Raw genomic sequence first — 72,089 nt, 5'->3', positions numbered from 1 at the left:
AACATTAAAGTTATGATATAACTTACTTTTTCCTAAGTTTATGTAATTTGTTCTTAGCAAATGAGAAAGTAGTTTATTGGTATGCTTTAACTGTTTTTTTTTTTTTTAACTTTTTTTTTTTTTTTAACTGTTTTAAATATTGGTCTTGGGACAGTTTTATAAAACTACATGTGTTTTGCTTCATCAGACATTCTCCTTAGAAAATAAAATAATCATAAATCAAAATATGAAAAATAACTTAATAAACATGTAGTGAACAGATAATATACCATTAACAAGGAATATATATCAGGGAGAGTAATGGTTCCTCAGCAAATAAATTGTTACCGTAATTCCCAAGTTAAGTTGATTAGTGGAAATTGCCATGATGCATCAGTATATGTTCCACAAAGCATTTGATAAAATCCCATAGCCAATTATTTTTAAAAAAACACTCAATAACGTCAGAATAATTCCTCAATTCAGTAAAGAGTACTTTACAGAAACCTAGAATCAACAAGGGTGCATAGAATTCAGTGCACATTATCTGTGACTTATAAACTGTATATCTCTCTCTAAAAAGAGGGTGTTCTATGTATGCTTACCTAGAAGAATCAATGAGGGTTATGAGCCTGGTACATCAAACTGTCTGCCAACATTATCTTTAATAGTGCCCAATTTTTTTATTCATCCTTTCACTAATATATTATCATTAATTCATTGAATACTCATTAAGAACCTACTTTTTGCAATATATTGCATTAAGTATGGGTGCAGATAAAAGACATGTCAGATACAGAACTTGCTTTCTGATAGCTCTTAAAAGTGTTTTACCTATATATTTGTGTTTCATAAGTACGTGTTTATGTGTACATTATCTGTATTCACATGCATCTTTGTCAGGTGGATTGGCTTGATAATATTGATGCTCATGCATAAGTGTGTGTGTCTCTTTGTATGTGTGTGTATATAGTAGATGGGGGGGCAGTGGTAATCATTTAATTGAATTGACATAGAAATCTAAAATTAAAGCAACCCATCTAAAACTATAAATGTAAATGTTTATTTTTAAAAAGTTTACTGAATATTCTTATATGTTTATAACTAATGAAATTCACTGGGGAATATATGAATATATATTGTAAAACACAGTAAGTGTGTAAACTTTATTTTGATAAATTTTATTTGAAACAGACATTTGGCTTCTGAAGTTGCATAAGATAATTCAATATTTTCTCATTATGACAACAAGGATAATATGTATGTTAAGTTTAATGGTACTTTCAGAATGAATAAAGTACAGAATTTCTTAGGATTGTATGCTTATAATTATTACTTTATCAATCTGTCCCTATGGATGAATATTTTAACTTAATTTTGACCAAATTAAATGCCAGAAATAATATATTCTATTTCATGTTACTACCTACTAAAATCATAATGCTGATTTATTGCTGTGATCTCCTATTTAAGGCATGAACAAGACCTATTAAACTCTCATTCCAGATGGGAAATTTTTATTATTAACAGATGCATTCTAACTGGGGAGTCTCATGCTGCTATGAAATATGCATCTTACTTCATGATGCATTTATTCACTGCATGTATATAGGGACCAAGAGGTTGTTCAGCTCTGAGTCCAGGCTGTATTCTTGGCTCCTGTTTTCATCAGCTCCCAAAGTGATTCTGCCCCCCTCCTCCCCAGTGACCTGCCCATTGTTATATTTCTTCCTGTGTAAACACTGTGTTACCAGTGCAGATGAGCACACTCTCCTCCTCTCTAATTTGCTCCAATAAAATCCCCATTTTTCACAAACAGGAGGACATTCATTTTTCCTGCCTCATTTTTCAAGTACCAAATCATGGCATTTCAAACTTTAAGTAAACAAAAAGTCCAATTTTTCATAGTGACTGCAACAGTGTTGATGTATGAACCTGAAACACCAAATGACTTATTCCTGATGATATTTGAAGAAGCCCCTTATATTTTTAAAACATGCCAAAATGATTTGTTTTGGCATTGCATTATAGCCTTTGTTTATGTAAGTTCTTAATAGGCTATGTTTCATTATCCAGGGTGTAGGTCTTTGTTATAAATTAGATCCCATCTGCTAAAATCTCATTAGAGGTTCAAAGGACAGATAATGCCATGGACTCCTTACTTAAATAAATCTAATAAGCTTAGAAGTAGCCTGGTTGACTTATGTAATCTTGGAAGCAGTAGAAACAATGACAAACATGAAACTTCTATTTTTATTTTAACTGTTAGAGTGAACTGCAGTGCAAGTATGTCTAGACAGTCTCCAAGATGGACAGAGCCTGTTTTTTTGTCTGGATACCCTGAGAGAGAAAAATAAGTGTCACAGCAACTGCCTTTTCATTTTTGTTCCAGTCCCAGAACCATAAGGATGTGTTTTGAGAAGAAAGCACTTGTAGCCAACATAATGCTACACCTGTCCCCTGCACTGCCTGGTGTGAGTGGACAGTGATAAATGAAAAGGGCTGTGAGAAGCGAGTGTTCACTTCAGGTTTGAGGTTTCTATCTTTCAAGATTGATTTGCTAGGAACCCACAGCTTAAAGGGTGCCAAAAAGTACTCATTATTGTTTTTTCCCATGACTGTGGGGGAGTAGAGTGATACAGTTCAGTGGTTACAAGGTTAAGATCTAGAGTTAGAATGCAAAATTGTGAATCCTCCTTTAGTCTTGTTTATCCTTTGGAGACGGGCAACTCTTTAGTTCTAATTTTATGTTTTGTATCAATGTGTAATTGAAATAAAATAACTGTACATCTTTAAAGAAAGCCATTTCTTGTGCTCTGACATGTATAGCCACCTGTGAATCCATAGCAAGCAAGATAGTGAACATATTCATTACACCCAAAAGTTTCCTTTTGTTGGTTTGTAGTTCATCACTGCTTCCCATCTCTGCCTTTATTCCCTTGTCCCAAGAAACCACTGATGTGCTTTCTGTTACTATAGATTAGTCTGTATTTTCTGAAATTTTATAAAAATGAAATTATACAAAAATTCAAAAGACATACAGAAGATATATATATATATATATATATATATATATATATATATATGTATATACTTGACTGGGGGGAGTCTCTGGTTTCTTTCACTAAACATAATTATTTCAAGAATTATTCATTTGCATGTATTAATTGCTTATTGTTGAATAGGATTCCATTGTGTGGGTTTGGCACAATGGGTTTCTTCTCCAGTTGACAGACGTTAGATTGTGTCAAGTTTTTAGCAATTTTACAAATAAAGCTAGTATGAATATTCCTGGACAAGACTTTTCAATAAAATACACTTGTTAAATTGAAAGATAGTTCATTTACAATGTTATATTAGTTTTAGGTGTACAGTATAGTGATTCAATATTTTTATAGATTATATTTCATTTAAAGATATTACAAAAGAATAGCTATATTTCCCTGTGCTGTAAAATATATCATTGTTACTTATCTATTTTATCCATAGTGGTTAGTATCTCTTAATCACATAGCCCTATCCTGCCTCTCCCCTTTCCATCTCTTCAGTGGTATCCACTAGTTTGTTCTCTGTATCTGTGAGTCTGTTTTATTATACACTCATTTGTGTTATTTTTAGATTCCACATGTAAGTGATAACATTGTATATTTGTCTTTCTCTGTCTGACTTATTTCACTAAGCATAATACCCTCTAGGTCCATCCACACTGTTGTAAATGACAGAATTTCCTTTTTTATTGCTGAGTAATATTCTATTGTGTGTGTATATATATATATACACCACATCTTCTTTATCCTTTCATCTGTTCATGGACACTGGAGTTGCTTCCATATCTTGGCTATTGTAAATAATGCTGCTATGAACACTGGGGCACATGTAGGTTTTTGAGTTAGTGTTTTCTGGTTTTTTGGATATATACCCAGAAGCGGAATTGCTGGATTATATGGTAGTTCTATGGTAGTTCTATTTTTAGTTTTTTGAGGAACCTCAATACTATTTTCTATAGTGGCTGAACCAATTTACATTGACACCAACAGTTTGTGAGAATTCCCTTTTCTCCACATCCTCGCCAACATTTGTTATTTGTAGACCTTTTGGTGATAGCCATTCTGACAAATATGACATGATATCTCAATGTGGTTTTGATTTGTACTTCCCTGTTGATTAGTGATGTTGAGCATTTTTTCATGTGCCTGTTGGATATCTTTATTTCTTCTTTGGGAAATTGTCTATTCAGGACTTCTGCCCCTTTTAAAATCAGGTTGTTTGTTCCTTTGATATTGAGTTGTATGAGCTTTTAAAATCAGGTTGTTTGTTCCTTTGATATTGAATTGTATGAGCTGTTTATGTATTTTGGATATTTTACCCCTTATCAGTCATGTCATTTGCAAATATTTTCTCCCATTCAGTAGGTTATCTTTTGGGTTTGTTGACAGTTTTCTTTGCTGTGAAAAGGCTTTTAAGTTTAATTAGGCCCCATTTGTTTATTCTTGCTTTTACTTTTTTTGCCTTAGGAAACAGATACACAAAAATATTGCTATTATTAATGTAAAGAGTGTTCTGCCTATGTTCTTTTCTAGGAGTTTTATGGTTTCAGGTCTTCCATTTAGATCTTTAATCCCTTTTGAGTTTATTTTTATATATGGTGTGTGGAAATGTTCTAATGTCATGCTTTTACATGTATCTGTCCAGTTTTCCCAGCACCACTTATTGAAGGGAAAATTGTTTCTCTATTGTATATTCTTCCTTCTGTGTTATATTAATTGACCATAGGCAAATGGGTTTATTTCTGGGCTTTCTATTCTATCCCATTGATCTGTATGTTTGTTTTTGTGCCAATACCATGCTGTTTTGATTACTGTAGCTTTGTAATATAGTCTGAAGTCCAGGAACATTATCCTTTAGCTTTGTTTTTCTTTCTCAAGATTGCTTTGGCAATTTGGGGTCTTTTGTGGCTCCATCTAAATTTTAGGATATTTTGTTCTAGTTCTGTGATAAATGTTGTGGGAATTTTGATAGAGATTGCATTAAATCTGTAGATTGCTTTGGGTAGTATGGACATTTTAACAATATTAATTCTTCCAAGAACACAGGATATCTTTTCATTTCTTTGTACCACCTTCAATTTCTTTCATTAATGTTTAATAGTTTTCAGAATATAGGTCTTTCACCTTTTTGGTTAATTTTTCCTTGGTACTTTATTCTTTTTGATGCAATTGTAAATGGGATTTTTTTTTTTTTTGCTTTCTCTTTCTGTTATTTCATTATTAGTGTATAGAAAAGCAACACATTTATGTATTTAAATATTACTCTTGTATCCTGAACTCTACTGAATTCATTATTAGCTCCAATAGCTTTTTGGTGGACAATTTTATATTTTCTATGTGTATTATCATGTCATATCTGGCTCAAGCTGGGGCACACAGTGGGCTGTTATGAGAAACCAGGCAACCACTGGCACAGTCCTCAATCTGCTGTCTTCTCCCTGTCTCAAGAGCAAGCCAGCATTTGCACACTCCTTGTGAGCAAAGTCCAGGGTTCCCACAGCCTTTCTGTTAGTCCGATTAGCCTTCCAACCAGCCAAGGGGCTTGTCTGCCCTGTGTCAGACCCCAGGACTGGGGTGCCCAATATGTGGCTCAAATATCTTACTCCCCAGGGTAGATCTCCACTCATGTATTCTCCCTTTTCCTTTGAGTTCCCTCCCAGCAGAACAGGTCCTCACTTGATCACTTCTTTTCCCTTCCTACATTATTCCATGTGAATCTTTCTTACAGCCTTGGTTGTACAGAAGTCTTTTGGCCAGTTTCCAGCTAAATTCCAGTGAGAATTGTTCCACATGTAGATGTATTTTTGACATGTTCATTAGGAGAGTTGAGTTCCACATCTTCCTTCTACACCATTTTGATCCAAAGTCAATATACATTTTTTTTTAATGTTGGTTAAATATCTAGGATTTAGAATGGCTGGGTTATATGCTAAGTGTATGCTTAACTTCTTTAAAAACTACTAAAATGTCTTCCTAAGAAGTTATAATATTTTACATCCTCACCATAAAAGTCTGAGAGTTCCAATTCCTCCACTTCCTTGCCAACACTAGTATTGTAGACTATTTAATTGTAGTCATTCTAGCATATATTCCAATGTGATGTTAATGTGCATTTCCCTAGGGTCTATTGAAGTGGAACATCTTTTCATGGGTTTGTCTCTATCTGCATGTCTTCTTTGGTGAAGTGTCTATTCTAATCTTTTGTTTATTTCTTATTAGGTTGTGAATGTTCTTATTAGGTTTCAATATATATTCCAGATATAAATCCATTATCAGATATATGCTTAGCAAATGTTTCCTTGGCTTTTCATTCATTTAACATTTTGAAAGAATTTAAAATTTTTTCATATATCACAATTCATCATTTTTTAATGGATTCTGGTTTTAAAATAATATCTAAGGGTGTTTTTCAATGATAATTTTAAAATTTTGATAAGTTACAATTTGTCATTTTTTATGGATCCTGTTTTTAAAATCATATTTAAGAAGGGTTTGCCTAACCCAAACTTCTAGAATAGTATAGACCTAGGTTTACATTTATGTCTTTTTGAGTAAATATTCGTATATGGTGTCAGAATTGATTTAAGTTCATTATTTGCATATGGATATTCAGTTGTTATGGTATGATTTGTTGAAAGACTATTCTCCACTGAATTACCTTCACAATTTTGTCAAAAGTAATATTCTGACAATTGTCATGTCATATATGTATGGGTTTATTTCTGAAGTCTACATTTAGGTAAACTGATATAATTTTACCCTTTATGAGAGTATAGTACTTCAGAATAGATTGTATAGCAAGTAAAGCTTTATAATGTGGCTTCATACTAAGTCTTAAAATCATTATTAGTAATCCCAGTTTATTCTTATTCTTTAAAGTTGTTTCAGCTTTTTTAGGTCTTTTGCATTTCTACAGGAATTTTTACTTGGAAATTTTCTTTAAAAAATTGCTGAGATTTTGACTGGGATTATATAGAATCTATAGATTAATTTTTGGAGAATTGATGCCTTAAAAATATTAAATTTTCTGGCTCATAAAGCAGATATAACTTTATTTAGGTCTTTTATTCTTCCGCAATGTTTTACAGTTTTCTGTGAACAGCTTTTTTAAAAGAATTTAATTAATTAAGTCATTTATTTATGGCTGTATTGGGTCTTCGTTTCTGTGTGAGGGCTTTCTCTAGTTGCAGCAAGTGGGGGCCACTCTTCATCACAGTGCGCGGGCCTCTCACTATCGTGGCCTTTCTTGTTGTGGAGCACAGGCTCAGTAATTGTGGCTCACAGGCCTAGTTGTTCCATGGTATGTGGGATCTTCCCAGACCAGGGCTCGAACCCATGTCCCCTGCATTGGCAGGCAGATTCTCAACCACTGCGCCACCAGGGAAGCCCTGTGAACACCTTTTGTACATTTTTTGTCATATCTGTCTCTACTTCATAATTTTGTTGCTACAAATGAAATTGACTTTTTTATTTTATCCAATTATTCTTTGCTAGAATATATAAATTTTTGTATCCTAAAACCTTGCTGAAGGGGACATATACCTCTTGCGCCCATGGCCTCTGGCTGCCCTGCGCATTTGGCTCTGCCAGGGCTCCCGCAATCCAAGCAGTCATACCTCCTCTGCACCCTGTCCTCACTGTGGCAGACTCAAGAACTCCAAGGCAGCCTCAGGACCAGACTCCTGTGGGTGGGCAACACACAGAGGTGGGGATAAAACCAAAGCTGAACCCCAGAGATGGGGAGACTAAGGAAGAGGATCAAAAATCTTTCCATCAGCTGTACAAACTGTAGATTAAATCCCCACCGTCACCTAGGTAGACCCTGCATCTATGGAATATCTGAGTAGACAAGGAGTGTTCCCACAAATGAAAACGGTCTAGCTCTGGCAGCTGTGGACTCTGGGGGCAGCACACGCAGGAATTGGGCCAGATCAGAGTCACAGTGGTCCCCACAGGGTCCACAGCAGGTCCAGAGACCAGCCCAGAGACAGATGAGAGCCTCTTGGGGAGGCGGAGGTGGGTTGTGGTTTACGGCATGTGCAAGGACACTTACAGAAGAGAGCCCAGGGAAACATAATTATTACTATTAATTTTATTATATTTTGATTCATTCTATTGTTGGTTCTGGCTTTTGTTTCTTTGTTTTTTTTCTTGGTTTGTTTGTTGTTTTAGTCTTTTTTATTTTTATTATTTTTTTATTTAGTCTTTTGGTATCTCCATGTTTTATAATATATTTTTATTTTCATTTTTTTATATACTTCTATTTTTACTTTACTTTTCTGTTGTTCTGTGTTCTTTTCCCTTATCTTTTTCTTCTTTTTTTTTTTTTTTTTTTTTTTTTTTTTGCGATACATGGGCCTCTCACTGTTGCGGACTCTCCCATTGCGGAGCACAGGCTCCAGACACGCAGGCTCAGCGGCTATGGCTCACGGGCCCAACCGCTCCGTGGCATGTGGGATCTTCCCGGACTTGGGCACAGACCCATGTCCCCTGCATCGGCAGGCAGAATCTCAACCACTGCGCCACCAGGGAAGCCCTCTTCTTCTTTTTTTTAAAATATATTTTTAACGTTTTTTAATATTTCTATTTCTACTTTGCTTTTCTGGTGTCCTGGGTATTTTTCCCTTTTTATTTTATTTTATTATTATTATTAATCATTTTTATTGGTTTTTCTGTTTCCTTGCTTTATTCTTCAGTTGGCACACTGCTTTGGTTTTGCTTTTAGGTCAAGTGTTTTTGTTAGTTTTAATCCTACTTGTTTGATTTCGTTTTTGACTTATTCTCTTTCTCTGGTTCTTCTCTTGCTTTTTGTTTTATTTGGTTCTGTTTTTGTTTTTTTTCATGTGTGTGTGTTTCCTTGTTTCTGTTTTTGTTTTTCTGATTCTGTTTTTACCGTTTCTCTAAGGTTTTATTTGTCTTTTTTTGCTTTAATATATTTTCTATATTTTTTTATATTTCTATTTATATGTTGCTTTTCTTTTGTTATGTCTTCTTTCCCCTTTATCTTTCTCTTTTTTTATCATTTTTGTCAGTTTCTTATGTTTCTTTGCTCCCTTCTTCAGTTGGCACTCTACTTTGGTTTTGTTTTTTTGTTTTTGTGTTTTAGTCAGTTTTCTTTTTAATTGTTTGATTTCATTCTTGGGTTCTTTTGTTTGTCTAGTTGTTCTCTTGCTTTTTGATTTATTTGGTTCTCTTTCTGTTTCTTTTGTGTGTGTGTGTGTTTCCTTGTTTCTGTTTTTGCTTGCTTGATTTTACTTTTTACCATTTGTCTGGGGTTTTGTTAGTTTTTTTTTTTTTTTAATCCCAATAATTGCCAGGAAAAGCGACTTAAGGGAACTTGGTTCCTCAATCGGAAGTCAGGCCTGAGGCTGTGGGGTGGGTGAGAGTCCAGGGCACTGGATCACTAGAGAATTCCTGGCCCCAGGGAAGATTAGTTGCCGAGTACTCTCACGGAGGTCTCTATCTGAATACAAGACCTGGCTCCACCCAACGGCCAGGAGCTCTCAGCTCTGGACGCCTCACACAAAACAACAAACAAGACAGGAACACAAAACCACCTATCAGCACACAGACTACCTAAAGTCATTCTAAGCTCACAGACACACCAAAACACCTCACCTGACATGGCCCTGCTCATCAGAGGCAAAAGACTCAGCTCCACCCACCAGTACACAGGCACCAGTCCCTCCCATCAGGAGGTCTATGCAAGCCACTGGACCAACATCACCACCGGAGGCAGAGAATGAAAACAAGATATACTACGACCATGAAGGCTGGGGAAAGACCTCAAATACTGTAAATTAGGCAAAATGAGAAGGTAAAGAAATAACTTACAGGCAAAGGAGCAAGATAAAAACCCACAAGACCAAATATGAAGAGGAAATAGGCAAACTACCTGAAAAATAATTCAGAGTAATGATAGTAAGGATCCAACATCTTGGAAATAGAATAGAGAAAATACAAGGAAGCTTTAACAAGGATGTAGAAGAACTGAAGAGCAAACAAACAGTAATGAACAACAAAATAACTGAAATTAAAAATACTCTAGAAGGAATCAATAGCAGAATAACTGAGGCAGAAGAACGGATAAGTGAGCTGGAAGATAGAATAGTGGGAATAACTGCCACAGAGCAGAATAAAGAAAAAAGAATGAAAAGAATGGAGGACAGTCTCAGAGACCTCTGAGAAAACATTAAGTACACCAACATTCAAATTATAGGCATCCCAGAAGAAGAGAAAAAGAGAGGGTCTGAAAAAATATTTGAAGAGATTATAGTCAAAAATTTCCCCAACATGGAAAAGGAAATAGTCAAACAAGTCCAGGAAACACAGAGAGTCTCATACAGGGTACACTCAAGGAGAGACACACTGAGACACATATTAATCAAATTAACAAAAATGAAACACAAAGAAAAAATATTAAAAGCACCAAGGGAAAAGCAACAAATAACATACAAAGGAATCCCCATAAGGTTAACAGCTGATCTTTCAGCAGAAACACTACAGGCCAGAAAAGAGTGGCAAGGTATATTTAAAATGATGAAAGGGAAAAATGTACAACCAAGATTACTGTACCCAGCAAGGAACTCATTCAGATTTGATGGACAAATCAAAAGGTTTACAGAGAAGCAAAAGTTAAGAGAATTCAGCACCACCAAACCAGCTTTACAACATGCTAATGGAACTTCTCTAGGCGGGAAACACAAGAGAAGGGAAAATCCTACAATAACCAACCCAAAACAATTAAGAAAATGGTAATAGGAACATACATATTGATAACTAACTTAAATGTAAATGGATTAAATGCTCCAAAAAGACACAGACTGGCTGAATGGATAAAATAAACAAGACCCATAAATATGCTGTCTACAAGAGACCCACTTCAGACCTATGGATACATACAGACTGAAAGTGAGGGGATGGAAAAAGATATTCCATGCAAATGGGAATCAAAAGAAAGCTGGAGCAGCAATACTCATATCAGACAAAATAGACTTTAAAATAAGGGCTATTACAAGAGACAAGGAAGGACACTAAATAATGGTCAAGGGATCAATCCAAGAAGAAGATATAACAATTGTAAATATCAATGCACCCAACATAGGATCACCTCAATACATAAGGCGAATGCTAACAGTCATAAAAGGGGAAATCAGCAGTAACACAATAATAGTAGATGACTTTAACACTCCACTTACAACAATGGACAGATCATCCAAACAGAAAAAAAATAAGGAAACACACCTGTAAATGACACAGTAGACCAAGGGACTTAACTGATATTTACAGGCCATTCCATCCAAAAACAACAGGATAAAATTTCTTCTCAAGTGCACACAGAACATTCTCCAGGATAGATCACATCTTGGGTCACAAATGAAGCCTCAGTTAATTTAAGAAAATTGTAATCGTATCAAGTGTCTTTTCTGACCACAATGCTATGAGACTAGATATCAATTACAGGAAAAAATATGTAAAAAATAAAAACACATGGAGGCTAAACAATGCACTAGTAAATAACCAAGAGATCACTGAAGAAATAAAAGAGGGAATCAAAAAATACCTAGAAAGGAACGACAATGAAAACACAATGACGCAAAATCTATGGGATGCAACAAAAGCAGTTCTAAGAGGGAAGTTAATAGCAATACAATCTGACCTCAAGAAAAAGAAAAATCTCAAATAAACAACTTAACCTCACACCTAAAGCAATTAGAGACAGAACAACAACAACAACAAAAAAAAACCCCAATGTTAGCATGTGGAAAGAAATCATAAAGATCAGATCAGAAATAAATGAAAAAGCAATGAAGAAAACAATAGCAAAGATCAATAAAAATAAAACCTTGCTCTTTGAGTAGATAAACAAAATTGATAAACCATTAGCCAGGCTCAACAGGAAAAAGAGGGAGAAGACTCAAATCAACAGAGTTAGAAATGAAAAAGGAGAAGTAACAATTGACACTGCAGAAATACAAAGGATCATGAGAGACTACTACAAGTAACTATATGCCAATACAGTATACAACCTGGAAAAAATGGGCAAATTCTTAGAAAAATACAACCTTCCAAGACTGAACAAGGAAGAAATAGAAAATATGAACAGACCAGTCACAAGCACTGAAATTGATACTGTGAATAAAAATCTTCCAACGAACAAAAGCCCAGGGCCAGATGGTTTCACAGGCAAATTCTTCCAAACATTTAGAGAAGAGCTAACACCTATACTTCTCAAACTCTTTCAAAATATAGCAGAAGGAGGAACACTCCCAAACTGATTGTACAAAGCCACCATTACCCTGATACCAAACCCAGATGAAGATATCACAAAAAGAGAAAATTACAAACCAATATCACTGATGAACATAGATACAAAAATCCTGAACAAAATACTAGCAAAAAGAATCCAACAGCACTTAAAAGGATCATACACCATGATCAAGTGGTGTTTATCCCAGGAATGCAAGGATTCTTCAATATATGCAAATCAATCAATGTGATACACCATATTAACAAACTGAAGGATAAAGACCATATGATCACCTCAATAGATGCAGAAAAGATTTTGACAAATTTAACACCCATTTATCATAAAAACTCTCAAGAAAGTGGGAATAGAGGGAACCTACCTCAACATAATAAAAGCCATATATGACAAACACACAGCCAACATCATTCTTAATGGTGATAGACTGAAAGCAGCTCCTCTAAGATCAGGAACAAGACAAAGTTGCCCACTCTCACAACTATTATTCAACATAGTTTTGGAAGTTTTAGCCAGGGAAATAAGAGAAGAAAAGGAAATAAAAGGAAACCAAATTGGAAAAGAAGAAGTAAAACTGTCACTGTTGATGACATGATCTCTACATAGAAAATCCTAAAGATAACACCAGAAAACTGCTAGAATTAATCCATAAATTTGGTAAAGTAGCAGGATATAAAATTAATACATAGAAATCTCTTGCATTCCTATACACTAACAACAAAAATTCAGAAAGAGAAATTAAGGAAACACTCCCATTTACCATTGCAAGAAAAAAGAATAAAATACCTAGGAATAAACCTACCTAAGGAGGCAAAAGACCTGTGTGAAGAACACTATAAGACACTGATGAAGGAAATCAAAGACAACACAAACATTTAGAAAGATATACCATTTTTTTTGGATTGGAAGAATCAACCCAAAGCAATCTACAAATTTAATGCAATCCCTATCAAATTACCAATGGTATTTTTCACAGAACTAGAACAAGAAATTTTACAATTTGTATGGAAATACAAAAGGCACTGAATAGCCAAAGCAATCTTGAGGCAGAAAAACAGAGCAGGAGGAATCAGGCTCCCTAACTTCAGACTATACTACAAAGCTACAGTAATCAAGAGAGTATGGTACTGGCACAAAAACAGAAATATAGATCAATAGAACAGGATAGAAAGCCCAGAAATAAACCCATGCACATATGGTTACCTTATCTTTGACAAAGGAGGCAAGAATATACAATGGAGAAAAGACAGCCTCTTCAAAAGTGATGCTGGGAAAACTGGACAGCTACATGTAAAAGAATGAAATTAGAACACTCCCTAACACCATACACAAAAATAAACTCAAAATGGATTAAAGATCTAAATGTAAGGCCAGACACTGTCAAACTCTTAGAGGAAAACATAGGCAGAACACTCTGACATAAATCACAGCAAGATCCATTTTGACCCACTTCCTAGAGTAATGGAAATAAAAACAAAGTAAACAAATGAGACTTAATGAAACTTAAAATCCTTTGCACAAGAAAGGAAACCATAAACAAGATGAATAGAAACCCCTCAGAATAGGAGAAAGTATTTGCAAATGAAGCAACTGACAAAGGATTAATCTCCAAAATATACAAGCAGCTCATGCAGCTCAATATCAAACAAACAAAGAATCCAATCCAAAAATGGGTGGAAGACCTAAATAGACATTTCTCCAAAGAAGACATACAGATGGCCAATAAACACATGAAAAGATGCTCAACATCACAAATCATTAGAGAAATGCAAATCAAAACCACAATGAGGTATCCCCTCACACCAGCTAGAACGGCCATCATCAAAAAATCTAGAAACAATAAATGCTGGAGAGGGTGTGGAGAAAAGGGAACTCTCCTACACTGTTGGTGGGAAAGTAAATTGATACAGCCACTATGGAGAATGCTATGGAGGTTCCTTAAAAAAATAAATAGAACTACCATATGACTCAGCAATCCCACTACTGGACATATACCCTGAGAAAACCATAATTCAGAAAGAGACATGTACCACAATGTTCATTGCAGCACTATTTACAATAGCCAAGACATAGAAGCAAGCTAAATGTCCATCAACAGATGAATGGATAAAGAAGATGTGGTACATATATACAATGGAATATTACTCAACCATAAAAGGGAACAAAACTGAGTATTTGTAGGAAGGTGGATGGACCTAGAGGTTGTCATCCAGAGTGAAGTAAGTCAGAAAGAGAAAAACAAATATCATATGCTAACATATGTATGGCATCTAAAAAACGGTACTGATGAACCTAGTGACAGGGCAGGAATAAAGATGCAGACGTAGAGAACGGACTTGAGGACACAGCGGGGGAAGGGAGAGCTAGGACGAAGTGAGAGAGTAGCACTGACATATATACACTACCAAATGTAAAATAGATGGCTAGTGGGAAGCTGCTGCACAGCAGAGGGTGATCAGCTTAATGCTTTGTGAGGACCTAGAGGAGTGGATAGAGAGGGTGGAAGGGAGGCTCAAGAGGGAGGGGATATGGGGATATATGTATACATATAGCTGATTCACTTTGTTGTACAGTAGAGACTAATACAGCATTGTAAAGCAATTATACTCCAATAAAGATATTAAAAAGAAAAACCTTGCTAAAGTCACATATCAGTTCTGGTAGCTTTTTCTAGACTATCAGATTTTCTACATAGATGATCATATTATCTGTACATAAAGACAATTTCACTTTTCTCTTCCAATATACATGTCTTTTATTTATTTTACTTACTTTTTAACTTTTCTTTCATCTTTCTCAAACTCTTAGAACAATGTTAAACAGAAGTGGCAAGAATGGTTAGTTATTCCTGATATTAGAGGGAAATCATTCAAAGTTCCACAATTAAGTACAATATTAGGTGAACGTTTTTTCATTGATAAATTGCATAGATGAATTTATCACATTAAGAAAGTTTCCTTCTGTTTTTAGTTTTCTGATAGTTTTATCATGAATGATTGTTGGATTTTTTCAAATGGTTTCTCTGGGTCTATTGAAATGATGATATATATTTTGTTGGCCAAAAAGTTTGTTCAGGTTTTTCTGTTAGATGTTATGGAAAAACCCAAAGGAACTTTATGGCCAACCCTATATGTATATGTGTGTGTGTGTATATATATATATATATATATATATATATATATAATTTAAATCTATTAATATAGTAAATTACATTAATTTCTTTTTCTAATGTTAACCAACTTAAAGTCCAGAGATAAACTCCAGTATGTCATGATGCTTTACCTGGATTTGAGGTGCTAACATTTGTTTAGGGTTTTTGCCTCTAATATCATGAGGGATATTTGTTTGTAGGGTTATTTTTTTGTTTTGTTTTGTTTCCCTTCTGTAATGTGTTAGCATGATTTTGATATTAAGATAATGTTGGTTTCAGAGAATTATTTAACTTTCTGAAAGAGCTTGGGCAGAATTGATTTTATTTTGTTTTTTTAGTTTTCTTCCTTAAATGTCTGTTAGAAATTACCAGTGGATCCATTTGAACCTCTAGGGGGTTTTTTTGTTTTTGTTTTTTGTTTTTATGGGATGGTTTCTATCTACAAATTCAATCTCTTTAAATTCCATAGTATTATTCATGGAATAATATAATATGTATTGTTGAGTGAGTTTTGATAGTTTATTTCAAGGAATTTTGCCATTTCATGTATAATATTAAATTTATTAGCATAAAGTTGATCATAATATTTCCTTATTATCCTTTTAATATGTGTATCTGTATAGTGATGTCAACATTCTTATTCTGGATTTTGTTAATATTTGTACTCTCTTACTTTTTCCTGATGAGTTTGACTAAGGTTGCCAAATATTTTGTTCAAAGAATCAAACAGTAAATATTATAGGCTGTAGCCCACATCAGATTTCTGTTGCTTCTGCTGCTTCTTCTTAAAAAAAACACCTAACATAAAGTCTTCCATCTTAAAAAACTTTTAAGTATATATCTATAGTATAATATTATTAATGTATGCACATTGTTTTACAGCAGATATCTAGTACTTTTTCATCTTTCATAACTAAATTGCTATGCCCAATGAATAGCAACTCTCCATTTCCTCTACCCCAGCCCCTGGGAAGTCACCATTTTACTTACTGCTTGGTAGATTCAAAACCATCCAGATTAATAATCACATTAAAAATATGTGGCTGGGCTTCCCTGGTGGCGCAGTGGTTGAGAGTCCGCCTGCTGATGCAGGGGACACGGGTTCGTGCCCTGGTCCAGGAAGATCCCACATGCCGCGGAGCTGCTGGGCCCATGAGCCATGGCCGCTAAGCCTGCGCATCCGGTGCCTGTGCTCCGCAATAGGAGAGGCCACAACAGTGAGAGGCCCGCGTATCGCAAAAAAAAAAAAAAAAAAAAAAAAAAAAAAAAAAAAAAAAAAAATATATATATATATATATATAGTCAAAACATTCTAATTAAAAGGCCAAGTGTGTCAGAGTAGATATAAAAGCAAGACAACTATATGCTATTTACAAGAAATCCACTTGAAATATAAAAACAAAAATAGATTTAAAGTAAAAGGATGAAAGATGATATCCAGTTGAACCTTGAATGACATGGGTTTGAACTGCAAGGTTCTACTTATATGAGGATTTTTTCAATAAATGCATAGTACAGTACTAGACTGTCCACATTGGTTGAAACTGTGATTAAAAAACTTCCAACAAATAAAAGTCCAGGGCCAGATGGCTTCACAGGCAAATTCTCTCAAACACTTAGAGAACAGTTAACACCTATCCTTCTGAAACTCTTCCAAAAAATTGCAGGGGAAGGAACACACCCAAGCTCATTCTACAAGGCCACCATTACCCTGATACCAAAATCAGATGAAGATACGACAGAAAAAGAAATTTACAAGCCAATATTACTGATGAACATATATGCAAAAATTCGCAACAAAATACTATCAAACTGAATCTAACAACACATTGAAAGGATCAGACACCATGATCAAGTGGGATTTATCCCAGGAATGCAAGGATTCTTCAATATATGCAAATCAATCAATGTGATACACCACATTAAGAAACTGAAGAATAAAAACCATATGATCATCTCAATAGATGCAGAAAAAGCTTTTGACAAAATTGAACACCATTTATGATAAAAATTCTCCAGAAAATGAGCGTAGAGGGAAACTACCTCAACATAATAAGGGCCATACATGACAAACCCACTTAAATGACGTTTTTCTGAAGAAAACATACAAATGCCCAACATATATAAGAAAAGATATTCAACATCACTAATTATCAGGGAAATGCATATCCAAGTCACAATGAGACATTGTATTGCTTCTGTTTAAAACAGCCATTATCAAAAAAAGTAGAAAACATAACAAAAACTGGTCAGGATGTGGAGAAATTGAAATTTTGTGCACTATTTGTGGGAATATAAAATGGTGCAACCATTATGGAAAACAGTATGAAGGTTCCTCAGTAGAACACCAATAGGATCTAGCAATCCTATGTCTGAATATTTATCCAAAAGAGTTGAAAACAAGACCTTAAAGAGATATTAGCACTCCCATGTTCATTGCAACATTGTCCACAGTTGCCACGAGGTAGAAAAAACACCTAAAACTCCATCAATAGATAAATGGACAAATAGTGGTACATACATACAGTGGAATGTATTTTAGCCTTAAAAAATAAATTAATGTTTTTGTTATTTAACAACACTTTTAAAAAATTCATAACATATAGGCCACACATAAATAGGCTAAGGGCCAAATTCAGCCCACTGCCATTATCTGCCCAGCTAGTGGGCTCACTTTTTTGATTTTCTCAAAGTTTCACCTTTTGCTTCATTGGTTTTTCTCTATCATTTCTCTCTTTTCCCATCCATTGATAGTGACTCTTGATCTTTCATATTTCTTTCTCCAATTATTTTCTGTTTAATTTTCTTGCCACTTTTCTAGTTTCTTAATGTAGAAGCTGAGCTTATTTCTAGTAAAGTTTTATTAACATAATATTTCTCCTAACTACTGCTTTATTGGCACCCCACAAATTTGATATGCTTTGGAAAATGGTCTACTTTCATAAATGTTCCATATGTAATTGAAAGAATGTATATTCTGCTATTCTGTGGAGTGGTTTATAAATTAGGTCATGTTGGTTGATATCATTGCTAAAGTCTTCTGTATCCTTACTGGCTTTCCTTACTTGTTCTATCAATCGCTAATTATCCAAGTGTACTTACAGAGTTGTCTATTATTTCTTACAGTTCTATCAGTTTTTGTTTTACATATTCTGAAATCTGTTATTATGTGCATAATTTTTAGGATTGTACATCCTATTGATAAATTGATCCCTTTGTCATTGTGACATGACCTTTTTTATCCCTTGTAAAAATCTTTACCCCAGAATACACTTTGTATGATATATACTTTCTCTCTGTACACGTTTCAATATACCCTTTCCAGCTTTCCTTTGACTAGTGTTGTACAGTTGATCCTTGAACAACATGGGGGTTAGGGAGATCAACCCTCCATGCAATTGAAAATCCTCGTGTAAATTTACAGTGGGTTCCTCCGTATCTGCAGTTCTTCATCAGTGGATTCAACCAACTGCAGACAGTATAGCACTGTAGTATGTATTTATTGAAAAAAATCCACGTATAAGTATAGCCTTGCAGTTCAAACCCATGTCGTTCAAGGGTCAACTGTATATCATCTTCCATCCTTTTACTTTAAATTTATTTATGTTTTTATATTTCAAGTGGATTTCTTGTAAATAGCACATAGTTGTCTTGCTTTTTTATCTACTCTGACACACTTGGCCTTTTAATTAGAATGTCTTGACCATTCATTTTTAATGTGATTATTAATCTGGATGGTTTTGATTTTTTTAATTGTCCCTTTTGTATTATGCTCCCTTTTCCCTCTTTTCCTGCCTACTTATATATTGAGCATTTTTATGAGCTTACTCATTATAACTATTTATTTTATTTTAGTGGTTACTTGGGCTTATATTATATATCTTTAACATCACTGTTTACCTTCAAGTGATATTATACCATTTCATGTTAAGTATGGAAATCTTAAAATATACTCTCATTTCTCAACTTACTGACTTTCAAGTATTCTCTCATATATTTTATACAATTTTCAAACTCTCACAATAGCATTATTTTTGTTTCAACAGTCAGTTACCTTTTAAGGAGATTTATATAATTTTTTAAAATTCAAGTATTTACAATGTGGCATGTTCTTCATGGCTTTTTGTATACCCACATTTCCATCCAGTATTATTTTGCTTCTACCTGAAGGGCTTCCTTTAAGTTTTTAATAGTGCAGATCTGCTTGCAATGAGTACTCTCAGGCAGGTCTAGTAGTCCCAAGGTTGTTTACTTTGAAGACATTTTAAATGGTATTGTGTTTTTAACTTCAGTGGCCACATGATTATTGTTAGTATGTAGCAATACAATTTATTCTTCTATGATAATCTTGTATCCTAGATTTTAATAAATTCACTTATTAATTCTTAGAAAAATATATATATTTCTAGGGATTTTCTATATGGACACCTGCAAAGTATGCCATCTTCCTTTCCTATCTGGATGCCTCTTATTTCTTCTTCTTGCCTCATTGTTCAGGTGAGAAATTCCACTACTGTGTTGGAAGGGGTGATAAGAGAGGACATCTTTGCCTTGTTCCCAATCTTGAGAAAACATTCATCCTTTCATCATTAAGTATGATGTTAGCTGTAGAGATTTCTTGACATTTATTTTATCAGATAGAAGAAGTTCTCCATTCCTAGTGTGTTGAGAGTTTTTGTTCTGAATGGTATTGGATTTTATCAAATGCTTTTTTTTGCATCAGCTGATCATATTGGTATGTCAATTGATTATTTTCTCTTTTAACCTGTTGCTATTGTGGATATTATTGATATTATAGATTAATTGCCAATTGTTAGACCAGTCTTGCACACCTGGAATAAATTCCACTTGTCTTGTGGTAAAATTAATCATTTTTATGCATTCTTGGATTTTATTTCCTAATATTTTATTGAAGATTCTTATATCTAAGTTCCTAAGAGATACTTGTCTGGAGTTTTCTTTTCTTCTACCATTTTTGTTGAACTTTCTTATATTTTAAAAGATATTTAAGCTTGGTATAGAATTCTAGGTTGATAGATTTTGTTTGTTTCTTTTGTTGTTTGTTTTCAGTAGTTTGAAGACGTTGCTCTGCACTCTTTGTTTTCATTATTTCTGATGAAAAATCTGTCATCATTACCTTTGTTAGTGCATATTCAACTTTTGCTTTCTCTGCATACACTTAATATTGTGTTCTTATTTCTGCTTTTGAACAATTTAATTATGATATGCTTTGGTTTAGGGTTTTCATGTTTATTGTGCTGAGTTCATTTACCTTGAATCTGTAGGTTTATTTTTTTCAGCAAATTTGGAAAATTGCAACATTTAGTTTTCAAATATTTTTCCTTCTCACCCTTCTCTCTCTTCTTTTTTGGAGAACTCCAATTATATTAGACTGTTCACTGATGTTCTGTTTATTTTTTTAAATTATTTTTCCTCTGTGTTTCATACTGGGTAGTTTATCCTACTATGGGTTCAAGTTCCTTTCTTCTGTCATGTCTAATTTGCTACTAGTTATATTCAATGTATGTTTCATCTCAGACATTGTACTTTTTATTTCTTAAAGTTCAGTTTGGAACTTTTTATATCTTCCTTATCTCTACTTAACTGTAAACAGGTTTAATACAGTTGTAATAACTGGGTTTATCCTGTTTTCTCGTTGTAACATCTGTGCTAATATTCTGGATCTATTACAATTGATTGATTTTTCTCCTCATAATGAGTCATATCTACTGCTTCTTCATATGCCTAGTAATATTTTATTGACTGTGAGACATTATGAATTTTACCTTGCTGGACCCTGAATATCTCTGTATTCCTATAAACATTTTTTGAACTTTCTTAAGGGACACAGTTAAGTTACTTGGCAACAGTGACACACTTGGGTTTTGATTTTAAGTTTTGTTTAGTAGCGTCAAAGTAGCATTTATTTTCCCTACTGTTGCAAAATGCTTCAGCGTAGTTTCCTTGAATTATGAGTTTTCTATTCTGGCTGGAAAATAACACCAGCTATAATTCCCTCTAATTCGTTTGATGGTATTTCCCCAGCCTTAGTTTCTTCACACACATATACTGATCAGGACTCTCATGGACACATTTTGCAGACTTTCAGGGTTATGGCTACATGTAGCTCTCTTCTCTCTGCTTCTCTGTCCTTCAAATATTAGGTGTCTTGGTCTTCCTGGATTCAAACCTCTGTCTTCTCTTGGCAGTTCTGTGCCCTACCTGGGCTCCCCTTCCTGTATCACATTTGGTATATTCTTTAAAGGTCATAATCTGTGCAATTTTAGCAGTCACATCATGTGTCTTCCATCTTTCAGAGATCACTGTTTTGCCTGATGTCTACTGTCTTCCAAAACATTGTTTCATATATTTTGTCTGGTTTTTTGCTGTTTCACAAAAGAGGTTAAATGCATTCCCTGTTATTCCATTTCCTGAAGCAGAAGTTCTTCTCCTCCTAATAGCGATGTGACCTTGTGCAAGGATACCACTTTCAGGTTAATATTAGTTCCTGTTTCACAGATATTATGAAAAAAGAAAGAATATTATATATTAAATCTGTGTCACATAGGGTGTGGGACAAAATAGACTTGGTACTTATTATTTAATTATATCATAAATTTCTGAAAAGTGTTAGCATTTCCTTTTACAAAATTATTAGAAGTCAAAATTAACAATTTTTCAGAAGAATTATAATAACTAAAGCATCTGATGCTCTCAACTAAAAAAGTTGGTGAGTGTTTTTAAAAAGACTATGTTGGGGGCTTCCCTGGTGGCGCAGTGGTTGAGAGTCCACCTGCCGATGCAGGGGACATGGGTTCGTCCGGAGCCTGTGTTCTGCAACGGGAGAGGCCACAACAGTGAGAGGCAAAAAAAAAAAAAAAAAAAAGACTATGTTGGAAGGCAAGTAAGTAAAGTAAATAAAACTATTGGAGGGTAAAAAATATTATATAAGCTTAAAATATTCATAATTGTTGAGTCAGAAATTCTAATTTCAGGACACTTTCCTAAAGGAATGATCAAAAATGAACAAAAATGTATGTGTGAAGATGACAGATATATTGCCATTTATAATATGGTGTTTCTACTTTTCACTGTGTCTAAAGTAGGATTCTGTGTAAATAAATCTTGGCTCAGTACATATGTAAAATACAAAATAGCTATTAAAAATCGTATTAAGAGACATGCAATTTCAGCTTATTATGTACTAAGTGAAAGTTACAAGTGTTAAATTAAATATTTTACCATTTAAATATGGTAAAATTTTTCATTGTATGCATTGAATTTTGGGTGGAGTTACATGCTAAAATAGTAAGTGTGATTATACCTGAATGGTTGAATTATACTTAGTTTGCTTTTCCTTCATTGTAGTCTATATTTTGCAAAATTTCACTAATCCATACATGTTATTTTTATAGTCAGAAACTGAAAGTTAGATTTTATGTCAATGTCACTATGAAAAAATAGAACATCAAAGTTTTTAATGAAAGTATTCTAACATTCTATTTTATTTGATAATAAATCTCTACTCAAGGATATATCATTAAGATGTTTTTATGCTAATAAATTTATATTTTATAAGTATCAAGAGTTCCCTATAAAGAGAGGCAACTAGTTAAAGTATCTAGGACAAATGGGCAAGTAGTTTTTCATTCTTAATTTAAAAAGGCATCAAAATTTGTTACCAATAATGGAGCAAATTCTTCAATATGAAGCAAATAATCTATTGATGTTTTAACAGAAATACTAAAGCTAGTTGTCACATGACTGGTAATAGCAACATGCTGTAGAGTGGAAAGGCATAACATCTAGTTGCAGACCTGGCTCTCATCTCCTGAGTGACTGGAGCATTTTGCTTACCTTTACTCTGTCTCTGCCTCCTCATTTGTACATTGGGATATAATGTCCACATTCTAGTTGTCTAGTTGTGGTGTAGATTAAACTAACATAGCAAACATTTGACTTTGAGAATATCCTCAATTCATAGTAGGTATTATTAATAAGGGTCCAAACTGTCGCTCTCATTTTTTTGAGTCAATATTTTTCAGACGTTTGTATCAGAGTTCCCAGAGAAAAAGAACCAATTATATATATATATATATATATATATATATATATATGTATATATGTGCTATGCTTGTATATATACATACATATGTATGTGTATATGTAGACATATATGTGTGTGTGTATATATACATAGAGAGAGAGAGAGAGAAAGAGATTTATCATGAAGAATTGTTTCACTTAATTGTGGGGGATAGACAATACAATCTGAAATCTGTATGACATGCTGGCAGGCTGGAAACTCAGACAGGATTTTATGATGCTGTCTTGAGAAAGAATTTCTTCCTCTTCAGAAAGCTCTTAAGAACAAACTGATTGGATTCAACTAATTGGATGAGGCCCACCCACATAACTGATGGTAATCCCTTTTACTTAAACTCAACGGATTGTGGTTGTTAAACATATGTCCAAAATACCTTCACAGCAACACCTATAATGGTGTTTGATAATAACTGGGTGCTATAGCCTAGCCAAACTGACATAAGTTTAATCATCCCACCATTCCTCATGAAGTCATAGTAGTTTCTGGAGGCTCTTTGGAGATTGGAAAAGATAGTTTCTGCAGCATCTCTTTTAAAAAATGAACCCTTATTGTAAGTTGTGTTAGTTCAAACTTCTATTTTAATTTTTCCTTTAAAAAAGTTTTTAGGATCTAAAAAATAGATAGAAAAATAGATTGATTTTTTGTGTGAAATGACTTGGTTAAATATAACAATAATATTAAGTTAGAAAGTATTAATCTTATTTCTAAACATACAAAGTAAAATAAACATTAATTTTATTAATATTAGCTGACTTTTTGAATTCTTATCATATGGTGGGCTGTGTGATAATATTTATGAAAAAGACTTAGAGCAACTTGCAACTTGTGCAAAAAATGATACAGCTTCTACATGTGATATTTCCAGGTTCTATCCATGCTTGTCCCACTGTGGTAGTTTGTATTTTCCAAAGATGGGCATTATAATAGTGCTAGTCTCAGATGCTTTTCATGAATATTGCCACTCCTCCATAAAGAGAAGATTGTCTGAATCTAGGTGAACATGTGATTTGCTTGTAACTAGTAGAATGCTTCTGAAATGATGCTGCATGACTTTGTATACAAAGTCATAAAAGGCAATGTAACATCTTCTACCTTGCTCATTGAAATATTCATTCTTACATCTTCTGTTGTCATATAAACAGTATGACTACCCTGATACTGTTATGCAGTGAAGGAGCTCCAATTATCACGTGTTGAGATCCACATGGAGATACCCTAGAATAGTGACGATAGAGATCTCCAACCCTCCTAATGCATAAGACAGTTTGACTGAAAACATCTGAGATACTTGAAGCAGAACTACACAAATGAGTCCTATTAAGAACTATGAAGACACACTATATCTATCTTCCAAGGCTCATTGCTATACAAACATCCTCAAAAAAAAAAAAGAAACCAGTATGTAGCAAATTTGTCAATGCCTCTTGCTTAGAAGATGTGTAGAAATGCAACAGACATGGAAAATTGTCTCCCAACAAATGCTTCCAAACTTCTGACCCACAGACACTGTAAGCGATAATAAAATCAAATAAAATGTTGCCTAAAGCCATTAAGTTTGGGCTAATTTTTAGGCTACAGCAATAATGGAAATACCACGTTTAGATATAGATGTCTTAACAACTATAATTAATATGATACATTTATCAAAATATAAGCTATCAACGCACACCAAGAACCTGAAAGAATATAACAAAAAAAGTCAACTTTTGAGGGGAAGATGGAACTAAAAAGGTTTAAAAATTATTCAGAACCCAAGGCATATTCAAAATAGAATAGAGGTTCTAAAGGAGAATCCATTTCTTGCCTCTTTCAGAGTCCAGTGACTGCTCCATTACTTAGTTTGTGGCCCTATCGTTAGCATCTCTGACTTTGCATTAAATAACCTTTTCCTTTTGTAGTAATCTTCCTCTGTCTTTTTCTCATAGGGACACTGGTAATGACATTTAGGGCCCACCTGTATAATCCAGGATAATCTCCCCATTTCAAGATCCTTCACCTAATTGTATCTGTGTAGACCCCTTTTCAATATAATGTAACATTTACAGATTCAGGGGATTAAGATCTGATATATTTGGGACCCATTATTCCACTTACTGCATACAGTTATATTTGTCAGTTATTGCAATGAAAGTGCTGCAAAACAAACAGAACCAAAATCTCAGCTAATATGTTTCAGACCATTCCATCTGGGTTCAGCTGGGTTAGGCTGACACTGGATTTATTGCCTTCAGGTATGCTCTGTTTGTCTACATAACAAATGGTAAGAACTCCAAGGCCAGTCCTCTTTCCTAGCACAATTACAAAAGAATCGCTTGTGTCCGTACCCATGAAGGATACTTTTCAGTAGAAGCTGAACTAGAGAAAGAATGTATAGAAATAGCATTTTGGTGTCTCCAATGAAAAACCCAGCTGTTCAACGAATTATTGCATGTTAAGCCCACCAGTCAATATACACTATCCACTCAAAGTTTCTAATATTTTCCAACTTTACTTTAAAAAATGAATATACACAGCAATGTAACAAATGTACCACTCTGGTACAGAACATTGATGGTAGGGAAGGTCGTGCATGTGTGGGGACAGGGGACATAAGGGAACTCTATACTTTCTGTTCAATTTTGCTGTGAATCTAAAACCACTCTAAAAATAGTTTATTAATTAAAAAAAAGAGTAGGCCCCCAAGAACTTCTAGTCATTTGAATAAAGACTTAAGGCAAGAGAGACATTAAGAAAAGAAGATCAGATAAAATAAAGACAACTTAAAAACTATAATATCCTCAAAGAGATTTTTAAAAAGATCCTATATTCATGAAAATATAAATGTTATTTTTAACAAGGAACACTAGAAAGAAATAGGAAGCTCATGGAAATTTAAAATAGTATAGTTAAGTTTGATAAAAATCAATCAAGTTTTAGAAGATAAAGTAAAATAAAATTTTTGCAAAGTAGAAGATAAATATAAAGACAAGGTCAATTTACAAAAATAAATATTCACTACAATATTTCTATAAAGAGAGACTAGTAAAGAAAATCTAGCAAATGAAACTGGTAAAGAGGACAACAAAGGACATTATTTTTTTTAGATTGAAAAGACCTATCAAGTGCCTCACAAAACAAATAGAAAAAAAAAAAATGTCCTAGTGGACTTACTGAGTGCAACCCCAAGAATAGAGAGGTTAGAAAAGAATAGGTCTTGAGAATCTTTGAAAGAGAGGGAAGAATAGTCTTAGATAACAAGTCTAAATCTTTCTGCTTTGTTACACTTTCAAAAACAATTTTTTTAAGTGTCCAAAAATACTGCTGCATTTTTTTTTTAACTCTAATGGACAAAGTTTAGTGGTGATTTGCTTTCTGAGAAAATGAAAGGCAGCTATGTAGTTTTGTTTTTCAGTAGGCCTCTGCTATCCACCAAAAGAAAAGTAGCATACTGTGAATGAAAGCTTTACATGAAGGCTTCAGATCATTAATATTACATTTTTAGTACAGCTTTTAATGTGAGATGTTATTATTATTATTAGTGCTAGGAAGATAGGCAGTAGAAGAGAGTAATAGAGTGAGATTTATTGAAGTTGAAAGCTATAATAATATTACTTTTACTAGTTTACTTTCTTATAATGAATGATTCAGAAAGAAAATCAGCCTTTTGGACTCTAATTTTAGTTCATGCAAATGCATGGCCAGATTTCTTCTCAGAAACCTAGCACAGATTCTATTGAAGGCATGTAAAACTTAGTGGGGATGTACACATTTGGATTCTGAGGTCATAATTTTGTTCCAAAATAAACTATAGGCAGAGATGTTTTTTTTCCACCTACAGAATGTAAAAAGGAAAGGGAGAGAATGAGAGATAAAAGTAAGAGAATAACATGAATTTAACTGGGGAAAAAACATCCCTTAGTCTTTCAAAAACAATAGATTCTGGAATTCCACATCAGTGTTGAATCCATAAATAGTACTCTATATCACAGACTGAAGAGCATTTGTTTACTGGAATCACTGAATATATTCTCTTGAAAGAAGGAGCAGGAAATGTAATGGAACAAAGTTTCTTAATAATGCAATTTCCATTTCAGCCATTAGATTTACTATTTTCTCAACATCTCTCAGATTCTGCCATGTATGTAAAAGAGCTGTCTTCAATACACTGAAAAATAAGGGATATTTATACAATAAAATAAATAATACAAATCACAGGAGAAAGGATCTTGTGACACATGAAAATTCTGATTTTATAAAATCCTAAAGTTATACACACATTGTAAACTATGCATATTTTCTCTTATTCTTTGGGAAAAGAGTCTTTTTAGAAAAAGATTTTCTGTACCTTTTTATTTAGGAATTGAGTACAAAGATATAAGGAAAACATATGATGTTCTATTTATACACATTTTCTTTAGATTCTTAGTGTTCTGTATAGAGTTGGGAATAACATGTTTTTTTATTATTGAGGTAACCTTGGTTTATAACATTCTGTAAGTTTCCTACATATGACATTATAATTCAAATTCTGAATTCACTACAGTATACTGCACCAAAAGTCTAATTCCATCCATCACTATACAGTTGGTCCCCTTTACCCATTGCACGCAACCCCCACCCTTTCCCCTCTGGTAACCACCAGTCTTTTCTCTGTATTTATGTGTTTGTTTTGTTGTGTTTGTTTATTTTGTTTCTTTAAAATATTTCACATATGAGTGAAATCATATGGTATTTATCTCTCTCTGACTTATTTCACTACATGTCCATCCATGTAGTCACAGATGGCAAGATTTCATCTTTTTTATGGTTGAATAGTATTCCATTGTATATATGTACCACATCTTTATCCATTCATCCATCAATGGGCACTCATGTTGTTTCCATATCTTGGCTATTGTAAATAATACTCTGATGAACAGAGGATGCACATGTATTTTCTAAGTAGAATTTTCCTATTCTTGGAATAAATACGAGGAAGTGGAATCACTGGCTGATGTAGTAATTCTATTCTTAACATTTTGAGCAATCTCCATACTGTTTTCCATATTACCTGCACCAATTTACATACCCATCAACAACGTATAAGGCTTCCCTTTTCTCCTATATCCTCTTCAACACTTGTTAATAGTTGATTTATATATTTGGTGCTCCTATTTTATGTGCATATATATTAAATAAGTGCTATGTCTTCTTGATGAATTGTCCCCTTTGTCATTATATAATGTTCATCTTTGTCTCTTGTTACTTTTTTTGGCTTAAGGTCTATTTTTTTTCTGATATGAGTATGGTTACACCCACTTTCTTTCGGTTGCCATTTGCTTGGAGTATAACTTTTCCTTCCTTCACTTTGAGCCTATGTTTACTTTTAAAGGTGAAATGAGTCTCCTAAAGGCAGTATAAATTTGGGTCTTGTTTTTTAATCCATCTAGCCACTCTGTGTCTTTTGACTGGTGAATTCAATCCATTTAAATTGGGGGCGATTATTGATCAATGAGGACATAGTTGCCATTTTATCTTTTGTTTTCTTCATGCTCTATATATCTTCACTGTTTCTTTTTCCTTGTGTTTCTGTCTGCCATTTTGATTTTGTAATTTTCTATGTTTTTTTCTGTTTCCTCTTTTTTATTTTTCATGTCTCTGCTCTAGATTTGTGTTTTGTGGTTACCATGAGGTAAAATGTCTCATAGATAAAATAGCCTTTTTTTTCTGCTGATAGCATCTTATCTGAATTTGCCTATATGAGTTCTATCCTTTTCCTCTTCCCCTTTTATATTTTTGTTGTCTCAAAGTACCATTTTCTAAGTTGTGAGTTTGTTACCAAATTGAAGTAGCTATAGCTATTTTTACTGCTTTTTTACCTTTAAAGTTTATGCTATAATTGTTTAATAACGTATTCGGATATAGAATCACAATTTTCTTATTCTACCAATCACCTTACTCAAAGTTTTGTGTACTTTTACCTTTTTTTTTTTTTGGTAGAAGAGCTCCTTTCAACATTTCTTGTGAGGCAGGTGTTGATAAACTCCCTAGTTCATAGTGTTGATGAACTCCCTCAGCTTTTGTTTGTCTTTATATTTCTCCTTTACATCTGAAGGATAACTTTGCTGAATAGAGTATTCTTGGCTGACAGTATGTATCGTTCAAAATTTTAGTTATGTCATTCCACTCTCTCCTGGCCTATAGAGTTTCTCCTAAGAAATCCGCTGATAGCCTAATTGGGGTTCCATTTTATGTTGCTGTCCTTTTTTTTTTTTTTTTTTTTGCGGTACACAGGCCTCTCATTGTTGTGGCCTCTCCCGTTGCGGAGCACAGGCTCTGGACGCACAGGCTCAGCGGCCATGGCTCAGGGGTGCAGCCACTCCACGGCATGTGGGATCTTCCCGGACCGGGGCATGAACCTGTGTCCCCTGCATCGGCAGGTGGATTCTCAACCACTGCGCCACCAGGGAAGCCCTGTTGCTGTCTTTTTTCTCCTGGGTGCCTTTAAATTTCTTTCTTTATCATTGACTTTTTACAATTTTAATATAAAGTTTCTTGGAGGTATTTTTGCATTGAGATAATTAGATGTTCTCTTGGCTTCATGGATTTGTATGTCTAGTTCTTCCTCCAGGTTTGGGAAGTTCTCATCTATGATTTGTTTAACTCTGCTCCACTTTCTCTCCCTTCTCCTTCTTGGATACCAATTATCCTTATGTTACTTTTCCCAATGGAGTAGGATAGTTCTTGTACTCTTCATTTCTGTTTATTTTTTAATCTTATTTCTCTCTCCTCTTCTACCTGAATCATTTCCAGATTTCTATCTTTGAGCTTGCTAATTCTCTCTTCTATATGGTCTGCTCTATCCCAATGCTTTTTATTGCATTCTTCACCTTATATATTGAGCTCTTAGCTTCAGAATTTCTGTTTGGTTCATTTTGGCGTTTTAATTTCTTTGATAAAATATTCTTTCTGTTCATTAATTTTATTCCTGAGCTCATTGAAATGCCTTTCTCTGTTTTCTTGTAGCTCGTTGTTTCTTCATAAAAGTAATTTTGAACTCTCTATCAGTTAGATTGCAATCTTCCATGATTTTAAGTTTGGTTTCTAGAGAATTGTCATTTTCTTTGTGTGATACCACGTTACCATGGTTTTTTATGGTGTTTTATAAGTTGTTCCTCTGCTGGCACATTTGAAGTAGCAAACACCTTTCCTATTTAGCTAAAGGTTTTTTACCATTTCTGACAATTCAAAAAGTTGGTAATTAGGGTCCTTTTTTTGTTTTTCAGTAGGTGGGACTATAGCTCAAGTTACAGGTTTCTCTTATCTGAGCTGCCTCTGGCTATATTTGAGAATTGGCACTTTTTACCCTCCACTACCTCTGCCAGACATATCACTGGTGCCCTCCTTGTTGCTGCTTGTGCCTCCAGGGTCACTGGTGCCTTGCTGCTGCTGGTGTTGCTGCTGTTGCTGGCATTGCCACTGGGGGCATGTGCCTCCACCGAGTCTAGGGTTACCTGTCTCATGGGTGGTGGTCAGGGTAGGGGTGAGTGGAGAGTCATGGGTGTGGGGGTTTGCTGTGTTCACAGTTGTCAGATGCATGGAGGTCACTGACATTGTGGTGTGGGTGGGGCTGGAGTCACAGGCCTAGCCATGGTTGGAGAGACTGGGGTCATGGGGTGTGTCACCACTGCTGCCCAGTTCCCTGTGACCATGGGTCCTGCTATGGCTAGGAGCCTGGAGTTGTGTTTGCCATCTCCCCTGCTGCTACCAGGATCTCTGGGATTCAGTGCTCAGGGACCACAATCAGGGGGCTGGGATCACAAGCACCACCTCTGCTATTCCCTTGGTTGTGTCTCCTCTACATGTTCCAATCCACTCACCTTCAGATGTACAGATGTGTGTCTCTCTCTGGTGTCCTGATGTGTTGGGCAGAGGAAACGTTGTTGAGTTATGGATGTTTTATTAGCTGTACATCGAAGGGGAGAGACAAAGGAAGTGTCTCATACTGTCATGATTCTGACATCATCCCCACTCCTGCCACTGCAGGGATAATACCTTAAAAATTATTAGCCAGAATTAAATATACATAATTTCGCTTTAAAAATGATTTTTAAAAAGCATGTAAGGCTTCAAATATATTTTTACATCCACCAAATTTGTGAGGAATAAAATAATTTCAAATGGAGATGGTATATTACCAAATATATACCTTTTTAAATCTTACTTACCTAATAATCTGAGCTGAATTCTAGCAATTTACATTGATATATCAAAATTGCTATTAGTCTCAACAAAATGAAAAAAGAAACTACTACTGAATGAGAGAAAATATTTGCAAATGATGTGACTGATAAGGAGTAAATATCTAAAATATATAAGTGGCTCATGCAACTCAATATCAGAAAAACAAAGGACCCAAATTAAAAATGGGCAGAAGACCTAGACAGACATATTTCCAAACAAGACATACAGATGGCTAACAGGCACATGAAAAAATGCTCAATATTGCTAATTATTAGAGAAATGCAAATCAGAGCCATGAGATATCAACCCACACCTGTCAGAATGGCTATTATAAAAAAGTCTACAAATGACAACTGTTGGCAAGGATGCGGAGTAAAGGGAACCCTAATACACTGTTGATGGGACTATAATTGGTGCACCCACTATGGAAAACAGTATGGAGGTTCCTCAAAATATTAAAAATAGAACTACCATGTGAACCAGCACTCCTACTTCTGGGTATATATCTGAAAAAAACCCCCACTAATTCTAAAAGATAGACGCACCCCAATGTTCATAGCAGCATTATTTACAATAGCCAAGATATGGAAGAAACCCAAGGTTCCGTTAATAGATGTATGGATAAAGAAGATGCGGCATGTATATACAATATACATAATATACTATATATCCAATTATACCATATATTAATTATAATATAATTATATTGTATATAATTATATAATGAATTTAATTGTAATTATACTATATATATAAATTTTATACTTATATTTATACAGTATGTACAATGGAATATTACTCAGCCATAAAAAAGAATGAAATTCTGCCATTTGAAACAACATGGTTGGACCTAGAGAGTGCTATGCTTACTGACATGTCAGACAGAGAAAGACAAATACTGTATGTTATCACTTACACGTAGAATCTAAAAAAATAACAATAATGAATGTATACGACACAACCAAAACAGGCTCACAGATATAAAAAACAAACTAGTGGATACCAGTGGGAAGAAGAAAGGGGGAAGGGCAAGATAGTGGTATGGGATTAAGAGATACAAACTACTATGGACAAAATAGGTAAGCAACAAAGATATATTGTACAGCACAGGGAAATATAGCCATTATTTTATAAGAACTTTAAGAGGAGTATGATCTATAAAAATATTGAATCACTATGCTGTACACCTGAAACTAATATAATATTGTAACTCAACTATACTGCATTAAAAAAATAACTATTAGTCTATTAATTAATTTATTCAATAATCATTAAAAACAAACTTTGTTTACTAGCCTTGGTATTGGATAAAATATGGTCTCTTATTTTCAAAAACTTATCACCTAACAGAAAAGACAGAAAACTATATTTCAAGTTGACAATCACTATGCTAATTATAGTCTTGTATTCATAAGAAAGACGGGACATATGAGAATAAACACTGATAACTACTTGAGGTATTTATTGTTCTGTCACCTAAAATCAAAGAGATTACTTTTAATCAGTTTTTACTGATTGCTAATTTTCTCATCTAAACGGGAGTTTCAGCAAGAAAAGGAGGAGAAAAATACAAATGAGGTCATCTCTTATTAAAATCAATTCTAAAAACTGTTTCTCTAGAAACCAAAACTTCATTGCAATTGGATAATTTTGTATATTTTTTCACTAGCTTTTTAATGTCTTTATCAAAATCATGCTGCTGTTTGATTTCTCAACACGGGGCCTTATTTCTAATGCTGAGTTTATACCTAGGTTGCATTGGAAAATAATGTTATAATTTTTCAAGAAACAGATTATTTAAAACATATTAAAATGCCAAGAATTTTTCTTCCTCTTTTCCCTCCACTTACTCTTTCCATTACCACACCCTTTATTTTTTTCCTTCTCATTCTTCTTACTCTTCCTTCTTCTTATTTTCCCTTTACAGAGGCAAAGTGTACACAAAAGAGACAAAAAGTGATAAAAAATTGGAGAGTTAATTCACTAGGAAAACGTAGGTGATCTAAAATTGCTGCTGTAAAGATCATTTTCCCCCAAATACTAAACAGCTGCTTTTCTGTGATGACTAGAGATGAAAGATATTTTCACTGATATTTCACAAAACCACTGAAGTACATATTTTGAAAGCTGATTGAGTGTTAGAAAGTAGTCTTTCATTTTACAGATGAGAAATGAGAAGCTCAATAAATATAAGTGATTTTCTCAATTTCAAAATGAATCCCAATGCTTCAGAGTTCACCTCTAAAAGTTAAGCCTTTTTATTAAAGACAAGGTACAAGGTGGGGATCAAGTGGTAGATGGCAAGTCCAGAATAGACCATTAGAATAGCCACATTCTGATAACTAAACATTTATTTAAATATTCATTTTGTGGGTATCTATATAGCTATGCATAAAAAGTAAAATAGCTAAATAATTGAAACCACATTTTAAACCAGTTGGAACTGTAGAAGCAAAACATTAATATGATCAGGTAAATTTTGTTTCTATTTGAGTTGCAAGCACTTCTCTTTCAATAATCTTATATGTTATAAATCTGTGTTGGGATGAAGATATTTTGTGAACTTGATCGATTTTATGTTTTAGACAATTGAAAAATCTAATCCCAAACCTGATCATTTTCCTTTACACCTTCTGTCTAGGGAAGTGTTTGTGGGAGCTGCTTTCCTGTTTAAAACAAACACATAAACAAACTAAACTAAAAGTATTTATTTTCATTTTCAACGGAAGCTTATTTTTTTAACTTCCAGATGGGTCACCTCTATTTCACCTAGTTTCCTTGCAACTCTCTTTCTTATAAGGTAGGTTTTTTTTACTGTACTTCAATATGGGTGTTTTTATAAGATGGAAAATAAGTAAGTGATCAGACAAGTGAGTAAGAGAAATTTGCCAGAATGGGCTTCAGAAGTGTGACTTACTCAGGACATAACTGAAACCTTATCCATTCCCCAGTCCTATTGTCATGGAGACCCTAAAGGCAAGCAATATCTTTTCACAGTTGTTAATCCAGACTTTAGAAATAGATTGAAAAATGCATATGACATGTCATCTCAGAATGAGAGATGGAACTTGAAAAAACACACAGGCAAGATTCCTACAGAGTTGTGGGGCTTCCCTGGTGGCGCAGTGGTTGAGAGTCCGCCTGTCGATGCAGGGGACACGGGTTCGTGCCCCGGTCCGGGAAGATCCCACAAGCCGCGGAGCGGCTGGGCCCCTGAGCCTTGTCCGCTGAGCCTGCGCATTCGGAGCCTGTGCTCCACAACGGGAGAGGCCACAACAGTGAGGGGCCCGCGTACCTCAAAAAAAAAAAAAGACTCCTACAGAGATGAGCATCTCATGGCAGGTTGGCTAACATGACCTCAGCCCAGTTGGTACCTCCGTTGTTTAATTCTCACTAGTATCGGACATTATGACCTCAGCTCTGCATGCTGAAAAGACGGTGTGTGATTAATATAACAAATTCATCCCTTTCTTAAAGAAATTTTCTCCCTTTTCTTCTGGTTTGATTATATGCATATACCCATTGCTGTTTTCCATTTTGGAAAATGAAAGTTTTAATGTATTCTGTAGAATAAGAGCTTTTAAAATGCAGACAGGAGAGGTATATGCTTTGTACTTTTCTTTCAACTATAAAGATATATCTTTCTATGTAAGGACAGATCCAAGTTTTGGGTCCTAAAAGTCATACAGTTTGACCACCTTCTTTTAGGAAAAAAAAGACAGATGCTACAAGTATGTAATTGCATAGGAAACAATATTTATTTAGACTGGGAAAAGGTGAGCCTTAAAAGGAGCTTATGAATGGGAGAAGCCAGAAAGTTAAGTTTTCATGAGCTTCCTAGTAAACACACCTCTATTTAGCTGATAAGTATACTTTTTAAAATCTTAAAAGTATTAGTGTCCTTAAAATTATTCATTTTATACTGCCCTCTGAGATGTCAGAGAGCCTAAATAGCTTTATTAATTCCCACATGTTTTCCATGATAGAAAATACTTAAGGTAGTAATGAATTCAAACCAGAAATGAAAAAGTTCTAATGTACTTATTTTGTCAGATTTTTGTCTGGAAAGTGTAGACAATTGTGCTAATAATTTTCCAACATATAAACTTCATTTTTAGAATAAGTAGAAATTTAAAAGTTATTCTTCTCCTTAGATATGTAGGTTTATCTCACAGTTGTTAGCTGAGCAAAGTAAAGGATGCCTGCTTTTGTTGAAAAAGAAATCTGGAATACTTGACAGTTTCATACTGTGCAAATCTGAAAAGTATCATCAAGAATTTTCCTTTGAGTGCTGAAACATATTATTTCCAAATTTTGAATTAAAAGTGTTATTTACTTTGAAATTTTAGTTGTAGAGAAATAAATTGTGCAACCAAGTCTCTATATTATAAGAATTGTCTATACCACCACAAATCCCAATTTTCCCTATTAAAAAGGCAAAGGAATTATTAATGTTGAGAAAGCAAATACTCTTTTAAGGATGGAGGGATTGTTTTTTAAGCTATAGCCTTCTTCTTTGTTGACTTTTCTCACTTCCCTGAAAGTAAATTATAAAATATTTCACATCATTTTAAAAGATATAAATATAACTAAAATATTATCACAGTGTATACATTTTAGGTATTAAAAATTGTTCCCATATAGTTTTTAGATGTTTGTGTGGCAGGATATTTTTTCTCCACCAAATGTGTTCAAATAAACACCTGCATCATAATTACTGGATTGCTTGTTATACTTGTGGTGCCAAAGTCTGCTTCCAAACCAGTGAACTAGAACCTTTAGGGGTAGGTCGCATATCTACACTTTTTTAAACAAGATGTTCAGGGAATTCTTTTGCACACTGACGTTCATGAACCACCATTAAAACTATAATCCTCTTACATTTTATTAGTAAACACTTAAAAATAATTATTTATTTCTTACGTTTGGCTATAGATAATGAAATGTGACAGTAACCTTAGTTTAAAAAAAGAAATAAATCTTTACCAAAGTGCTAAAGATGTTAGCCATGCCCCATCTTTATATTCTAATAGAGTCTTTAGAGAATTTTAAGATTCTTTATCACTTATATATTTGGATATAGAATCCAACAATCACTTAAACTTACTTTTTCAAGTGTTGTGACTGATATTTACTTAATATTGATTACTCAAAAATTATGAAGATCCCATAATTCCTATTCTAGAAACTATGATTAAATTAATAGTATTACCATAGGAGAGTCAGTATCATGATTTCTAGACAAAGCAGAGGTAAGGCATAATATTTGACAAAATCTGCCAAGTGTTGATAACAAATTAAGCTATGTAATTTAGGAGAAAATTAAGTTTTGAGTTAGTTTATATGAACCATTAGTTTACCCAATGATAAACCACAAAAGTATGTGTTAGAGTGCTATTTTAAAACTCTCTAGGCAAGTTCAAAGCTACCTGCAAATAATGTATGATTCATAGGATTCAAGCAGAAATATACTTTCTTACTCATCCACATATTAGTAATCTAACCATCATTTCTGTTTCCATTTCTCCCTTGGCACTATTCGAGTAAATGTAGATCAAAGATAAAAGTTACCTAGATGTTATTCAATCACAAATATACATAGATCTAAAACATGAAGAGATCAGTGACCTCCTGGTGGGTCTGTGGTTCACATCTCAAGAGTGAGAAGCAGCACTGAATGTTTTTTGACAGTTTTAGGCCAGTGTATTCTGTCCTATTGCAGACCCTGGACACCCTTCCTTGGCCAGAGTGACTGCTTCTAAAAGTAATTTTGGATTGAATTAGAGCTTTCTAAGACAGACAAAACATACTTTACAGTAGGCAAATTGAATTTCTCTGGTTCAGTGACTTGCTGTGCCACGGCGCCTCTCAAGAAGATTTTCACATTATTGAGAGCTGGTAGATTTCCTTGTAAAATAGCCATAGGCAGCTCACACATACTATGCAGCCGATTCTTTGCCTGCCATTTCTCTCAGAAATATTTCTATTTTTCTTTCACGCATATACAAAACTATTTAAATGAAGCATACAAAGAGATGACATAAGTTATTGTCTCTGTCTTTGAAAAGAGTACATTTCAAGTGGTTACTAATTCATGAAGAGGTCTCGAAGGAAAGGTTTAGCTCAGTACCTGGCATTGTGGAAATTCAAAGTAAATTTAATGGAGTGAAATGGAAGGAATATTTATTTATCTCTCACACAGCTATGAATGGAGAATTGGAAATATTTGCAATGTTTTGATTAGGAATACTATGTGGTACCAGCCATTGGAGAGATCTATTTATCCTACAGTTTGCAAAGAAATGAGCCTCATCTTTTTAATTTTCCCTTTTGGAACATTCCTAAAAGTTATAGGCTGATAACTTACAGCGAAGATTTTACTTTCTAAATATTTTTGTTCAAATGAAGCCAGACCTTTATGTTGAGGATTCAAAATGTACAGGTATAAATAAAGAACACTTTGCTGCATTAGTATCAGAGGAATTGGCAGCACGTATAAGAAATAACTCCACATGTTTCAAGTTTCATTTTCTACTTAAAAATAGTTTTATGATTAAAATAATTCATCATACAGGAAACAATTGTTTTCATAGACAAGACAATCATTTTTATTCATTCTTAAGTTGTTGATATTGTCTTTACTGCTGAAGCACATCATCTTGTTGGTGATTTTGCAGTCACATTACCCCAGGAAAAATATGCCTATATATTTTTCTAAATGGCATGAAGTGCCACAGTCCAATTTATACCACTTTATCCTACACAAAATGTCATTTTATACATCTCAGGTAAAATTTCATGCTTGGAAAAAAATGTCAGGGTCATTAGGCAATGAGGAACCTTCATTTTGACATAGGGGAGAAGATTGTATTTAACCAGAATATGCAAAGTTCTCTGTGGTGATTCTTCACTCAGAGGTCCCTTGGGCTTAGAGCCCTAGGAACAGATGTGTTCTCAAGCCTGGTCTAAAGAGAACAGAGCCATGGGTGGAAACACCTCCCTCTATCAATGAGGAAGCTTCTGCCAGGAGCAGCTTTCTCACCAGGAGAACCCTAGAACCATTGCCAAATTAGAATCTGCCTGGAGAGAAGTCACTGGGCATAAAATCTCCAGTGATTTGGTTCTTGTTCATTGAGCAGATCAGAAAGCATATGTGAAGAATTCACAGAAGGGCTTGTGTGCATGTGCCTCAGCCATTGGGGGCGAGAGGGAGGATGTTATTGGCTTTCCTCCTGAAAGCACTTTCTCAGGGTCTGCTTTACCGTTCAAAACCTCTGGCAAAACTTGGGTATCTAGAACATGGAGGGTGGGAAGGTTGATACTGTGCACTTTTTCTTTATTTCTGTTTGTCTCAATAGTTTTGTTTGTTTTTGTTTTGCAGGGCAGGAGTAACAAAACCATCTGATTTCTATTTTTCTTTTCTTTTTTCTTCTAAAAGTGTAAATAAGAGCTTAAGAAGAAATTTGAATGCAGATTGTAATAATGCTTAATATGTCTAGCAAGATTTTAAAAGTTTTCGGTAAATAAAAGCATTAAATAAGATTTATTATAGATATGTTTAACACTCACTTTAAAGAGTAAGTAACGGAACATTCAGGAGTTTGCCCTAAAGACTTTGGTGTACCGCAGAATTAAAAGTGACACAAGGAACTTGAAAGTAATAAATGTATTGATAGACTATACTACACAGTGCTGTGAATACACATTAGCAACCTGGCTTGTTAGCATCTTAGATGATACTCTGTCAGAAAGAATGGCTTGAGCATTTTATTTTGTTTTGTTTCAGCAGCTTTGAGATCCCATGCATTGGCCAATTTAACAGCAAAAGCTACATTTTTACTGCTTTGTATATGAATCAGTTATTTAACATTCCTGGTGAAAATGTCATAGCAACACCTCCATTTTAATGGAACAGTGCAAAGATACCCTGGAGAATCAATTACGATGAAGGCTTATGAAAGCTGTTTTGCTTTTCATTATTTTATGGGGCTGGAAGTACAGTTGATGAGGTAATGAGATTTGAAACTTTTCCAATACTTCTCAAGGAAAATAGAATAAAATTCAGTTGGATCCAGAAGAATTACTGAAGAGTTACTAAGTTGAAATGTTGGTCTCTATAACTCAGAAGGCCTAGAAGCAGACTTCTGTTCCACCATATTAACAAAACAATGTGGAACACCTCAGGTGATGGTAATGATGCATTGACTAAATTAGTAGTTAAGTTCTGCAAGTTTGTCTTCAGAAAAGGAATTAATAAATAAAATAGTGAGTGACCTCAATTTCAGAATTACACACAAAGGAAATTTTTATCAGAGCTAGCCTAAAGAAAGTGAGCAAATAGAAAGAAATTTTAAAATTATCTGCTCAGTGTTACTAATCAGAAATCTTCAGTCTGTAGTTAAGAATCCTATTTTAATATCCCTTAGTTGGGATGTATCCCTAAGTGACTAAGGCAGTGCAACTGTAAAATTATCACTGGGACTATTCCTGAAAATGTTTCCACTAAATGCAGGTAAGAAAAGAATGAGATAAAAAGTGTTTTCTGAATCAATTTTGCAAGACCAAATGCAAGAGAGCTCCTTTTTAGTCATGTCTCAAGTTACGTGTCTCCCAGAAATCCTTCTTCTAACCCCTGCTATTTAATTGCATATAAATAATTTCTGCTCCTGAACCACACTTTAAACGTTCTTGACTTGGTGCCGTTCCTCTGCCCAAGAGTAGAGTTCCTTTCCTTTATTTCCACTTGCCCAACGCATGCACAGCTTTCAAATTTCAGTACTTGTTTTTGCTTAAAGGGTCCCTAATCCTCCAAGCTGGTAGTAATTGGCAAAGGCCACCATCAATGCTGTAATAGCAATTTGTAAAGCTCTCAGAATACTTAGTACTTTCTGTTTTGTGTTATAGATATGTTTATATCTCTCCTGAATTCTACTAGACTCTAAGATCCTTGAGGATAAAGATCCCATTGTATAGCTCATAATACATAACACAATACCTTAAACTTAGTAGACACTTAGTGTAAGTTTGCATTGAGTAACTAGACTAATGGTACATTGAAAACTGTATTAAAAAAACATTGCTCCATTTCAATTTACATATTTAAGGAAACTTTCTTCAGAAAACTCACAAAATTTAGAGAAGTTTTAATTAGTGGCTAATGCATATGTAGAACCATTTAAATTGCAGAACTTTTTCCTCAAAAATCTGTCTGGTCTCACAACATTGTAAAGCAACTATACTCCAATAAAAATTAATTTTAAAAAATCTGGTCAGATGAATGAAAGTATGTATATCAAGTATAAAGTACTAAATAAAGCAATTCCTTTTTGGCAAAATGCACATTCTTCACTGATATAAAAAAAATATTATTGTGTAAATTGAATCACAAATGTTAACATTTAATTTTTATCATGCTTTCTGGAAATAAAATGAAAAGTAAAATGATACAAATAAAAGTAACCAATAATCCAAAATCTGACTGAATTAACAAATCTAGGATTCATTAATAAATTCTTAGCATAGTTGAGAGCCACATTTGGATGGTGGCTGGAATTAGACATGATATGTACCATTTATATAACACTGGACAAGAAGGTTATTTCTGTAAGACTCAGAGAAGGTGATATGATGCCTCTCGATTTTCAAAAACTATATTGGAACAATAATTCCATATTTTTGTAATTTGATTTATAGATTACTTTGTAATACACCATTTATATCTGTGTGGTATTTCATTGTACAAATTCTGTGTGGTATTTCATTGTACAAATTCTTCATCATTTATGACAAATCCCTAGGTACTGGACATTGAGTATGTGCATATACAGTATGTAGGAATATAGTTCAGGTAGGCTGGAAGCCCAAGGTTCTTAGGGGCTAGAGCACGAAGAAGACTTACCCTAAGAGACTGACCTTCACTTTAGCCTCACATAAGCACTCAGGAATGTTTGTTTCGTTACCACTTACTTGAAGCAACAGGCTGGCACAAACATATCCAAAGACTCCAGAACCTTCTGATGAATATGAATCACTTCTCACTGCTCCCCTGACCCCTACACACAACTCATGCTTCTTGAAAAGATCTGAAAGAGTGTATTGGCTGTAGCAGAACAGAGCTGTGGCAACATGAAAGAGAAAGGAGGCTTTCTTCCAGCCATGGAGGACAATGTCCTTGAGTCTCTTGCTTTGTACAATTATCTTCATGCAATTACATTTATACACATATGCATATATTCTTGTATATTTATACACACACACAAGTATATTTGTACACACACCCATGTATATTTATACACACACCCACATATATTTACACACAAAGGTATATAGTAAAACTTTATCCATATTTTCCATTATATATATGGTACTATCATTCTTTTGATTTATTTTTCTACATTCTCTTAATTATTTCATTGGAATAGATTCCTAGATTTGAAGTAGGGATGTAGAAGGGGGGCGGGGGTGAAAGGGCATGTATGCATTGTTTTTTGTTCTATATATCTTAGCTTTGGTTTATGATTTTATTAAGTATGCCTTCTATAATTTTTTAAACACAGTCTGAATAAAACTATTTTTCTCTGTATTTTTGGATTTATGTTTTCCTATTCCTTACTCTTGTGAATTTGTGTCTTCTCTCTCTTCTTATTTGAGTATGCCAAAAATGTTTCAAATAATTTTTTTTTCAATACACAAACTATATATTATGTGGGATAAGCTCTATAGCTCACTGGTGGACTTGTTGGCATTTTCCTGGAGCTATGTCAGCGGCTAATTACTTTTCTGGTTTTACAGAGATGACCTCAAGAATGTTCTTGGATCAGGCTATATTTTTCCCAAGAGTCTGAAGCTGATGGATCAGAACATTCTTCCTCCTTGAGAGAGGATGTAGTGCCCCTAGGGGTTAGTATTTAAAAATCTAACCCTCTGGAGTCTTGGTGAGCCTTTGCTGAGCCATTCTATAAATATAGTTGTCTATAGTCATTTGTAAAGCCACTCTTTAATTGTTTTCTGATGCAGCGATTCCTAAATTCATCTCAATTATTTCCTGCATTTTATTCATTTTAGACTTATTTTACTATTATTTTTCTAGCTTTTTGTCCAGTGGATTACTTTATCTTTTTAACTTGGCTTATTCAATGCAAGTAGCTTAGTTATAAAATTTCCCTTATTTTACTAATTTTGTATTTAATATTCTTTTCCCCCCATCTTTCTAGAGTTTTATTTGCTCTAATCACTACCCTCCACCCTATCTCTTTCTCTCTCCTCACCAGTTTCTCTTGTTGTTTTCCATTAAAAGCAAAATCAGAATTCTCTCTTCCATGAGCTCTTGTGTTTTAAGATTTCTGTGCCCTTGTTCCTGCAGTCTCACCACTTACGACTGGGTTTGGTAATGCGAATTAGCAAGACATTGTTGCTACCATCTGGGACTCAATATCTAGTGTGGGGGAGACATGTAAACAGAGAACAAATACTCTAGTGTACAATGCAGTATATTCATAAAAATTAAGAACCAGAATGTGCACTAGCTCCCCTTCTGTGCCTATTAGACTTGCAGAGTTCTTTTTTTAAAATTATTTTTCATTGAGGTAACATTGTTTTATAAAATTATGTTTCCTGTGTACAATATTACATTTCTACTTCTGTATATACTACAGCATGCTCACCACCAAAAATTTCATTTCCATCTGGTACCATACAGTTGATTCCAATTACCCATTTTGCTCTCCCCTCCTTTCTTCTCTGGTAACCACTACTCTCTTCTTTGCATCTGTGTGTTTATTTTTGTTTGATTTCATTTGTTCACTTATTCTTGTTTGTTTTTTTATGTTCCACATATTAGTGAAATCACAAGATATTTGTCTTTCTCTTTATGACTTATTTCACTTAGCATAATACTTTCAAGATCCATCCATCTTGTCCCAAATGGCAACATTTCCTCTTTTTTTAATGGCTGAGTAGTTTTAACATTTCTATTTTCATCATTTTCTAAATAGTTTTTAACTACCATTTGATTTTTTCCTTGACACAGGCAATTAACTGAGTTGTTTTCAAAGATTTCCCTTGGTTTGCTTATCCTTTTATGTTAATACTGAACATAATTAATTAATTATAATTAATTAATTAATTAATACTTTATAATTATATAAATAATAATAAATTATAATTAATATAATTAATTAATTGATTAATACATAATTAATTAATACTTAACATAATCGTAGTCAGATAATGTTGTGTGTAATATTCCTTTTTAATATCTTGAGGTAGCATTGAACTTAATACACTACAAGTTTTTTTAACACTCCACAGACATTTTGAAATAATGCATTCTGTTTTCTCTGTATGGAATGAAGGCTCTCTAATCCTCACAAATTGGTATTATTAATGCTAGTCTATGGATAGGCAACTGAGACTCACACACTTTGAACTTCCTGAAGTGAACACTGGTTATGTTTGACATAATTGGGACTAGATTCCCTGCTTGACTCCAGTGGTCTGCTATCATTACTATTTTATAGGATCTTCCTTTGGGGCCCAGGAGTTTACAATACATAAAGCACTTAAAGTGGATGGAAGAGAGACACATAGATCATTGCAATACAGTGTCAGGATGTATGAAAGAAACTAAAGAAAAGTATTCCAAAACATTGGTACTATTATTATGGAGCAAGGGCTCACTGCCTGGTGTGCATAGCAGCCAATACAACGGCACTGGCTTTTGAGAGAAGAAAGAGCTTTATCGAAGGTAGACTGGCAAAGAGATAGGAGGCAGAACTCAAATCTGTCTCTGTGCTTCAGGTTTCAAGGCAAATGTAAGGAGTTTGGGAAATTTCAAACTTGGAACTGATTGATTGGTCTTGAATCAGTCCATATAAGCTACTCATGCTGCTGGAAGGCAGATTTTCCTCATTGAAAGACTTCTCATTTTTCAAAGGGCTCCAGCGGCAACATTTCTCTTCTGAGTTAATGAAGATTTGGTTCCAGGATTACCTTGGAGACATGGATTCCCGTCGTGCACATGTGCAGTACTGTCTATAAAATATCTCAAGGTTTGTTTAATCAGCAGCCGATTTAAGGAGGCAAACCAGTTTAAGCTGGTGCTGTTTCAATTTGATTAATCAACAAGCTATTTAAGGAGGCAAAATCAGTTTAAGCTGGTCAGTGTTTTTTCATGCTATTTCACATTATCCATGTGAATGTCAGAAGGGAAAGAACTGAGCTCTTCTGAAGGTAAGGAACTCTAAAAGAGAGAAAACAGAGTATAGCCCTGGCTTTTCATATCTATCTTACTTCCTGTGTGTTTGAGGAAATGGTGATATATGGAAGGAGACAATAATCTAGAAAAACAAAAAAGCCATTGAGTACTGGGGGGAAAAAGTCTGTGGCATCCAGGTTATCTTCTAAAATACTTAAATATCTTCATCTTAGAGATAGTCAAAAGTAGCAGTGAGAAATTGAAATGTATTTAATTGTAGAACACTTTATTATAAATATATATTTTTGTTTTAATAAAATTATTTTGAAGAGGAATTTTACTTTGTATTTTTATCTTGCTTTTTGCCCCCAAAATGGGTTTTTATTTATTTATTTTTATTTTATTTTTTGACCACAGAGATGTTTAGATCACATGGATTATATGAAGGTGAGGAAGAATTCTGAATACATAAATGTGAAAATAATTAACTTGAAGAGTAAACACATGGGCATGTTAAAAAAGAAGTTAAATGATAAAAAATGGCATATAATGAGCAATAACAGGACAATTTTTTGCACCCTCGCAATTTCTAATTGCCTATGTATAAGACTGTATTTAGAATTTTGTATCTTTAAATATCAACAAGCCTATCCATTGTGGTGGACTATTATGCTTGTGGAAGGTGGACAAAATAGCTTCTCCAAAACAAAACAAAATCAAGCACTATGAGTGAGGGAGAAATGTGGGCAAAGGGCAGCATGAATACCAGTGTAAAAGATGAGACAGCAGAGAGCACCATTTAATTCACAGAGGCCTTCTCTCTGCAGGGCTGCCAGGATCCCACATAGTTCTGCTTATTCACTTCTTGGCTGGTACCCAGTTTGTTGGTTTAGGGACCATAGGGAATTTTGAAGGCCAGGAGCACCTACACCAATGAGGACTGTCCTACGTGATACAGGTCAGTGTTATTCTATGCATCTATTGTTAGTAACTTGGAAAATGCTTTATACCTCCATTGCTAATAATCAGTACCAAAGCTGCCCTGTAACATAGGATATCTTGTCCGATAGAATATGACTGGTTAGAGGAAACAGGATGCACTTCCAAGGACAGCAGGAGTCTTCATACTCACCAGACATTAATTTATTTAGCAATCGCTGATAGCCCTTGCCATTTTTTTTTTTTTTTGCAGCTGAACACCTTTCTGGGATAACTGTTGCAACTGAGATCTAGAGTCTTCCTGACCCCTTTAATTCTCTGACTTTAGAATGAAAATTCATTAATAATGAATAGTGAATAAATTTGTGAGTTAACATCAATACACATAGTGTTGTAATCCTGAATGCATTAACTGAAGTATATTTCTGCCTCCCTGTATTTTGGTATGCCTGAATAGAGGAAGAGATTCTTCTTGGCTTAGAAATGAATTTATCACATAGCTTTGTTTGTATTCTACTGTAATGGCTATTAGTTCCTAGACTGCTGTTTCCCTGATGTTACAGGAGCTGGGGCTGTAGATGTATATACTGAAGAAATCCCTAGAGCCATATGTGTTCTTGTGTTATGATAATGTTACCATTAGTCTTGATTGTTTTTGACAATGGTTACAGAACTGCCCAAAGCAAGAAGTTTAGTTTTGCTCACATTTTCCCCCTTAATTTGGAAGAGTGTTTTTATTTCACTTGTATTTGAAATGAGTTCCTGTGCTGTTATTATGGCATTTTATGTGGCTTGTCATTGTAGTAATCAGTTTTGCATTTTCTTCATGCCAGTTCAACATTCTGCTCTTGACGAGCACTTTGTCATATTTACTAGGGTTCTCGTCATACATAGGAAAACACTTCCTCTATTTGTCTCCTAAATTTTCTTTTTCCCTTGTTAGTAATTTTGCTATCTCTATATCAGTGTTCTGGCTGGTTGCAATTACGTTTTCCCAGCTGGGAGCTTGTAGCATTTTCTCAGTCTCTGCAACACGCTGATCTATTCTGATGTGAGTTTCAATTGTTTCACCTCTGTTTTATGCATTTTTACCATGCTTTGTTGAAAAGGAACTGTCAAAATTTGAAGAGGTAGAAGTCTGAGAGGTTTTTTGTTGTTGTTTGGTTGGCTTTTTTTTTTTTTGGTGTATTTCAACTGAGACAAACTTTGTATTGCTTAGGTATCTTCCCAGTGAGATGAATTCTTTTAGGCTGAGGTCTTGGAATTGCTGTCTAGAGATTTGTATTCAAGTTTAATCTATAAAAATGTCAAACACAAAAAATGATTAGTTTTAAATTTTGGATGAGAAACTAATTGACCCTGGCCATTGCAACAAAAATTTAAAAATTCTTACTTGATATTCAGTAATTGTGAAGATCTGTGTTTTGTGTATGTGTGTGTGTGTGTGTGTGTGTGCACGTGCACATGTGTGGGTATGTGTTCTCCACTGAATCAGTATTAATAATTTTCACAGATTGCTACCATTTACTGGTCTGGTTTTTTCAAAAATAATTCTGTTGACAGTGGAGGTGTTCCTCTAGGAGAATGATTTTCAAACTGCAAATCAGAATCACCTGAATGGCTGGTTAAAGCACAGAGATTTTGAGTTAAGGGGTCTGGGGTAAATTTGCACTTCTAATAAGTTTCCAGGTAATGCCAATGTTGCTGGTCAGGAGACCAAACCTCTCTAAGTGATGGGGCATTTGATTCTAATGGGTCTTAAGTTTCTAAGTCAATACCTTTCATATTTTTTAGAGCATATCAACTAAAAAAAATACACAATGTGAGAGTTGTGAGTTAAGTTTTCTTTGGGGCAAAATGAAGATTATAGCCTGGGAGACAGCATCTCAGATAGCTCTGAGGTAGCAGCTCCAAAGAGGTAGGGGGAGAAGTCAGTATTATATATGATTTTAGTGAAGGGGGTATGTGCAGTCAAGCACACATTTTGGCAGAGGCTTGAGACTAGTCATGAGGAGCACTTATCACTGTTAATGACTTTAGTGCTTTTCTAGATATGAGAAGATGCAAAAATTTGGGCTCGTAAAATCTCCTGAAAATATGTTTGAAGGCCTATTCTGCCAGTTTTTCCCAGAGCACAGAGTGCCTCATTCCTGATCTCTACCCTGAACTTTTTTCAGGGTGTGTTGAAGGTCAGCAGCTGCAGTTGCTAGTGACTTAATCCTTGTAGAGGCAGATAGCAAGCGCCAATTTTTAGTTGGCAAATATTATTTGAATGCTCCTTTAGGCATGATGGCAACCTTGGGAAGGACAGTAATGGCCATTACTCATAAATTAAAAATCCTCTAAGAGTCCAAAATTCTAAATTACACACACACACTCCTATGAAAAGTTTATATATTTGGATGAGTTGTTGATTTGACTTTAAAATGTCTTTCTGATATAGCATATGTTGAAAAACATATAGCATATGTTTGAAAACGGTACTTCAAAAACCTTATATAAGAAAGCAAACACACAACAGTGGAAGGAAACTTTAAGTAATAGCCCAATTTGAAATAACACTGAGGCAAGTTTGATTTTCTAATCAATGTCACTTTTATTTTTCATGTTACTATAAATTGACTGATAATCCAGTTATAAATAGTTTTCAGATCTGGTTAGGAAAAGTCAAATGATAAAAAGGTGTTCTATATGAGTATATTTTGCAGACTAAAGAGTTAGAGAAGTAAAGGCAAAATCCTAGATTAATAAGAGATCTGCAATTAATCATTTTATCTAAGAAATTTAAACTAGTTTAAATCAGCCATTAAAATGTTGACATGAAATATAGGAACTGAAAAACAGTTATAAACACTGTATTCATAACAGTATTATCTTGCCTTCAGATAACCTGTATTTTGATGATAATAGAAGCAAAATCTTGGGGATGCTGTGAAAATGGCATGAAAAGTCTGGAAACAATATTTACTAACAGAAGAGCATTAATTTTGTTTTCTGGTTTGGGTTGTTTCATACATCTCAAAAGTAGGCGTACAAAGTTTTTGTTAAAACTGTTTCTAATACCATTCTAATTGTTTTCAATTCCTTATCTAATTTCATTTTAATGGTTTAGCTGAGATAAAATTGACCTACAATAAACATACATATTTAAAGTGTACAATTTGATTAGTTTTGATACATGTATGTCTGTGAAATTGACAAAACAATCACTGTAATTAACATAATCATCATCACCCAAAGTTTATCCTGTCCCCTTGTAATCCTTCCTTCTCACCTTCCCTAACACTCTTTCCTGTCCCAGGAAACCGCAGATCTGCTTTCTGACAGTATATGTTAAATTAAAATTTTAGGAAATGTCATCTAATAATATCATATAGTATGTACACTTTTTTCTGGATTTTTTAAATTCAGTTATTTGGAGCTTCATCGATGCTGTAACATTTATTCAGAAGCTCATTTAGGGCACCTTCCTATTCTCGCATCCTCCTCACCACAGAGCATAGAGGGGGAAAAAGAAAGTAGTACTTGTCTGCTATACAAATCAATTTTTCAGAAGTATCTACAAAAGTAATATAACAGAAGCTGATTTAAAACATCTCGGGCTTCCCTGGTGGTGCAGTGGTTGAGAGTCCGCCTGCCGATGCAGGGGACACGGGTTCGTGCCCCGGTTTGGGAAGATCACACAGGCCGCGGAATGGCTAGGCCTGTGAGCCATGGCCGCTGAGCCGGCGCGTCCGGAGCCTGTGCTCCGCATCGGGAGAGGCCACGGCAGCGAGAGGCCCGCGTACGTAAAACCGTACGCGTACCGCTTCCTTAGGTCTTTGCTAAGAAAGAACTCTGACAAGGAGCATTAAAACCATGGCAGAGTTAGAGGGGGAATACCAGAAAATTCTGGTTGAGTTTCAGAGATGGCATAGAAACCCTTGGGACGGCTCTATACCCAATCCTAAATCATGCTTGTGTTCAGTGGCCCAAGGTATTTTTTTAAAAAGTAAGATAAAAGTCCATCTAATATCTGGGTCAATATGTAGCTAAAGAGCTCTGCCTATTGTAAATTAAAATCCAATATCTCTATTTTAAAAATTAAAGTTTATTTTTCAAATAAGTTAAACATTTTCATAGAGTTTTGCTCTTGTATGTTTGCATTATTTTATGCATACAACTTTGTTTTTAGAAAACCATTTCATATGTATCATTGGTTAGTCCTAGTGAGAAAATAATCAAATTTATAGGTTAAATAATTTGTGGAGGAAGGAGGAAGAGGAAACAATTGATTCTGTGATTTTATATTTAGCTTATTGAGCTATGCATTTTCAGTTTTACTACATGTCTAGTGAGCACTTATGGTAATCACTGAGAACCAACATTCTTTATTCTAAGTCTATCCCTATCTATCAATCCATCAATCAATCAACTTACCTATCAACTATCTATCATTTATCTATCACCTATTATTTCTATCATTTTTTCCTAAATGATAGGTTACTCATTTATTCCATTAGGAAAGTTTTAAAGCTTTTTAAGTTTTGGGATCAATCCCCTCTTTAATCCCCAGGTATAGTACTTTATTCCTGAAAGGCTCTAGGACAAACCTAAATCAAATAAGTAAAAAAGGATAGATTTTTTCCTGATTTCCTATTGAAACAGTTTGTTAAAGCCTGGGGATAGAACAGCTGAATCACGTAACTCTGAAGGGAGGAGGGAACCTTCACATTATACTTTGTGAGTTATGTGTCTAATTATATCCAAGAGTTTGACAGTGCACTACATGTGTGTGTCTCTCTAACAACCCTGCCTGAATTTTTGTTCAGAACCACAATGTCAGGTTTTACTTGTATTACTATCAGCAGTCATTATATACTCTGACATGTTTAATCCAAATGACTCACTACTTCTCACAATCGAAGAGTAACAGAACAATATGAAACATCATAAAACATAACATCATCTCTTCCTATTTCATTACATATTCTCCTTGTAACAGGTTGGCCGAAACATCCCTTCAATACGATTAGATAAGTGAAGAAATTATATTAGATTCAGTTCCCTGAAAGACCATCTGCAGTAAATACAGCAGTGGGTTTCAATTTAAATTAAAATTGATTGTATGCTTATTGGTTCTTCTAAGCTTTGGAACTGGAAAATTAAAAATTCACACATAGCAATTTTGATTTGCTTCTGAGAGAAAGTTCTTGATTTAGACACTCAGCAGGCTGCCAATAGGTAAATATAATACTGAGGAAAATATAAAAGTATTTATTTGGGAGGCTATAGTAATTTTATGGATAGAACTGAAAGCAGAGGGCTTTTTAAATAATTATATCATAAACTACTAGTTGTTGTTAGTGTTCAATGCATCATAGAAGAGTTAGCATACCTCCCACTTTCCTCACAATTGCCCCAGTTTACATTCGTTATCCCAGTGTAATTTTCCCAGGCTCCAAATTATCCAAGTTGAGTGATAATTTACATCATTATTTTACATATTAGAAACTATTCATAGGAACAGCCCAGTAAAAGAGCCTCAACAACGTGAAGCTGGGTTATTACCCATTTCTTCAAAGGTAAGTTTTTTCAGTGGTATGCTAGGATGAAACACCCTGAAATTTAAATCATATATTGTAGAATTGTATTTGGATTTCATAAAGACAGGTTTCCAAATAGTATTTAAGACTCTGAAGTTCAGTGATTCTACAATAATTACAGTTTTGATCTAATTGTAAATTTATGTGGATAATGAATGGAAGTAAAAGTGTCTTCAAATTCAAATCTGTCCACTTTTTCTGACCACCTGTTTAAAACTAGGTTTTTTAAGATCTGTTCTATATATATACACATATATATGTATATATATATGTGTATATATGTATATATATATATACATACACATATTTAAATATATATATCAATATATATTTTTTAAGGGTTTAAAAATGGATAGGAAGAAAAGTGAGAAGGAAAATAAGAGCTCTATCTGAGAGTAATGGGCAATTAATTAGAAACCAAAGATTAGAATTAGGAATACTAAAATTTAAAAAGTAAGTACCACATCTAGTCCATCTAGAGAAATCTAGAGGAACTTTATCAAAATATTTCATAATTCTGAAAAGTAACAATAAAAGCTAATACTTACTGGGTACTTGTATGCCAGGAACTGTTTTAAATCTCACCAGAAAATTTAGTAGGTACCTTTATTGCTTTCACATTACAGATGATGAAACTGAGGGAGTGATAGATTTATTGTTACTAGAGGTAATGCTTTTAGAAAGCAGTGGAGCAAGGTCTGGAATCCGCATGGTCTGACTTCAGAGGCTGCATTTGAACCACTACCCTGTACTCAAAAAAAAAAAAAAAAACTGTCATGCCTTTTATAGGCTAATGAAAACCTAGAGATGTCAAAATTGACAATTATATAACTTTTATAATGTCAATTATATAGAGTCCATAAACCTTTCCATAATTTGGTGTGTATATCAGCATCAGATTCATTGGTGTATATTTACCAAATTTATCTTTTTCTCTTAAAAATCACAATGTTAACCCACATTCTGACATGAAATACCGCACCTATTCTTCATGATTTCTCAGAAATTATAGATAATGATTTATAAGTCATATTTAAAAGTTTCACTAAATAGGGACTTCCCTGGTGGTGCAGTTTTTAAAAGTCCACCTGCCAGTGCAGGGGACACAGGTTCGAGCCCTGGTCAGGGAACTAGATCCCACATACATGCCACAAGCCACAACTAAGGAGCCCTTTAGCCGCAACTAAGGAGCCCGCCTGCCACAACTAAGACCTGGTGCAACCAAATAAATAAAGATTTAAAAAAAAATAGTTTCACTAAATAATACCAAGTAAGTTCTTATTGTGTCAGTGCTATTACCAGTGCTTGACATGTATTATATAATTCATTCTCACCAGAATCTCAGGAAGAGGTTACTATAGTTATCCTAATATTTGCAGATAAATCACTTGTGGTTTCTGGGATTCATGGAGAATTTCTAGATTCTTATTTTTGTAACTGACATGAATGTTAAAACTCTTTAAAAAATTTATCTCACTTAAACACCAAAAGAAACCCATGATTTAGATAGTATTATTATGTTGTTTTGCACAGCATATATAAAATATGGACACACGGAGAAGTGCAATATTTAAATTTTCAACTACCGTGAATATCTTTCCTCTGTTTCTAATATTAATTCCATAATTTAAAGTAAGACGACTATTACCATTCTCATAAATAACCAACACATGATATCAATTGAATCACCTTATTCTAATTTATATCATTTAATAGCATTATAACATTAGTCTTAAGCACCTGTCTAATCTACGCCTTCTTTTCTGTTATCTTCTTTTAATATAAACTTAAAAACTTATTTTATTTTCTTTCAACATTTATTTTGCCCCACAGAAATCACCATATTCTAGGCTTTATTTTTTTCTTCAGTCTTAATAATTGATATCACTTCTATGTTCCTCTGTTGTTAAAAACAATAATATTAGTAAGAGAAATGTCTTCTTTAATACCCACTCTAAGTCTGGTGCTCACAAGAAATGAAATGAAATAATCAAGTTACCGAGGCTGACAGGATGAAAGAGGTCACAATCCCTTATTTCAGGCATCCAAATATGTATGCCCCCTACTGGAGCCAAAGGTGCCTTCTTTAACCTATCTTACATTGTGATTCACTTAATCTTCACAACAGTCTTGTATACTATTAAACTCTCAACGGATTGAATGAGAAAACAGATGCTTTGAGAATAAGTAGCTTGCATAAGCCCATGCAATTATGTTTATAGAGATCCAGTATTCAAATCCACCTTTGCTGATTTCTAGAACCTGTACTCCACTGATATCACCATACTGACCATTCCTGCCCTGCCCGTTGCTCTCCTCTGCCTTTCTCCCTTAAGACCTTGCTTTGTCTATCTTTCTCATATTCTAGACAAGAGGAGTAAAGTAAGCTATACCAGAGGGAACAAAAGGTTGAGAACACAAGCTCCATGTCTGTACCTTCCTCTCCCCCAAAATCTTTTCTGAAAGGGAAATTTCTGAAGGCTAAGTGTGACTTCAATTCAATGTCAGAAAGTTTTATTATTGTAGAGTATGAAGGGCCTATAAGAGTTCATTTTATAGATGGAAAAAAATGAGACAAAGCAGAGATAGGATTTGCTTCAAAATCACACATCTAGTAAAGGATAGAATTGAGTAGAGGACCTTGGTCTTCTGGGTCTTGTATTCACACTATTGTTTCCCAGATTATGGGGATATTGGATGAGTTACAGTTCTCAAGGTGATTTTAGCTGTACATGGCAACAGCATTAGATAGGAGTACATCACATAGTGAGAAAGTTATTCCCATTTCAATTCCTTACAATCCTTCAGTGAAAAAATTTCAGTTTAATGCTAGTATGTCTTTTAACCCCACTTAAACGTTCCTCAACCCTTGCTTTCTGGTATTGAAAACATATAGTAAATTGTACAACAAATATCTTTGTCTTTCCTTTCTCTTTGAAAAACAAAATATCATGTTGATGCATATGGCATTCATTCATTATTTCTGTATATTAGTCTACTTGTCCATTGCTCTATTAATAGGCATTTCCTTGTCACCATGTTATTTTATTATATTTTTTAATATTGCAAGCAAAACTACTTTGGATAGTAATGTTCATGATGAATTTTGTACAGGTGCACAAGTTATTGTAACTTTGTGAAAATAAGAGAGTAATTACCAAGAAAGTCTTATGTCTATACATTTACTATGATTATGCTAATTTTTCCCCAAAGCTGTGATCCCAGTTTTATACTCCAACAGCATAAAATGAGTATTGTTAATCCTTGTTATGGTCATACTTTTTAATTTTTTTAGTCTGAAGTAGTAAGTAATTGTGTCTTTAATTTGGATTTCTCTAATATTAGCAAATTTAAGCATCTTTAATATGTTTATCTGTCATTTGCATTTTCTCTTGTGTTAATGGCATTTTCTTATGCTTTACCTGCACCCCACAAATATCTTACTTTAGATATTTATGTCCTTATGACTTGTAGATTTTCTTTTTTATATTCTAGATATAAATTCCTTGTTGGTTTTATATGTTTCAGCTATATTCTTCCAGCACTGTACTAATTTTCTTGACTTTACTTATAGTTCTTTTAGATAAACAAAGTTATTCATTTTAGTATAGTCAAGTTTATATATATTTTTTTAATTTCAAGAATATTACTTCTTAGTTAAGACACTCATTTATTAAAATCTGAAATGTATTCTACATTCTATTCAAAACTGATGCAATCTCTTATTAAACATATGGAGTTTTAAAAAATAAATTTATTTATTTATTTATGGCTGTATTGGGTCTTCATTGAGGTGCATGAGCTTCTCATTGTGGTGGCTTCTCTTGTTGCAGAGCGTGGGCTTTAGGTGCATGGGCTTCAGTAGTTGTAGCACATGGGCTCAGTAGTTGTGGCGCATGGCTTAGTTGCTCCATGGCATGTGGGAATCTTCCCGGACCAGGGATAGAACTCGTGTCCCCTGCATTGGCAGGCAGATTCTTAACCACTGCATCACCAGAGAAATCCCACATATGGAGTTGTACAGATAATTGTATCATCTGGAAATAATCATTTAATTTTACTGAAAAATCATTCATGGTTCTGCATGTAAGGAGCTCAGAGTGCATCACTCCACCCTAATAACAAGTAAAGAGCTGAACAGACTGAAATATCAAAGACTCTTCTTATATCTGTAATAGAGGGCAAACCTCTGCCCCCAAAATTGAGGAGACAGGTAGCCAATACAGGGAGTCACAGGTTGCTGGAGCCAATTAACCTGGGAAACAGTGTAGGGGTAGAAAAACCTGAACTGTAATTGACAATAATTTGGAATCTGGACATTGTTGGTTTATGGGAATAAACATTTATTAACTAAACTACATACGTAGTTTTTTTTACATGAACTTTATCAAAATGTGAAATAATTTAATTAATGAAAACAAAACTTTATTTATAAGAAATATGGTAAGCCTTCCCCTAGTGTTTTCTTTAAACTGAGCAAACTATCTCAAAGTGATATTTACAAAGCTATAGAAATTTTAAATTTAGTTTTCCTTTAAAATCTTTTCAACATGTTAGAGAAAGCACAAGGTTGAAATTATTTAAATGTGATATTTTATCACAAACTGTATTTTTAAAAATTTACTATACTTCTCTTTTAATTTTTTCTTATATCTTAGCTCTTTGTTAGAGGACAAAGTCCAAATAACTCCTTTCCTTTAGCCATTCTTTTCCTGCTTAAGATAGACTGGAAATATTCCGTGAAAAGTGTCTGCAGCTGTGCCTGAGGAGGTCTGGGACTTGCTCAAACCTCTGCTTTCCAAGTGATGTTGAGCACCTTTTTCGTGATTATATGCCATTCCTATATCTATATCTTATTTTGTGACACATTTATTCAAATCTTTTGCTCAATAAATATGTCTTATCTGGTTGCTTTTATTACTGTGGAATTATAAAAGGTCTTTATATATCCTAGATGCATGTCCTTTATCATATACATATGCATATATAGTGCAAATATTTTCTTCCAGTGGTTTGCCTTTTTATTTTCTTAAGAGTGTATTTCAGAAAGCATTTTTATTGTACTAAAGGCAAATTTATCATTTTATTCTTATTGCGACTTATTTAAGAAATTTATGCCTAATTCAAGATCATAAAGAATTTCTTATTTTTTTTCAAAAGTTCTACACACCTATACACAAGTTCTGTACATTCTGTATACAGGTGCTTACATTTAGGTTTATGATGCACTTCATGTTAATTTGGGATTTCAGTTAGTAATGTTAGAAGTTAGAAGTTCACATTTTTGTTTGTTTGTATATGCATATCTAATTGTTCTAGTATAATTCATTGAAAAAACCATCTTTTACCCAATGAATTACCTTGGGACCTTTTTGAAAAATCAATTGACCATATATGTGTTCATCTATTTCTGGACTCCCTAATCTATTCCAGTGATCTATTTGTTCATCCTTATACAATACTACACTCTCTAAATTTTTGTGGCTTTATTGTAAGTCTTGATAGCAGATAGTATGAATCATCTATCTTTCTTCCTTTCCAAAGTTGTTCGGCTCTCTGAGATCCTCTGTCTTTTCATAAAAATTTTAGAAGCAGTTTGTCAATTTTATAGAAAAGAGCCTGGTGGGATTTTGATTGAGATTTCATCTTGTTTGATCTATGAGCATAATATTTCTCTCCATTTATTTGGGTCCTCTATAATATTTCTGAGCAATATTTTATAGTCTTCAATATACAGGTTATATTCATATTTCATTACATTCATCCCTAAGTACTTGGTGTTTTTGATGCTCTTATAAATGCTCCTTTTAGAATTTCAATTTCCAAGTATTCATTTCTAGAAATGGAAATACAACTAATCTTTGCACATTGACTGTGAATCCTGCAACTTTCCTAAATGCACTTCTAAGTTACAGTAGTTTTTCTAGATTCTTTAGGACTTTCTAAATAGGTGATCATGTTGTTGGAAAGTCAACAATGTTTATTTCTTCTGCACAATCTGTATGCATTTGTTTATTTCTTATCTATTGTACTGACTAGTACCTCCATTACAAGGTGAGTAGAAATAGTGAGAGCAAGCTTCCTACTCTCATTCCTGAGTGTATAGAAAAGTGTACAGTCTTTCATTTCTTAAAGTTAAGGTTAAATGTAGGCTTTACAAAGATGCCTTTTATCAATTTGAGTCATTTTCTTCTAAATTATGGAGATTTTGAAAAATCATGAATGGTCACTGAATTTTGTTGAAGGTTTTTTTTCTTATTTATTAAAAATTGTCACATGAATTCTCTTATTTAATCCATTTATATAATAATTTAATTTTTTCATATGTCAATGACAATTTTCCAACCTAAGATGAGCCTTAATTGCTGATGGGATATTATCTGTCTAATGTGTTGTGGGATTAAGGACATTTGCCCAGAGGGATATTAGTCAATAGTTATATTTTCTTGTAATGTCTTTGAAAGGTTTTGTTGTCAGGATAATGCTGGCATCATCAAAGTATTTTTTAGTGATCCTCTTTTATTCTACGGTCGAGTTTGTATAGAATTGGAATTTTTCTTTCTTAAATGTTTGATAAATTTGTACTATGAGGCAACTGGACATAAATAGCGTTGTTGTTTTAATGGGAAAGTTTCAGTTCCTTTAACAGATAACAGATACAGGCCCATTCTCGTTGTCTATTAGTTTTTTAATGAATGTTGGCAATTTGTGTTTTTCTTCAAAGATCTCAAATATATAGGCAATAATTTTTCATAATATTGACTTAGTATTCTAATGTCTATAGGCTTTGTAATTCTCTTATTCTTTTCTGACATTGGTAAGTTTTGTTCTCTCTTTTGTTTCATGATCAGTTTTCATGATGGAATTTATTAATTTTATTTGTCCTTTGAAAGAAGCTATTTTTGGTTTTATTGTTTTTCTCTATTTTTATTTTTTTTTATTTTCTTTAGTTTTCTTTATTCTCTCTATATATTTGTATATATTATATATAATGTAATATATACTTACTTTATAAATATATGTAAGATTAATATTTTTCTTAATTTCTAATTTCTTTAAATAAAAATTTGAGCATTTATTTGAATTCTTTCCTTTTTCTAACATAAGCATTTTATGTTATAATGTCATTCTAAGCATGACTTTAATGGCATTTCCCAAATTTTGACGTTATATTTTCAGTTTTCAGTTCAATTTTTTAAAAACAATTTTTCTTGCGACGTTATTTGACTCATGGCTTATTAAAATGTATAGTTTATTTCCAAATATATGGACAATTTTCAGATATCTTTCCATAATTGATTTTCAGTTTAATTCCATTGTGGCCAAAGAATAGACGTATTTTTCCAAGTTTGAAACTTACTGAAGGTTTTTTATGTAAAATATTTTCTGTCTTAGAGAGTGATCTGTGTGTCATTGAAAAGAATGTATATTTTGTTATTTTCATGAGTGTTTTGTAAGTATCAATTAGTTGAAGTTAGTTGATAAAGTTCTTCAAGTCTTCTATATTCTTACTGATTTTCTACTTGTTATAATAATTATTCATACTGCAGTGCAGCAAAATCCAAGTATACCTGTAAATTTGTCTGTCTCTTTCATTTCTATCAGATTTTGCATATTGAAATTATTTATTTCCCAAAATATTTAAGATTGTTATGTCCTCTTAATGAATAGAATTGATTATTGCTATGAAATTCCTTCTTTATCCTGGTAATATTTCTTTTTCTGACTTTTACATTGTCTTTTATTAAAAAGTCACCTCAGCATTCTTTGGACTAATATTTGTATTATGTATTTTTATTCTATTCTTTTATTTTTCAAGCACTTTTCAGGTAACGGCTATTTTAATGTCTGTTTTAAATATGCCTTTCTATTGTTTTTTGGTTTGAATATTTGCTGACATTATGTACTTGGATCCATTTCTGGGTTATATATTTTGTTCCCACTGGTCTTGTGGCTATTCATGTGCCAATACTACACTATTTTAATTATAGACGCTTAGTATGTTTTAAAGTTCGGCGGGGATAGTCCCTATTATTATTTTTTCTTTCTTTATAGTGGTTCCCCCTACCTCCACTCTACTCCCAGTAATTCCTTGGCCATTCTTTTTTTTTTTTTGGCCATTCTTATATGTTTGTCTACCATATGAATTTTAAAATCAATATGTCTAACTCCATAACAAAGTGTGGTAGTTTCTTTACTAGAATGATATTAAATTTACAAATTAACTCAAGGAGAACTGGCATCTTTATAATGTTGAACCATCCTATCCAAGAACAGGACATGTCTTTTCATTTGTCTAAGACTTTAGAGAGTTTTAAACTTTTAAAGTTTCCCTACATAGGTTTTACACATTTCTTATTAAAGGTTAAGAATTTTTTTGTGTGTAGTATTCGTTTAAATGGTATTTTTCATACACTTAGATTCTTTGATAATTTATTGTTTAATATAAGAAAGCTATTGGTATTTATTGACTTTATATGTTGGAACTTTACTGAATTATTTTATTGATTGAGCTAATTCTTTCATTGATGTCCTATATATTTCTAGGTATACTATCATATCATGTATAAATAAAGATAATTTCTCTTCTGTGTTACAAATTTGTATGCCTTAGATTGATTTCTTTCACCAAATTGGATTAGCTAATACCTCTAGTACAATATTTGATAGTAACACAGTTAAGTGTGCATTCTTGCCTTGTCTCCCTGATCTTAGTGGATATATTTCTTGTTTCCCATTGTGCCTTGGAAGTTTAAATATGTATTTGTATAAATTTAATATATTTAACAAGTATATTTACATATTGTATTTATTTATATTTTTATATTTGCATTTATATATTAATTTAAGAAATTATCACTCAATTTCTCTACTAATATCCAAATGGCTGTTGAATTTTTTTTGAAGGCTTAGCATCTATGGAGGTAACCATATAATATAGATGAAACTTGTTTTTTACATTTATTAACATTGTAATGATATGAGTAAATTAGTCTTGGAATAAAATCCACTTGATCATATCATATTCTATTTTTAATGTATTGTTAGATTCTGTTTGCTGATATATATATATTTTTTTTGTGGTACGCGGGCCTCTCACTGCTGTGGCCTCTCCCGCTGTGGAGCACAGGCTCCGGACGTGCAGGCTCAGCAGCCATGGCTCACGGGCCCAGCCGCTCCGCGGTATGTGGGATCTTCCCGGACCGGGGCATGAACTAGCGTCCCCTGCATCGGCAGGCGGACTCTCAACCACTGCACCACCAGGGAAGCCCTGCTGATATTTTATGTAATATTTTTGAGTCTGTATTATTGAGTGATTTATATGTGTGTTTTTCTTTTTTCTCCTTTCTTTAGCAGATTTAGGTATAATGCTATTCCTATTTTATAAAAGTATTTAGAATGGTTTCTTTCATTTTCAGTGCTATGGAATAATTTATAGTACATTGGGACAGTACCATATTTGAAGACTTGGTAGAATCCCTGTTGAAAATATTTGAACCTGGTTGTTTTTTGTAGGGCAGTTTCTTCATACTTTCTCCATTGATAGTATAGCAGTTTCTCTGTTTAAGATGTCTAAATTTACCAGGATCAGTATGGTTATCTGTGTTTCTCTAGGAAAGTGTTCAGTTCCTAAATGTTTTCAAATGTATTTGCCTAGTTTTCTGCAGATTAACTTTTCTGATTTCCTCTGTTTTAGTGATTATTTGTGCCTGATAATTCTTATTTAGATCCAAATTTTTATCTTATATTATTTCTCTTCTACCTGAAGACATTCTCTTAAAAATTTCTTGTAGTGCATTTCTGCCAGTAATGAAGACTTTCAGCTCTTACATGTATCAAAACCTTTAATTTGCTTTTTTGAACTATTAACTATTTGTAATTATAAAATAGAAAAATAGGATAATTTCTTTTTATTTTGCCTTTTCAGTTTATGAAAGATATTTTATCTTCCAGATCATATTGTATTTGATGAGAATGCTATTGTTATTATAAGCTGTGTTCCTTTGTCATTTTTCTATGGCTGCTTTTAAAGTAATCTCTTATTGGTTTTTAATAATTTGATTGCATTGTAATTTGGGGTAACTTTCTGTTTGTACTACTTGGTGTTTGTTTAGCATCTTGAATCTGTGAAATAATAGTTTTTATTAAATTCAGAATTTTTTTTACTATTATTTCTTCAAATATTGTATTCAACAACTTCTTCTGCCCATTCTTTGTTTTTAGGTCTTTATTCACAGATTTGTTAGACTTTTTGATATTTTTAAGTCTTTTCTCTATATATTGAATATGATTCTTTTTGGATAGTTTATACCACCATGTCTTCAAGTACACTTATCTTTTCTTATCTGTACTGTCTAATCAGCTGTTAATCCCAGTTTGTGCATTTTTTCCTTAATATATTTTAATTTTTGTCTCTACAAGTCTTATGGTCTTCAAGAAATAGTTCCATTTTATATTTTCTATTTCCTATTTTTTTTCGACACCTTTTCCTGGAATATTACTTTGCACCTCTTCACATTTCTCCAACATGAGGCTTTTTTTTTTTTCAGAAACATATTTGATCTTTGATTCTTATTTAGCTTTCCAAGTTCCTGTGCAGTCTTCCAAGATGCTTAGAATTGTTTAGATTCTTGTTGCCTAACTTACTTGCCTATCAGTTTTTTTCTCTGTGCACACTCGCCCTATAATCTTTTTACTTTCTTCTCTGTGATTCATGACAAATTTCCAGGTTTGTTCTCCAAATTATGATTAAAACTTCTATAATGTCAATATTACTCCTTATTGCCTTTTATTTAACTTTATTATTGTAATTTAAGTTCTTTACTTTTTGTATTTTATTCAATTTAATTCTATTATAATTAATTTTCTTAGGTTGCAAGACACTGTAGTTTGGTTAGAGTAATTTAAATTTCTACCCACCTTATGCTTTATGTGCTCTTACTATAGAAACTGGATAAGTTAGATTAATCTGTTTTCTTTGTAGCTAGATGTGACCATAGGGTACAATCTTAACCAGTGAGGTGATGGCAGAAGTCTATTGTTGCTTCTTGATGTGCAAGGAAAAATGAATCTGCATCAATCAGAGTGAGAAATTAATCAGGAAACAAAAATTACGGCACATATTTTAAAACATATAGAGAAGTAAAATTAATTTATTAACTAGATATAAGTCTTTGTTAACTGGTCATCAAAAAACAAAAAAAGCCAAAATGTTTTCATGGAGGTATTAGCCTAAAGCAAGTAGCTACCATCCCTATGGGTGAGGAAGTAAAGGGAATAACCTTGAAAAGCTGAAATTCAGCCTACTTGGGTGATTCTGTTGTCTCTAAGGGGACACAGGGAAGTTGGTTCTGTTTGTAAAGACAAAGTCTGCTCTCTTCACCCACTGCTACAGGAACAAATGGCTACTCTCAGATTAATAATAATAATAATTTTAAAAGATCTGAAGTAATGCTGAGAGGAAAGAGAAAATCTCTTCTTTCTCAGCCATTCAGTCTCTCTTTAATGCCCTCATTGGTAGATTATGATAGGGAACCAGTTGACAAATTAGAAATATGTTTTGCAGAGTTCTGGTCCAGCATCACAATGCTGACTAGATAAGTGAAGTTTTGGAGCTGTGAAAAAAAAAAACACCTTATTAACTGGCACATCAATAAAAATTATTGAGAATGGCAGGGTGCTTGTTCTCATCCAGATGTAAAATTCAGAGCAAGTTTCTATGTAGTAACTAAATCTATATCTATATATGTACACATCTATATGTCTATCAATCTTAATTTCAAAGCAAAAACATGTAGTTAATATTTTTATATGAATTGGAAATAAAATAATACTTTTTTTCCTCATAGAATTTCAGTATAATATTGTTGATTTGTATGACAGTATTTACTGACTTTGCCAGTTAATTTTTATGGCAGATACTTTCTTTAACTTGAGTAAACTAAATCTGCAGAACTGAAGTTAGTTTTAATATAGGTATACACACACACATGTTTACAACATTTTCTAAATATATCAGGGTAAAAAAGTTGCCTTTAAGTGAAAGAGTAATAGAATCAATATATACTTGTTAAAAGCTTTTTTTGTTTGTTTCCAAAAACTCAGAAAATTAATGAATACAATGACTGGTAATAAATTGTTCTGAAAGTCAGTTTTCTTCCAATGGTTTAATTTTAACAGAATTGAAAGAGGATCTAATTGAGTTTGCAGCAGATATATTTGAGACTATTTTTTGGTCAGATAGGTCACTATGTGAATTTTGGGCTCTAACTTATTATGGCTTTAAAGAATTTTATGACAAAGATTTTTTTTATTCCACAAAACCACAATTTCCATCCAGTTATTACTGTGCAAGAATTCTTAGAACTTATACTTGTCACATGAAAAATTAAGGATCAAAAAATGGACTCTTATGGTGGTGCCAAACTCTGCTTGATGGTCAGTTTTATGTGTCCACTTGTTTAGGCTAGTCTCCTGTTATTCAAAAGCTAATTTGGGTTTTGCTGTGAAAGTGTTTTATAGATGTGTTTAAGGTCTATAATCAGTTAACCTTAAGTATGGGAAATTATCTAGATAGTCTGGGTGGACCTGATTCAATCAACTAAAAGGCTTTAAGAACAGAGCTGAGGGCCTCTCTGAAGAAGAAAATTTGCCCAGGATAGCAGCTTCAGCTCCTGTCTGAGTCCCAGGCTGTCTTTCCTGAGAGCCGGCCTTTCGGAATGGAATTCCCACTTGCCTAGTCAGTCCCCACGATCCTGAAACCAATTCCTTGCATTTAATCTCAATATATGTTGTCTGTTGTGCTTGTTTCTCTGGTTGAACACTAACTAACACATCCTATCTCCTTTGAAAAAGAAGTGATTTCACCCATGGATATAGAAATTCACTGAAAAAAAATAGCCACTTTTATCTCATTAAGAATTATTTTCCAATTAAGAAGTTACCATTATTTCAAAAATGTGTAATGTGTTTTTTATTATTATATTTTAATACTTATAAATATGACTAATAAATAAGACATTTTTACATTTGTTCAAGTTATAGGGAACATTGAAAAATTCAATATAAAAATACTTTATACGTATTTATCTATTAATACAACAGATAAAGAAACAAAGATCATGAAAGCACAACTTGCCAAAAATGAAATTAAATATGAGAATAAACTACCTTTTTAACTAAAATTAAAGATGCACAAATCAGTGCAATACATATATATTAAATTGATAAAAATATTTCCATTTCTGCAAAGTATGATAGTGAGGTATAAACATAATGGGCCTAGATAGGCTAATGGTATTTAGACATGTATTTCAATGGCCTAAAAAAACTCTGACCCTGCCAACACCTTGATCTTGCATCTCAGGCCTCCAGAACTGTGAGACAACACATTTCTATCATTTAATTTACCCAGTTTGTGGTACTTTGTGGTGGCACCTCTATCAAACTTATAAACCAATGAATGTGAAATGTTTATATTTTTTTGTGGATGGTCAGCAATGTATGGTTTAATCTAATTCCTGATTTTTGTTCAAATAGTAAAAAACTTTGATTACTTATTTATAATACTAATTAAAAACTGTTTATTAAGCTAAAACCATACTATTTTATATTTCAATACACAAGATACTGAACATAATATATAATACTGCAATATTTCAAATTCAGAATTGTTTACTGATAACCACATTGTCATGGATCAATTCAGAACACCAATAAATGGTCTTCCTATATTTTGTAATTGTTATTACTTGCACACTGAGATGCAGAAGTAATCAGAAAAACAGTAGGCAAATTATGAATGATTGTGATGTACTTAATCAATGAGTGAGAATAATTTGAATCTTTTGGAGTAGAAAACTGAATACATCTCTGGAGGAGACTAAGAGATATAGTTTAGGAAAAAATGTGAAAAGAATTCCTGTTTCAGGCGTTTGGAAACTAACTGCTTGGAGTCAGGCAAAGTTAAAGTGAATGGTTAATATCACGCAGTTTGTATGGAGTGCTTACAACTTAAAATCTAAAGTTCACATTTAGTATCAAATATATATAGTCATACTAAAATGCTGATGAGATGAAAATAATGCAATCAGTCTGTATTATCATAAAATATATCTGTTTAATTTAAAGGGAGGATACCATCCTTAAATGTGTATATGAAGGCCTTACAACTTAAATTAATGAAATAAGTATAGACAGATAATTTAGCACCTATATTTGATGAAGAATTGATGAAGTGTTATGGTAAATTACAAGTAAGAATTTAAGAAAATACTTAGCAATGTATTTGGAGGTAATGAAAATAGATGTGTAAATTTTAATTATATAAAGAAGTAACATTTAACATGAAGTTAAGCTTCTTAGCTATAATATTATACATTATTATAAAAGACAATTTTTGTTCATACTCCTGTTGATTTGCATAACAACATTTTCTTCAAGTTTGGAGCCAAATGAAATCCAAACATCTGTCTTATGGCAAAATTTGGTCTTACTGTGATTCCAACCAAACCACAAAGTTTCTGTTGATTTTTGCACCTAACCACAGAAGAGTTTTGAAAATGTCAGGTTCTATTGTAACCTGAACTAAGTTTATTCAAAAGGTGTATGAACTTTGGCCTAAATTTTTTCCAATTCAAGAATGGATTTTATATGGTACATTGCAAATCAAACAAGAATCCTTGTTCAAGACTCTCCATTATGCCTTCTTCTCATGAAAGTTTAGCATAGGGTTAAAAATTGGAAGAAAGGGACAAGTGTAACAGACATGACCTGTCATCTTCATCTCCAGTAAGTGACGTATTTCTCTTAGGTCAGAGCCCAGATGTCACCATTCATCATACAGTTATAGAGGCTATACCTTAAAAAAGTGCAGAAAATGACTCATGAGAATTCTACTGGCATGAGCATAAAAATAACCTACTCTCTAGAGTGGCAAAACAGTTGGGATTTTTAACTTCCACTTCCAACTTTAAAGAGGAATACAAAAGAGTTGAATGTGGAAATTTACATAAATTTAAAAAATCAGTATGTTTTTAAAAACATTAATAGTGCCACGAGAAGGAAAAAAAAGGCTAAAATGATGGCCCTTCAAGAATTCCAGTATCTTAAAGCAAATGCAAGTCTGAATGTAAAATAAACATCCATCCTTTTACTCTTCTTTTGTTACAATAGTAATCTCCTGACACACAGTAAGGAATATACACTTGTTAAAAGTGGTTATATATTAGGCCTCTCACTCAACCTCATTACCATTAAATGGCCTTTGCTGATGTTCCATTCTAAAAAAGAAAATAGGAGTTAATTAAGGCAACAGATTCAAAACACCCCTGTTTTGTCTCCATGATGCCTCTTTTAATTAGTGAGACATTAAATTTACCATTGTGTACCCATTTTACTTCAAAATTACTCTGAATTTTATTTTTTAATTTTTTTTGATTATTTGCCCATGCATTTGTTCAATTTTTTTAGCCTTTGAAGACCATAACAATTCTCTACCTTTTGTTAAGAACTACTATTTACACATACTATTAGATAAGAAATTAATTTTATTTTTGTTTTACATTCTTCTCTCAAGAGTGAAATACAGAATCTTATTTTTAATTATATTAAATGATATTGAGAATTTTCTTTGGGGAGTGTAGAGTATGCAAAAGCAATTTATTGCAAAGTCTTGTGTTAATACAAACACATATTCATACAGTCACAAGTGCTCTGGTTAAAATTAGCATATAATGATTATATCATGTCTTATGATTCATAGCTTTCCTGTAGTTAATGATGAAATCATAAGGCTAAAAAGAAACATTTTATGGAGAAATCAATCATCCTTAATCCAATGTGTTTTTATATCTTCTAGTTTGTAGTCTAATATACCTACAAAAAGCATCTTACTAGCTTCACTCCCATTATTGTAATAACAATAATAATCTATATGTGTATGAATTATTATTAGCAGACCATTAATCATACATAACCGTTTTATTTAATTCTTATAATAAACATGTTATAAGTGTTGTTATTTCCCTTTTTAAGGGGAGAACTGAAACATAAGGTAGTTAATTAATGGCCCCTTCTATGCCCTCCTCTTTCTATGACATTTTTAAATTCATGCATTCATCATTTGTTCAACAAAAATTGCTGAAGTATTTAGTATCTGCCAACCATTATTCTAAGTGTTTGGCATTTATGTCTGAACCATGTAGGTGTTCTTTCTGAAATGAAAAGGAGGTGAATGTGCTTGATAAAATGAAAAAGATCCTTGGTATTATAGTGCATTAAACAGTAAATTTATTTATTTATGGCTGTGTTGGGTCTTCGTTGTTGCATGCAGGCTTTCTCTAGTTGCAGTGAGTGGAGACTACTCTTTGTTGTGGTGCATGGGCTTCTCATTGCAGTGACTTCTCTTGTTGCGGAGCAAGGGCTCTAGGTGCCTGGGCTTCAGTAGTTGTGGTGTACGAGCTCAGTGGTTGTGGTTCGCAGCCTCTAAAGCTCAGGCTTAGTAGCTGTGGCATGCGGGTTTAGTTGTTCTATGGCTTGTGGGATCTTCCCAGACCAGGGATCAAACCTGTGTCCCCTGCAATGGCAGGTGTGTTCTTATCCACTGTGCCACCAGGGAAGTCCCATATAGTAGTTTTATACTCATATTTAATTTGCATAGTACTCATGAAACAACTGAGGGAAAGTAAGAGTGAAGAGCAGAGGCTCTGTAGTCAAACCTTCTGGGTTGGAATCTCAGTCATTCTTTCAGTGATTTTGGATTCTGAGTCTCATTTTTGCCATGTTTCAAGAGCGAATAATGATAGTAGGTTTTATGAGGCTGAAAATTGCTTGACTATGCCTGGCTTTTCCTACACATTGGGAAAACCTGTACCTCATCCCCAAAAGAGACATTCTCCTTCTGTATTCCCTAATATATTAAATACGGCCTTCTTTATCCAGTTACTCAAGCTACATTGAACGTTTTCAGCCAACTTTTATCTCTCAGTCCTCCGTTAGGCAGTCAGTCATCAAGTCTGGCCAATCCTACTTTCTATGTTTCTCTTAAATAGAATCTTTACTTTATTTTCTCATGGCCATTGACTTAATATAGATCCTTGCCACTTTTAATTGGACAATTTATTTAAATTAACCAATCAATAAACATTTATTTAACATCAACTAAAAAACTTAGTCTCTAGGATTATATGGGAAAGGAAGAATTTGAAGCTACCATTTCTACTCTCTTGGAGCTTAACATAAAGTTGGAGAAACTTGATACAAATGTTTGAAGTTGCAAATAATAGTGTTTTAAAAATAATCTTCAATGTATTGCTGCATTAGATTTCACAAGACATGTATGATTAATTGACAAATAGACAATACAGACCATAATTAACACAGGAGTCTTGAAAATCAGAGATAACCATTGATTAAAGGATTTTACGAGGGCTTACAAGTTAGTAGAGATCCGATTTAGTTATCTTTTGATCAGCCAAGAAAGGTGAGCATGTTATTACTAATTGTAGAACTAAATGAATTAAAGTAGCATTGCTTGATATATTTAAAATTTACATCTTTTTGAGATCCTCTTCCTTCAACCCTAGGCAATGAGGGCTTCATTTCTTTGGCTTTGGTATTTTTTGTGTCCTCTGAAGCAGTTTCCAGGAAATACCCACAGTTTTGGCAGCTGGCATGATGCATAGCCTTCAAAGTCTAGCTTAATCCATTGTACAGGATAATGGACTGTACCAGAAGTTATTTGAAATCATCTATCTGTTTGTCCCCTGTGTAAACATATGTTTCAAATAACTGAGTTTAATAAGATTTGAAATATATATTTTGTGCACCTGATAAGTTAATTAAATAAAATTTGAAACTAAAAAATATATATATACTGATGCTGGAGAACAGAATACTAGACTGTCTTGATTGCTAATTAGTTCTGTGACTGAGTGAAACTGGGGAGCCAGCTCAGAAGTGTTATCTCACGGAGGTCTTTCCTATCACTTCCAAGGCACTGTTGGCCATTCCCTCTTACACGGTACACTATACCTAGAATATACCTAGTTTTCAGTCTTGACACTAAATAGTATATATTTGTTAATATGCCTGCCTTCCCAATTTAAAAAACAGGAGTGTAAAGTCAGCAGCACGTTTGTATTGTTTTATTTCAGTTTTATTGAGATATAATTGACATACAGCACTGTATAAGTTTAAGGTGTACAGCATAATGATTCGACTTACATACATCATGAAATGATTCTCACAGTAAGTTTAGTGAACATCCATGATCTCATATAGATACAAAATAATAGAAAAATTTGTTTCCTTGTGATGAGAAAAACTCTTAGGATTTACTCTTAACTTTCATATATAACATACAGCAGTGTTAATTATATTTATCATGCTGTACATTACATCCCTAGTTATATATAAGATAAATAACTTATATTTATCTTATAACTAGAAGTTTGTACCTTTTGACTACCTGCTAGTTTTGGTTTTAATTTAGCACCAGGTAGCATGCATTAGTAATCACTCAGTAAGAGACTTTGACCACATAACTTTACATTGTTCATCACTCATATTTGCTTTATCTAGATGACAATATAGCAAAAAATTGCCTTTTTTTTTTACTGGACTGATTTTTTTTTTATTGAATTGAATTGATGTGTGTGTATTTACTAGGTATAGCTCTATTTTGAGTAATAGCTATACTAAGTTGGTTTCAACTGATAGCTGTTTTCCATGTCCTATAAGCATTTTGATTGATTTTTACAATACTTGGGTTCTTTAAATTTACCTGAACACAATTCTTTCTCTACACACATCAAAAAACACACACAAAGAACTAGCCTTAGTTCCTTTTAGTGAAAAAATATATTCAGAACTATGATCTGAATGCTAGGTATCCCTATTTCTTTTTTGGGGGCAGTGCTTCTATTACCTCTCAGTCTACATAGCTAGTAAATACATGCACACACACAAAAATATACACATATATACATCTATATTTATTCATTTATCTATCATTCTGTTTAAAATAGATCTTACATAAAATTAACAAATTTCTTGAAATATACAACAAACTGAAGCTGTGAGAAGAAGAAATTGAAAAGCTGGATAGTTCCAAATCTATTAAAGAATATGCATTTATTATAAAAAATTTTCTATAAGGAGAACTCTAGATACAAATAGCATTCTTGGTGAAAGCTTCTTAAAATGTAATGAAAATAACTCAACTTAATCTTAAACTCTTTCAAATATAAAAGAATGGGACATTTTCCAATTTGCTTTTTGAGGCCAGAATAACCTTTACTCTATACTATAAAAGACCTAACAAAAAAAGATCAAGAATGCTGATAAACTTAAATAGTAATAAATTTAATAAAAGGAAAAGTTAAAATTTTGTATGTAAGTATATTGTCAAATCAAGTTTTATATATATTATATGTATGTAATATATATATTATATATATATATAAAACTCAGAGTTCTCAAGAAGCACAAAATTACATGTAAAATCTATGCTCAAGGCTATTTTTTATAGAAATTCTAATTGGATTTTAGCCAACATGCTTGTTTTATTTATACAGCTCTGTTCCTTCAATATTGTTTGTCTTTCTGATTTTATGCCTTAAATAATTAAAATATATATTATTTTCAAAATGTCTATTTTTTCATTATTTAGTGTATCAATTAACTTTTTTGTTAAATTTGTTGATTCTCCCTCAAAGTAATGCTTTTGTTGGATGTCTACTGTTGTATTTCCTCTCTGTTGAAGTCCAGTGTGCTCTGGGCTCTGAAGATGTTGCTAGGTAACAGTTTTGAATTGGTTGGTACTTCTCTGGTTTCAGAATCTTTTTTTGTTTCTGGAACTTGGGAGTTTCTCCTTTTGTCTATTGAGATCTGTTTTCTATCTATCCATCCATCCATCCATCCATCCATCTATCAATAGATAGCCTCAGTATTTCTAACTAATTGTATTGGAAAGGGACTCATCTTTACCAGCCCAGCATACAATTTTGCATTTCCAATTTTGAAATTATAATTAGAATTTTAGAACCCATAAATTCTAGATACTATTCTAAGCACATTGTTTCTACTGATTTAATGTGACAAAAGTCCTACTTATGAGATACTTACCAATATTATCTCATATTTAAAAAAATTTCCTCCTTTGCTCAATAAGGAATCTGAAGCAAAGAGGGGTTTGATAACTTGTCCCATATGACATTACGTATTAGAAACAGAGACAGAATTTTGGACTTACATATTCAGATTATAGAGCTTATACCATTAATATACCATACGTGTTTTCTAATTCTTTTTTACCTTTCTTCCCTTCAATTAGATTAACTGATTCTTATGGATAGAATTTTAATTGGAATTTTAAAATACACGTTACGTTTAAAAGAACTGAAATTTGAAATTTTCACTTTGTCTTCTCGGATTTCTAGGAAGTCGTTGGTGATAGATTTTGAATATTTTTCTTGTTTATGTAAAGTAGTATGATTATCACCATCTTGGTGCTACAAAGTTCAGATTTTATTGCCAAATAATTCTATTTGTCATTTGCCCCAATTTGCAAATGAACAAAAATTTATTTCATCTTCTTTCTTACAATGACACCTATTT

Source organism: Stenella coeruleoalba (genome assembly GCF_951394435.1).
Source record: "Stenella coeruleoalba genome assembly, chromosome: 3".
Classification (NCBI taxonomy): Eukaryota; Metazoa; Chordata; class Mammalia; order Artiodactyla; family Delphinidae; genus Stenella; species Stenella coeruleoalba.
Note: the sequence above shows the minus strand (reverse complement) of the source record.